The sequence below is a fragment of the Prosopis cineraria genome, unplaced genomic scaffold (genome assembly GCF_029017545.1).
Source record: "Prosopis cineraria cultivar Desert tree isolate PC_DT_omini unplaced genomic scaffold, ASM2901754v1 PC2, whole genome shotgun sequence".
Taxonomy (NCBI): domain Eukaryota; kingdom Viridiplantae; phylum Streptophyta; class Magnoliopsida; order Fabales; family Fabaceae; genus Prosopis; species Prosopis cineraria.
The window spans coordinates 11,303,233-11,375,321 of NW_026555333.1; the positions used below are offsets into that span (position 1 = coordinate 11,303,233).

The 72,089-nt window shown below is 33.8% G+C and overlaps 4 protein-coding genes, 1 non-coding gene and 2 pseudogenes across 5 annotated transcripts; 1 reads left to right on the forward strand and 6 right to left on the reverse strand.

The window, feature by feature from the left end:
• Window positions 1-4,467: 4,467 nt before the first annotated feature.
• On the reverse strand, window positions 4,468-10,021 carry LOC129303063 (E3 ubiquitin-protein ligase SINAT5-like). Its single transcript, XM_054942075.1, has 3 exons — window positions 9,462-10,021; window positions 5,411-5,797; window positions 4,468-5,008 (listed from the first exon to the last, which is right to left on the reverse strand). The coding sequence occupies exons 1-3, from the start codon at window positions 9,702-9,704 to the stop codon at window positions 4,646-4,648; spliced, it is 993 nt and encodes a 330-aa protein (XP_054798050.1). The 5' UTR covers window positions 9,705-10,021; the 3' UTR covers window positions 4,468-4,645.
• A 3,729-nt stretch (window positions 10,022-13,750) lies between these two features.
• Window positions 13,751-20,658, reverse strand: LOC129303300 (CLP protease regulatory subunit CLPX1, mitochondrial-like; annotated as a pseudogene).
• Window positions 20,659-28,860: 8,202 nt separating this feature from the next.
• Window positions 28,861-44,692, reverse strand: LOC129303800 (lysine-specific demethylase JMJ27-like). The gene is given in 14 exon segments (XM_054943327.1): window positions 28,861-29,131; window positions 29,320-29,385; window positions 29,622-29,747; window positions 30,245-30,330; window positions 30,399-30,471; window positions 30,561-30,706; window positions 31,530-31,848; window positions 32,442-32,768; window positions 33,494-34,148; window positions 34,786-34,849; window positions 34,940-35,072; window positions 35,398-35,497; window positions 35,730-35,859; window positions 44,027-44,692. Coding segments are annotated over 12 exon segments (2,190 nt in total). The 5' UTR covers window positions 35,825-35,859; window positions 44,027-44,692; the 3' UTR covers window positions 28,861-29,131.
• Window positions 44,693-51,073: 6,381 nt separating this feature from the next.
• Window positions 51,074-51,150, forward strand: TRNAQ-CUG (transfer RNA glutamine (anticodon CUG)). The gene has a single exon. It is a non-coding gene; the product is annotated as a tRNA-Gln (tRNA).
• A 157-nt stretch (window positions 51,151-51,307) lies between these two features.
• LOC129303784 (uncharacterized) lies at window positions 51,308-53,624 on the reverse strand. The gene is made up of 2 exons (XM_054943300.1): window positions 53,452-53,624; window positions 51,308-52,281 (listed from the first exon to the last, which is right to left on the reverse strand). The coding sequence occupies exon 2, from the start codon at window positions 52,225-52,227 to the stop codon at window positions 51,844-51,846; it is 384 nt and encodes a 127-aa protein (XP_054799275.1). The 5' UTR covers window positions 52,228-52,281; window positions 53,452-53,624; the 3' UTR covers window positions 51,308-51,843.
• A 6,367-nt stretch (window positions 53,625-59,991) lies between these two features.
• On the reverse strand, window positions 59,992-65,890 carry LOC129304167 (protein DEFECTIVE IN MERISTEM SILENCING 3-like; annotated as a pseudogene).
• A 2,611-nt stretch (window positions 65,891-68,501) lies between these two features.
• LOC129302529 (protein DEFECTIVE IN MERISTEM SILENCING 3-like) lies at window positions 68,502-70,928 on the reverse strand. Its single transcript, XM_054941469.1, has 5 exons — window positions 70,780-70,928; window positions 70,106-70,310; window positions 69,835-70,008; window positions 69,339-69,659; window positions 68,502-68,748 (listed from the first exon to the last, which is right to left on the reverse strand). The coding sequence occupies exons 2-5, from the start codon at window positions 70,231-70,233 to the stop codon at window positions 68,502-68,504; spliced, it is 870 nt and encodes a 289-aa protein (XP_054797444.1). The 5' UTR covers window positions 70,234-70,310; window positions 70,780-70,928.
• Window positions 70,929-72,089: the final 1,161 nt, after the last annotated feature.

Sequence of the window (72,089 nt, forward strand, 5' to 3'; positions counted from 1 at the left end):
TTGATGGTCTAGTGGCAACCAATTTTTTTAGGTGGCCAGGAGTCGTGAGATCAAACCCTTCTTTAGCCACCTAAACAATTATTCCTTGAATAAATATGTCCCTAAAACTTCGGTGATCGACCGTCAGCAACCCCGCTTGTTATAAGGGCTCTGATGACCTTGCCGACAGTAGGGGTTTGTCAGCCGGCACTGGTGACAATGTGTTTTCTTTTTTCTTTTTTGGCTCTTAACTTGAGGAGCAATTTTATCATTTTGCTTACAAAATTAATATAAAAAGAAGAATCAGAGGATTGTAGAGCAAATACCAAATCATTTGGTTCTTGTGTGATATAAATTTGACACAAAGATCCTTGGATGCTATTTTCCCAAATAAAAATCAAGAAGCAAAAATTAATATTAATAAAAAAGAAAACCAACATACCAAAAATAAGTTGCCTAATTTTTTAATTTCTCTGTTAAGCATGATAATTTATAAATGCATATTGAATTAATTTTAATAATTTATATTCAAAATATACTTAAATTAAATTATGATTATATTTTATATTTTAATTATTTAATCATATATTTTTAATAAATATTTATTAATAGACATAAATTTTCATAAATTTATAATTTTAATCTATATTTCCGTCACAAGTTTATTTAAACTTGTGTTTGACATCCCCATACATCCACGGGATTTACTCTAGTTAAAATAATGGAATAAAGACAAAACGTTTAAATCAAAGTTTACTGCGAGTTCAATTTATACAGACAGTTGTTTGTTTTTAAATCGAACGTGTACAAAAGAGTTTTGAACTCGTTATCAAGTCAAAATCAAGTGCATTTAAGTCAGGCATAAAAAAGTATGAGCAAGAGTTCGGGTTAGTTGGCGAGACAAGCATATGAAAATGCATGTAGGCATTAAATATTCAATATTGAACTGACTTCGACTAAATTATTATTATCAAAATAATGAGAAAAGTTACATCAAGTCACCAGCTTCTAGCCTTGAACTTGGAGTTTTCTTTGATAAGTTATGGTGATTAGCGGCTCAGCTTGTCCGCGTATTGATTTTAAAACCACGCTCTTCCATTCCATCACTTTCCAAAGATCGCCCATTTTTACTTGTTTGAATTATAAAACAAATCAAGTTGTGCTCCTTAACGTCACAAGTATTGAATTTTAGCTAATCGAATATTAATTAAAAATGTGGCGTTCTTATCACTATTGGCAGCCTTTATCCAATGTGCGTGCGATCAAACCTAAGTTTAGAAAAGCTTATCTAAAAAAAAAAATGATCGGTTAAAAAAGAACCAGGCTATGCATATTTTTTTTTGGCTACACCATGCTACGTATATTGCACAGTACATGATAGAGAATCAGGAGAAAATGTCACATAGTTGAGGCCCATAAGAACCGAAATGGGCCTAAAAACCCGACTTGAAACTAACCAAAGTGGATCGCGCTGTGAATTTGCTATACTGTACATAGGAGAAAATTGTTTAGAAGGTTTAAAAATTAAGGTATTGAAACCTAAATTAGCCATTGAAGGGACTGATTCACTAATTTGACCAACCAACCTGGGTTGAGTTTTAATATCTGTTCGTAAAAAAATAATCAAGTATGGTGTCGTGAGACGTTTCAGAGATATGGGGTCTCAAAAGGATGAAAGAACCTAATTTCTAATCAAACGCAGGGAACTCGGGCTCCCTTACCACAATTCACTCAGATGTGAGAATGCGAAGTGAAGAACATCAATGTAGATGTAGAAAAATAGAGATACATTAATTAAAGAAAGAAGTGGCGAGCTATGCCTACCGTACAATGAAAAATAAAAACTAAAACTACATGATAAAAGAAAAAAAATAGCAAACACGGAGTCTGAGACTAGTAGTTTGTTGATGCTAATGATATTATTGAAAGATGACTCCTCTATTTATAGATAATCTTAACTTGTTGCCTAAGCCCATGATCGCTAGTTTCCTTGAATTTAGAAAGCACTTCCTCATGGCCACTTATAATGGGTAGAGTATGGATGGTCTTGACTTAGTGACTAAAGTTTCATAAATATTTTCTTTAATTATTTTAAAGTCAATTAAATTGAGTTGAGCCTGGGCCTTCAAATTCACAATTTGGGTGCAAATAATGCTCTCTGCACACAAATTGGCTGAAGCCTTTGTAGGCCAATTTTGTACGAATATGTCTTGGAGCACCGACTCATTCTCGTTCTAATTGATGGTTGATCTGGTATTTTTCTTGAATTTGATTAAGGATTAAGGACCACGTGGTCTTGCTTAGGATAAAGTTTCTCAAGGTTTGGGACATTAAGAGCTAGTTTTGGAATTAGCCCTTCAAGTTTTTTGAACTTTAAAGATTGGTTCTGTAAAACTTAATTGCTGTAGGGCTTAACCTTGTGACTTTTGCCCCTGTGGAGAGAACCCTTTGAGAGAGAGTTCTTGTGGAAATGGCCCTTGCAAAGCTCACTTTTCTGACTTCAGCCCCTGTGGTGCTGGCCTTGATGACTTTGTCCTCGATGGTGATGGCTTTGGCCTTTGTGGCTCCGGCCCTTATGGTGTTGGCCTTAATGACTTTGGCCCTCATGGCTTTAACCCCTTTGGTGCTGGTCTTGATGGCTTTGGCCCTTGTGGCTCTAGCCTCTCTGGTGCTAGTGCTAATGGCTTTAGCCCTTGTGGCACTAGCCCCGATGACTTTGACCTCAATAGTGTTGGCCTTTATGACTTTAGCCCCGATGGCTTCAGCCCTTATGGCTTTGAGGGATGTTATAGTGGTTCTCATTATTGATCTTCTGGTCGAAGGGCACTTTAGGAGACTGCCCTCCGAGTGCATCTATTCTTTGAAGGTGCGAGCCAATTCAAGCTTGCTCTTGCGATAACCTATACAACATAGCAGAGATGTTCCTTAACCCATCCTTTAGAGTTTGCAACAGAGCTTTTTGCCTCTCGTTAGCTCGTACTTTACGTTTTGCATGTGCACCCACGTTCTTTGAGTTGTAAGACTCAAGTCTATTCTTCCCAACAACATATTGATCTTTACGTATCCTAGGCATTCCTTTCACACAGGTCCCACCAGGCCTGCCAAAAATTGTTCATAAAAAAAAAATCAGGCGTGGTGTTGCGAAGTATGCTAGAGACGTGAGGTCTTAAAAGAATGAAAGAACCTGACTTTTAATCAAATGCGGGAAACTCAGACTCCCTTATCACAGTTCATCCAAATGTAAGAATGCGAAGTGAAAAATATTAATGTAGATATAGAAAAGTAGAGATACATTAATTAAATAAAGAGGTGGCGGGCTATGCTGGCCGTACAATGAAAAATAAAGACTAAAACTATATGATAAAAGTAAAAACAAAATAAAATAGTAAACAGGGAGTTTGAGACTAGTAATTTGTTGATGTTAATGATATTGTTAAGAGAAGGTTCCTTTATTTATAAATGATCTTGATTTGATACCCAAGCCCCATGATCGCTAGTTTCCTTAAATTTAAGAAGCTCTTCCTCATGGCTACTCATCATGGATAGAGTGCGAATGATCTTGACTTAATGGCTAAAGCTTTATAAATATTTTTTTAATTATTTTAAAGCCAATTAAATTGAGTTGAACCTGATCCTTCAAATTTACAATTTAGGTGCAAACAATATCATATTAGGTAACATTCTATATGACCGGCTATGAACAGTGAGGACGGTGCTGCCTGGCTATCACTTTAAGAGGAAGGTGGTGTCATGTGTGCGATGAGGCAGAAAGAATGAAGAGATGCTTCAACTGGTAATTGACAAGTCCTTTAAATGAAGTTGTAAGTATTTTTATTTTATATTCACCTTTGTTTTATAAATACAAGACAAAATTAATACGTCATGAGAAATACTAACACTTCGGGTTCAACTTCACCAAGCTGCTAAAACGAGTTCAAGTGCTTATTTGCTGATTCTCGGCGTGAAACGCAACCGAGGCTGAGGATTCAAGTTGTACAAATGAACAGGTATATATCAACAGCTTACAGCTTCGATTACATACATGCGTTCTCAACTGCCGTAGGATAATGTTCTCGTTTCTTTGAATCATCAGCCTACGTAATCCACCTTTGTAGCCATTCTAATATGTAATTAAATTTTTCCTAAAAGAGCATGATTTTCCCACCCCAACAGCATAAAATAATAATTGAGAACTGTCTCTATCCTTCCGCTGTAATTGATGAATCTAGGATCACCTGCCGGAGTTCTGACAAGTTTTTTCTGTCAGGAGGAACTGGTTCTTCCTTAACCCCAAAAAAAAAAAAAACAAAAATGGAAATTGCGGTGGAATAACTTAAATTCCAAGTGAAGGAACATTGACGCCTGAATATGATAATGGAAAAAATGGACGCAACCTAATTGGACCGTGAAAGTTTACCCGACAAGAAGATTTTATACGAAACGTTAAACCAGGTAATGACAGCCCAAGAAGATACATGAGGCTTGATATTTAAGTCTAAGTTTGACAATTAGATCATTCTGGGAATTGCAAGCATTTTTAAGTAAGGAAAATCTTGTTTATTACACCAACTCCGGACACTGAAAATTGAGTTCATCTATTATAACTTACAGAGGTTTGGTGTAATACAGCACGCAACAAAAAGAACCTCCAAAACAACAAATGAAATCAGCTACAAAGATTTGGTATGCACACCCCAGCATCAGGATTCTGTTGTTCTTTCCAAATTCTTCCCGTAACTCTAAGCTTGAGTTCCTTCCTATCCCCACCAGAGAAAAACAAGGCCATATTTCGCTGGATAATAAGGCCATCATGGCTATCCCTAACTTTCCGGTGGCTATCGCGAATACTTCGGGGAGTACCCTCCCATATAAGTTTCCTACCATTTGCCCCAACCTCTAGGCTATAACTGTAGCTTCGAGCTTCGTTCTCATCACCCATGAAACGAAGGAATGCCATGTACACAGGAGCCATGCCAAGCTGAAAAGCTTCGAAATGAAGGCAAAAGTACTGGCCAAAACAATGAAAGACCTAACAAAGATAAAACAGAATGATGTACGGAGGAATATGCTTAGACAAGACGACCATAGCTTCTCATTAGTCAAACAAAATACCATTGTATTTAGTAAATTTTCTACAATGTAATCAAAGTTGATTATTTAATTGGTTGACTGAGCCTTAAACGTGATTCATCCATTTGTATATACAAGTGCATTTGCAACTAGAAGAGTTAAAATGCTTTCCACCAAAGCGAGGTGATCTCTCTCCAGAACTTCCACACTAAGGGTTTATGAACAAATGGTAGTAATTAGACAGTACTGTAAATAAGTTGTATATCAATTATTTCATAGTTAAAAAGGATTAGTCTAAAAGGAAAAATATGACAGCATAACAATTGACAAGCCAGCTGAAGGAAAGATATGCAAGTCTTACCGTGAGCATCCAAGTTGCATTCTCTACTTCACGGGGATTTGATTTCACGTACCGGTGATTGAAAGTACAACCTGTGTGCATATCTACCTTATGATCGTCCCTCAAATGAGCAACAAGGAATGGAATATCCCCAACAACAGAGCATTCAGATCCAGCATAAGGACAATTGTATGGTCTGAAATTGCAGACTGCCTCATGCTTGAGCTTGCTGTAGTAAGGAAAGATTTCGGGGCATCCAAGGGAATAGTACTTGCATGGTAACTCGAGTGATTCAGCCACCTTCTCTAGTGCTAGACACCTAATATCTCCAAGTTCTTGTCTACAAGTAGGACATCGGTTGTGAACTCTCGTTTTGCATGTGGAACACAGTGTGTGCCCATTGTGGCACTGCAAAGAAGCTCATTGTTAGCTGTTACCCTAAACTTTTAGAAAAACCAACATTTCAACATGTAATATACACAAATTTAATAGTGTGAGGCAATGAATCAATTTTCATAAGATTAATTAACTTATTCTTCACCTCAATCAAAGAAATAAAGACAGGAACTGGACTAAAAGAAAAATAAAGCTTTAGAGACAAGAAAGTCTTGGCCTAAAACACACAGACCCACAGTTCGTTGATAAATATTACAGTTCAAAATAGAAAAATACTCACACGTGTACACATATTTAAAGATCAAAGTAAATTTTAATGACAAAAAGAAACTTTTACCATTTATTGGATATCTGAAGAGTAATTTTTTCATATTGGCTCAGAACTTGTTTTGTTAAGGATCCGATAGAGCAATTGTTAAAGGCCAAAAACAAAAACAATCCTTACTTTATTTTTTTTGCCAATTATTTGTTACTCAGTAAATACAGAGAAGAAGTCGCAAATGATAAGTTTTAATTCCATATTTCATTCCATCTATGATGAAGAGCTCACACAAATACTGTCCAGTCAGTTAATCTTAACACAAACTCGGATGACTAAATATTTCACCACCAGCATCTTAACGTTAATATCCAGGATGCATGCTAAGGAGAACGACACAGTAATGACCCTTCTGAAGCAGAAGATATCGAAAGTCCATTTTTATTTTTATTTAGCAATATTGATGATTACCACTTCCAGACCATACCTTTCTCATATCGAAAACTACCTCTAATGTTTGTAAGGAATCTGCTCCTTGTAACCATTTATTCAGTATAAAGTATAAACTCATGTTCCTGCATCTATTTAGCTATGGATGAGAACACATCTAAATGGAGCCTGACATGTCCTTTCAATTACCATTATCTGCAACAACAACAACAACAACAAGCCTTTATCCCACTAGGTGGGGTCGGCTACATGGATTGCAAGACGCCATTGTGCTCTATCATTTATTAAGCTTTTAGAAATATTATTAATTAAGAGATCACGTTCAACAACTTCCAAGAGTGTTCTCTTAGGCCTTCCTCTACCTCTCTTAATCGGACTCAAAGTTATATGTTCCACTCTTCTCACTGGTGCCTCCCTTGGTCTTCTTTGTACATGCCCAAACCATCTCAACCGATTTTCTACCATTTTTTCCTCAATAGGTGCCACCCTCACTTTTTCACGTATGTGCTCATTTCGAATTTTATCTTTACGTGTATGTCCGCACATCCATCGTAACATTCTCATCTCTGCTACTCCAACTTTATGCTCTTGCTGTCCCGTTAGAGCCCAGCATTCACTACTATATAACATTGCCGGTCTGATAGCAGTACGATAAAACTTTCCTTTAAGTTTATTAGGCACCTTACGGTCACAAATAACTCCTTTAGCTTTTCTCCAATTAAACCACCCAGCTTGAATTCTATGCGAAATATCTCCACTGATTTCGCCATCATTTTGAATAATGGCTCCCAAATATCTAAACTTTTCCACTTGAGGTATGATTTGATCTCCCAATTTCACTTCCAAATTATTTTCGAATAGTCTTTTACCAAATTTACAATATAAATATTCCGTCTTACTTCTACTCAGACGAAAACCTTTCGACTCCAATGTCCTCCTCCATAACTCAAGTTTGCAATTAACCTCTTCTCTTGTCTCTGCTATAAGAACTATATCATCCGCGAAGAGCATACATTTCGGGATTTCCTCTTGAATATGTTCCGTCAAAACATTTAAAATCAAGTTGAACAAATAAGGACTCAGAGATGATCCCTGATGTAGTCCAATCTTGATAGGAAAATCCTTTGTTTGACCACAAGGCGTTCTTATACTAGTTTTTACCCCCTCATACATATCTTGTATGGCTTTAATATAAGCAATCCGTACTCCCTTTTTTTCCAACGCTTTCCAAAGCACTTCTCTTGGTATACGGTCATAAGCTTTTTCCAAATCAATAAAAACCATGTGTAGATCTTTATCTTTACAACGATACTTTTCCATTAATCCCCTTAATAGATAAATTGCCTCTGTAGTTGATCTACCTGGCATAAAACCAAATTGATTCTCAGAAATACTTGTCTCCAATCTCAACCTGTGCTCAATTACTTTCTCCCACAATTTCATTGTGTGGCTCATGAGTTTAATCCCTCTATAGTTAGTACAATTCTGAATATCTCCTTTATTTTTATAAATAGGAATTAATGTACTTCTCCTCCACTCATCAGGCATTTTCTTGGACCGTAAAATCACATTAAATAATTTAGTTAACCATCTCACCCCTTCTTCACCTAAACATTTCCACGCTTCGATAGATATACAATCAGGTCCGTTAGCTCTACCATTTGCCATTTTCTTAAGAGCTTCCTTTACCTCCTTATCACGTATTTTTCGATAGAATGACAAATTTTGTTCTCCTACACCAGTTACTAAATCCTCCAAGTTACTAGATGAATCCTCTCCATCATTGAAAAGTTTAGAAAAATAAGTCTCCCATCTATTTTTAATTTCATCATCTGTAACTAAAATTCTTCCCTCTTCATATAAAAATATAATTTATTCCTATAGCCTAATAGAGAATACAGAAATGCAAAACCCCTAACGTTGATTGACAGTTGGTGCTCATGAATAATTGCCAAGTTGTTCAGTAAAACTCATAAGAAGGTTGAGATCGAACATTTGTGACTTACTTGTGGACTTCTCCTACTTAAGTCTGATCAGAGAGTATTCTTGCATTAATCATTTTTAAGTTTGAACTTTTTCCAAGATACAACCCAAGACAATACATCAACATATAATAGCATTAAAACAAACCCAAATATAGAGGTGATAACATGATACATTTCCCATGCACATTAAGTTGTAGATATTATATGTTACGCTAAAGTGCACATTCAATCCATATCCATCCCGAAGCATCTTTTTCATGATACACTGGATATATTTTATTTGCAAGTTAGAACTAAACACTTTAAGACATGAATCAAGAGAAATGATTTCACTGATTGAGTCAACATATGAATCAAGCCAATCAGAAAATCAAATAGTGCTGTTATTATAATCCTTTAATACCAATATTTCTAACTGGGTGAATCCTAATATATTCAACCTTCTCTATCTAATGCACTTGACTAACCGAAACTTTGACATCTGACCAACTTGCAATCACTATGTGAAAAAGAAAAGGCTAATTTGCAGCATAAAGCCTTACCCCTTCCCGTATATCTGTTAAACTTTGAAATAACAACGTTAAACTAATTTAAGCAAGTTAGATGTCTCAACTTGGTACGTTTCATCGTAAGTTTCCTCACAATTTTACCAGCATAATCGCTTAACTCACATCCTTTCAACCTAACTCTCCTAGGCATATAGTTCTCTCCCAACGAGAACCAAATCCAAATTAGGAAACAAAACCTAGGGAGAATTAAGACCAAGAGATGTCACTAAACTTATCTGTTTCTGTATTTCAGGAAACCTCTTCAGCAAATTCATTCATTCCCACTTCAGAGCCGTCAAATTTACCAAACAAGTACGAAAAAAAAAAAAAGGAGCAATGAAAAGAAAACGATCCTCTGCCCCGATAAACAATCATACAAGAAAAAGTTGATGCAAGAGAATACAATAGAAATAGAAATCGTTGAGGGAACTAGCCTGATGAATTGGTGGGTACATTGAATTGGTACAGACAGGGCACTCCAGCAATTCGTGGACACTGGTTGCAGGAGCAATGGCCGTAGGACCCATAATATTGTTATTATTGGTGCCTCCATTGCGAGGCTTCGTTGAAGAAAACTCAGAATGAAGATGGGGGTGGGGATGCAGACTATGGTGTTGGATCTCATCCTCATCCAAGCCATCCGAGGATGAAACACACTCGATGCTGTCCAAGTCCATCACTCACCGAAAATCCCCTTCAAGTGGAGCGAAATAAGAAAGAAAGAAGCACACGATAATCAAAATCAGAAATTTCCCCAAAATTTATCCGGGCATTCCCCTCTCAGAATCTTCTTCCCTCAATTCTCTTCGTTCTCTTATTTTTCCTTTGCTTTTCCAGGAAATTTACAAGAGAAAAGAAGAAAATAGGAGAAGGAAGATGGGGATTTTCATGGATCGGTGAAACGGATGAGCGCGTGGATTCCAACAGAGCAAACTACTTTCTCTTGAAGAACAGGTTCCTTTCTTGGCTGGCTCCCTACCTCTGCCCCTGAGAGAGAAGAATAGCAACCGTTAAATTTCAGAAATTAACTGGCAGTTGGATCAATCCAACGGTGAATAAATTTCTTCTATTTTTATTTTTTTTAGTGTGAAATTTTTTTACTTTTTTTTTTTAAAAAAAAATTATGGTTGGTTAGGTGATAAAAGCAAAGCCAATACGGTACGATGTTTTAAATAATGCCCCTCGCCCCGCCTATAATAACAACTAGATTCACGTGTCCATGTCTTTTCTTTATTTTACGGTTTTGTTTTATTTTTAAACCAAAAAAGAATGTACTTGTACAATACTTCTATGCCAATATTTTAAAACAAAATACTTCTTGTGGAGTCGGTGAATATGTTATTTATTTAAAAGAATAAATATATGCACCATTGTGTGTATTTATGATTTGATTTGTGTCATTTTATGAAATTTGAATAGTTTGGACTTTTATTTTTAATAATATTTCATTTTGTGAAAAAAAAAATATTTCATCTGAAATAATTCAAAATGTATGACAATATCAATTTTATAATTATCAATTTAGCTTTAAAAATAAAAAAAGTAAGATAATAAGATAAAAACCTCAAAATATAGGTCATGTCCGCTGGCGTTGCACATCCCATCAAATCCAAATCTGCAAGCTCTCCCTTTCCTGATTTTGTTTTTCACTTTTTCTATGCCATTGGATTAAAAATAAAAACTTTGACATTTTTTTATAAAAAAATTATACTCTCTTCATTTAAAAATATAAAATATTTTTAATTAAATCTCACTCTCAAATAAAAGAGTTGTTTATTTTTAAATTAAATTAATTTTTTATATTTATTTTTATTAAATATCCTACAATAAATATAAAATTATTCATCAATGGGAGCACTTTTAAAAAAAGCAATGATTATATCTTAAAAGATTAAAAATACTTTATATTTTTTAACATTTAATTTTTTAAAAAATATTTTATATTTTTAAATGAAGGGAATATATGATTTAGATTATTTATTAATAAAATTTTTATATTGATAATGAGTTTTAAATTCACATAAATCAAGGGTTAAATTTTTATTAATTGAACAAAACATTGTTGGCTGAAATAATTGGCTATCTATTATTTTATTTTTGGTACGTGGGAAAAGGAAAATTACCGGACAATAAAAGCTGTTATCGGGAAAAAAAAAAAGAAAGTAGGCAGTCCATTACAGTGATTCTATTTTAGCTTGAACCTCCGTCTAAATAGAAAGAAAAGTTGAAAAAAAAAAATAAAAAATTATTATTTATTATGTTTTTTTACCAAAGTATTATTTATTATGTTTGAATTGGACAAGAAAAAATAAAAATAAATAAACAAATATCATAATAACTATAATATTCTAATATCAATATAGCTCATATCTAATGTAATTATCTTTGTAAAAATAAATTAAAAGAATAAATTATATTAAAATTAACATCATTAAATTAATTTAAAATTAGATTAGTTGTTAAAAAAATTAAGAAAGGTAAAGATGCGCATTATGTTTTTATTTTTAAAATTAAATTAATTATATTAAAATTAACATCATCAAATCAAATTATATTAAAATTAGATGTTAAAATTAAATTAGTTTTAGAAAGTTAAAGACACAAATTTTTATAAAAATCAAAATTTGATTGTTTGTGAGAAACTAATATGATTGAAGTGGGTAAAAGAAGAAGAGAGAAGGGAGGGTAGGTAGTGAAAATAAAATTTACTCTTGAAATCTCTATCTTTGAGGAGAAAAGCTGAGAGGAAAATATAAGGGGTCTCACACTTTATTTTTTTAAACTTTTTTCTCTTACTTTTTCTTCTGCATTCAAACAGAAAAAAATATTTTCTTTTTTTTTTATATATATATATTTTATGTTTTTTTTCCAACCAAATAGAGTATAAAAGACCGGTCAAGTTATAATTGTAATTTTCTCTATTTATACATTATTTTATTAAAAAAAGTAAAGAAAGCGTTTGGCAAAAACATATAAAAAATATTTATTCTTTTTATTTTTCCGAGAAAAAAGCCCGAGAAATAATGTAAGGCAACTTAATATGGAAAGCGAGACGTCAAGTCATAGTCACATAGATGGGAAGGTGTAATCACAGACACAGGACTAGACTAGACATTTGAAGCTCCAAACAAAAAATTGACATTAAAATAAAAAATGAAAATGTTTTATGAAGTGCATTTTTTCTCTTGTCAGTTCTTATTTTAATTTCATCGCTAGGAATGGTGGATGCAAGCTTTTGGTACAATCCGTGAAAGGCATATTGGCCCTACCAATCACTTTCTTTTATAGTACCCATTATTAATCCCATTAAATTAAAGACCAACACCCCAACATTATTTCGCCAAATAGAAAAACATCCCAAGATTTTTTTTTAAAAAAAGAATCATTAAGGGTTGGCCACCATGATTATTTATGGTGATACATTTTTAACATTGGGATTTGCTAAGATCGTGAGTTAGTTCCCCCCTCCAAAAAAAAAAAAGAATAATTTGATGAAAGTGGAACTCTTTAATCTTTAAACTTCGCTATTTATTTGCCTTAAACAAAAAAACGCACGGACCATGAAAAAAAACCACAAAAATTGTACTATGCACTTATATATATATATATATATATATTTTCCAGTTTTGCTCTCCATTTAACGCCACACTATTTTAAATCTTAACTACTATTTAATACCCTCCATCTAACAGGGATATTGTTAAAAATAAATAATAATTATACTTTCAAATTTGAAATATGACATATACTTATGACAAAATGAAAATTCAAATCATGATAAGTAAAAAGGAACAAAGGAAGTAATACTTTTCTCCTCACTATTTTTATATTAGTTTTTATTAGATGTACTTAAAGTAATACTCCCTCCGTCAAGAAATGTGAGGTGTTAGGTATTTAAAAATATTTTATATTTTTAAATCTTTTAATTATTAACTTTTTAAAAAATACCTCTATTAAATAAATTATTTTATATTTATTTTATAAAAAAATACCCTATTAAATAATGATAAATATAAAAAAGATAAAATTAGTTTGAAAATAAGTAATTACTTTATTGAGAGGGTGAAATTCAAATAAAAATATCTTATATTTTTAAATAAAAAAAGTATATATTATTAAAATTTGTTAACGATTTATAGAGACAAAGTTTAGAAGACACATTCTTGTATAGCTTTCCCTTTCTAATTCCTTATAAAAATGGAGAATGACCATAAAGTTTCAATATTAAGAATTCATAACAGTTTGTTTCTAACCAAAAGAAAAAATCAGAAGATAAATTAAAAATATTGACCCAAAATAGGAATTCCAACAGAAAATTAAGAATTACATTTAAAATTTTAACAATTTATTTATAATCAGAACTCCTAAATTTATAATAATTTAAATCATTATTTATAACTGACTTATTAAAAAATTGTCAAAAATTATCATTAATTTACTATCTTGAGTCCATTGATAAAGTTAACCCAAAATAAAATATCATGACAACTTGATGGCACATAAAGATGTGATAGAATACTATTCTTGGTTGACCTACCGCATTTTAGGAAAGTCTGGAAGGTATAATGAATTTAAAAGAAGCAAGGAAGCATCCATGCAACTATACAAGCATTATATATGATTATGAAGCTTCTCATCAAGTCATGGTGGCCACTAACACGTACAATCGTCACTAGTCAGATTCATAATCTTTAATTTTTAAATTTAAATAGATATATACATCTTGATATCAAACTCAGCATCAGTTTTTATAAACCAAGATTGGAGTCAGGTAACTACTAGCTGCCACCGAGACTGTTGGGAAGAACACAAAACAATGCTCATCAGACAAGGGTGTTGTTATCATCCATTTGAGTACACATTTGTTACCAAAATCCACTTGGACATTTGGAGTGAGCATGTTTAAATTATTCACTAAATGCACCAGCTTGTTATTATGTACAAAGGTAACTACAATATATGTATATATCAGCACAAAGTTACATGTTGGCAACAACAGAATGAAGTTCTGTGTCTGCTTCATGGTCCCCGTCTGAACCCTCTGTAGACTACATGCAGAAACAAGCATGGTTAGATTTCAAAAAGGTTGACAAGATAAGAATGAAGGAGGAAATTACATCATGCCAAATGGCTCATACCTCAATTTTACTTCCGTGTTCTTCAAGATAACGATCCAGCGCACCCTTGCCATAAAGGATTTTAGCTCCGCGGCCATGCCCCTCGTGTTCAACAGCTTCTTCATCGACAACAACCGCGTCTATAATGTCATCGCCCGTTCTGATATCAGGAATCTGCATAGAAAAGATAAACTAAGTGAAATGGCCTGTGTGATTGCATTACATACAATTGCCAATTTCCCCGATGAGCAATGATCATCACTGTCGACTCATCACCCCCAAACTAAACACTATACACACATATATAGAGAGAAGGAAACCATCTAAGGCTAGCCTAGGTGGTCTGTCAGGGTACGGTCAGGTGTAGGTTGGTCTAGGATTCAAATGCTACTAATATAACCCAGAAAAGAAAGACAACATAATATGTATGACACAGTGAGATGCATGCGTATATACAGTATCGACTAGCTCTCTGATCATGCCACTGTCAATATAAAATATTAAATTGGTAGTAAGTTATATAGTTTACAAAATATGAACGGTGCAAATGGGGCGCTCTAATTAGAGTAATTATAAGTGTAAAATCACAAAACTGCAATATATGCAGTTCTTCACAAATTGGCTACAGAAAGAAATTGAACCCTAACTACCATGTAATGCTATTAAGGGAAAACCAATGCAGATCCTATATTATAAAGGCCACTGTAATATACCACACAAAAACAATTAACATATTCTTATTATTTTTACTTCATATATATATATATATATATATATAGAGAGAGAGAGAGAGAGAGAGCTTGCACATGACTTAGGTCTCATGGTCCACTTCAGATACAGTCTTCGTTAACATAAAATTAGGGAAGCCATGCTAGGGGTATTTCCATTAAGGTTGTAAGCACTTCCCTATTCTCTGAATTACATTATAAATAATATAAAAACAGTGGAATGTGTGCAGGACTATATGTCAAGACGCTACTGTCTAAACAATGCTTTTGCACGAAACTTGCCTACAGACACTGAGATTCATCAAATCTTTAATGTTATCAACCAGCTCTAAATTCATAAGCAGGACCTCCACGCCATGTCAAAACCACGATTACATCATTCATGTAAATAATAAGGAATGGCATACCTCAAACATGGCATCTACCAATACATTCTCTAATATAGACCGTAAACCCCGAGCACCAGTATTTTTAGATATTGCTTTTCTGGCAATTGATCTTAGGGCATTCTCTGTGAAATGCAGCTTCACCTGAGTAAACAAAGTAATTTTTAATTGGTTGTCAGAAGAATCATTATTCAAAATATTTTAACCTAAGCAACGCAATCGATTTCCCATCTCCATCAAAAATAAGTTTTTCTTTTTTTTACCAAAAAAACAAAGTTTGTAAACCAAAAATCTCTACAGACAGAGAGTACATGTTGTTATGAAACATCTGTGGAGATAACAGGAGTTGCATGAATACTTACTCCATTCATTTGGAACATTTTCCTGTATTGCTTCCCTAGAGCATTCTTTGGCTCAGTGAGAACCTATATAACATATTGAAAATGTGCAATAAAAATTAAGGAAAAAAAAGAATATACCATTAAATAATGAAAAAGATTAGTTTTACAAATTAAAAGAAAGCACTTCTATGAGAATAATTTAAGCAAAACACCTTGTTTTACTGGCAGGAAAGGAAAACAAGAACTTCAAAGCTTCAGTCAATACTTAACCATTCTGACCAACGCACTATAAAACTGGAGACTAATGAACCAATATATCCTACATCCACTATGAGCTAAATTGTAAATATTACCAAATGAAAAGGAACAAACTCAACGAATATTTACCTCAAGTTAACTAGTCACTTGAGTATAGCCTACCTGAATGAGTTGATTTTCAGTTAAAGCTGACAAACTGACTAGGATAGGAAACCGCCCAACAAATTCAGGTATTAAACCATATGCGATGAGATCACTACTTTCAACCTGAAAAAATAATGTAAATTTTCAACTTGTTAAAGCCAGTTTTTCAGTAATAAAAGTAGCCAAGCACTCTGTGTCAAAAAAGCAATAGGATCAACCGCATGTGACTCACAGTTTCCAATAATGATGATGCAACAGCAGCATCTGTGACACACTTGTCCTCATGTTTGCACGTATGCGTGCCCCAAATCCAATAGAAGAATCTTGGCGTCTACAAGGGAATTGAATGAGTTCCTAGTTACCTAGAGGCGAACTGCCCATGTTAAAATCTATGCAAGTACAAAATTAAAAATTGTGTATTTGTGTAACCTTTCTGAGATTGTTTTCTCTAAGTCAACAAAGGCTCCTCCGACAATAAAAAGTATATCCTTTGTATCAATCTGTAAAGAAACACATGTGGAAGAACAGTTATGCATAGATTTAAAACAAAAAACTCTGCACAATATACGATATGCCAAGACTTCAGAGTAACAACTTTTTTTTTGGAGGGAGGACAGTCACGCCCTAACTGAAATTAAAAACATACAAGTTCATAAATAGATAATACTGCAAGCCACAAAACCTAAATGTTCACATACCAGAATATTATCACCTCTAGGATGTTTTCGAGCTCCCTTCTCAGGAACATTGACAACCTGGATGAACAAAATGCCAACAATAAATAGAGAATGAATGACAAAAGCAGTTGTAAATAATTGAACAAGTTCATTTGATTTGAATGTAGTTACACTGAAATGCACTTACTGTTCCCTCAAGCATCTTTAATAATGCTTGCTGAACACCTTCTCCCGAGACATCTCTACTGATGTTAAGGCTTTCAGCCTGAAAGGTTTACAGCAGAAGATGTAGGATACAATGAGCAGGGGCAAAAGTTAAATTTTAATTAAAAAATAAGCACAAGTAACAATGGAAAAAGGACATTAGAAGGGGAAGGGGCAACCTTTTTGGTAATTTTATCAACTTCATCAATATAAACAATGCCTTGTTGCGCAGCTGCCACATTGTAGTCTGCAACCTGAAAATACATAATGCAGCATTACATCTGTGCATAAAATGCACTTGCAATCACATAGCAGAGTTCACATGAGACAAATAAGCCAGTTGCCAGCTTTTCTAACTAGAGATAGAAATAAAAAGTGTGGATTAATACCACAACAACAAAAAAAGTGTGAACTATACCATAGAACAAAGGAATTTTTCTTGACTGCTAAGCAATACATGTCCAACATCACAAAGTAACAACATGGAAATCAGAAATTAAGGGCAAAATTTATAGGTTTTTTTGTCAAAAAAAGTTATGAAATGATGTCACTAAGTATCAGTATGCTAATAATTCAAACTTCAGACCATTTAAATGCCATCTTATAAACCACAGGATAAAAAAGTCAGATCAAGCCAAGTTATCAGATGCCACACTTCATTTCACCCTACTAAGTAATAATCATCAAAAAGAAAATTTAAGGAAACATCAATGCTAAGAAGATATAAAAGACAAAGGGACAAAGCAGATTCTATGGATTAATAAATAGGTGTAATAGGCTTATACTGCTTATTTGAACATTGCAAGTGGACTTGCATTTTGAAATCTTGTGTAGAGAATTAGACTTTGAATTCTCTTGTTCACACATCAACTTGAAGACCTAGTCACATTAAGTTAGACTTGTTTGATGTTCACACATCAACTTGAAGTACCTAAGTTTCAAGCAACCAATATAAGCATGAAACTAATTTAACAACTCAAACTTCCTGTTCAATTTCCCACTATGATAATCCTGCATGCATGCAGACATCATGGAAGACTAAAACTGCTTCCCATTACTTTGTCAATGAAACATAAACAGATTTCGATCAATAGACTGCAAAGAAAAACCTCTCTTCCCTTCTAGTGTTTGAAACATACATTCAACTCTACCGAGTTTACATTCCAGGTATAGATAATATATAAAACCCTTCTACAAAATAAATAGATAACATAAAATTCACTTCTGATGCAGTATTCTTTGACCAAGACGGAGACCAATCTCATATACCAAGAATGGATGAAATATGCTTCTACTTTCAAACTATAGATTACATTTTCAATTCATTTATCAAATATCCAAGAAGGTTCGAAAAGAATTATTGTCCTAGTCCCAGCTATTGAAAAGAAAGCACAGATGACTATAATGTATATAATTAACATAGGAATCAGAGTATTTACCACAAGGAGCTTGTATAATATCGACTCCACATCTTCCCCAACATATCCTGCCTGCACAAATATGATATCAGCATCATAAAAATATTACCAAAACACATTTTATTTAATTGTCAATTTGACATAACAATATTAATACTGACACAAAATACAAAAAAATCTTGGAATGAATAGGTATTTTCAAATCACGAGAAAAGCAAATGCGTACACACACACACACATGCAAGAAAATAAACATTAGCCAAACATATATCTCCTCATTTTTGTGTTAATAATGTATATAAATTGTCTAAAGTTTTTGTGAACATATACAGTACACTGTTTATAAAGTGCAGTGACCAAAATAAATTATTTCATTTTATTTGCTTTTGTTGACTTGCCTGAGTGAGTGTAGTTGCATCAGCAATAACAAAGGGAACATTTACAAACCGTGCCAGGGTTTTGGCAAGTAATGTCTTCCCTGTCCTTGAAATGGCATCAAAGAAAAATTAGTTAGACTAGTAACCAAATGTAAAAATACAGTAAAAATTTGCTAATAAGTTGAAAATGAAGATGCAAAGGGCCTAAGCCTTGTTAACTACCACAGTTGACAATCCATTTGACCAATAAAGATTTTCCACTAACATTTGTGACCAAAGAGACCAAAACACTTGAATGAAGCATTCAACAGAGGGTAAAAAAGAGACCCTACATTGCGGAGGATTTACTCAGTTTATATGATTCAAGAATAGAATCAAGATTAAATCAACATTCTATGACATGGTGAAAAACCATAAAGCAGAGCTATAAACCTTAAAGACAATTCTATTTAAGAGAAAAGTAAAAACTAATTCACCTGATCCTGTTGGCCCCATCAACAGAATATTGCTCTTCTCAATTTCAACTCTATCTTCATCAACAGTATCTGCTTTGTCATTACTTGAATCTCCAGCAGGCCTAACGTTGCAAATAGTAAGAACACGTCAAAAGTAACATCACTATTTTAGCAAGTCTTGGGATGCAATATCTATCTGCAATCAACAAAAGGTTAATAGTAACAAACATATTCACGTTACCCTTATACCCAAGATTACAAGCGGAAAGAAACTTCAGTTTGCTCAAGTATCATACTAACCATTTGTGCGAAGATTCATGAAATATTCTCTTATAGTGGTTGTAAACTGCCACAGAAAGTACCTGCATTTGAGATACATCGTTACGGTAACTTAATGCCAAAAGACGTGCACGCCTTCCCTTTTGCAAAAACATAGCAGGCGAAGAGGTCGAGCAGTCCCAAGGAAAATTACTGCATTATATTTAATAAAGCAGAAAAAACATGTAGCATTCATCGGTCATCCCTAGTAGATAACTAGGTAACCCCATAAGTAAGTTCACCAACTTCCTGTCCAACACCAATAACAGGTGAAGAACAATCACGCATTGCAACTAGCATTCTCCTCTAAGCACATAGGCAAGGACTTCACAGCTAATAACCAACCATGTAATACAACTGAGTACTACATGAAACATAACGAGAAAGTCACCTTCTTGGCTTTCTCCTGTCCAATCACAAATTTGTCGAGTCCCCTGCAAATCTCCTTTGGCGATGGAAAATTATGCCCCAAACTGGATCCACCCCAGCCCTCATCCTTTGAATTCGACGCAGAATCACCTCCTGAACCAGGATTAAGGCCGCCGCCGCCGCCGCGGACAACATTAAAAGTCGAATTGCCCGACCGAACAACAATCCCGCCCCCCGACCACACCTCAGGCGGGTCCCCATAGGAACAAGTGACAACGTTGGATTCCCTGCCCATTTTGTCACCCAAATTTTTATTACAATTCTGGGTCTTTCTCCAACCTTCGATAAACTGAGAGCCCTTTTCGACGAAGTCGCCGCGCAGCGAGACGGGCTTGAAGGAAGTGAAGTGATAGGGAATATTCATGAAGTTGTCATCCCACTTTGATCGGCGCGTACAATGATAACTGGGCAAGCGACCAGCATGCATATAATTGAATACAAAATATTTGAATTGAGAGATAGTGAGAGAGGCCGTCTCTTTGTAAGGCTTGGATCGAAGCACAGCAGCCATGTTCCCCGGTCGACGAGTTTCACGCAAAGTTGGATGACACTGCACTAAAAAAATAAGGATTTTGGGAATATATCGTAAATTGTAATAGGACAGAGCGCGAATTTGGGTGGGTTTTGCTTAAATTCAGTTAATCTCATGGGTGAATGAGCGATATTGTGTGGGTGAAGATAGAGAAGAAGACGACGTTGATGGGAGACATGGACATTGGACAAGTTACGGAAGACCAAGATTATGTGATTACAGCAAACGAGGGGAGGCTTCGAGATTATCTACTGTTAGACGGAACTGGTAAGAGTGGGGTAGCCCGAAAAACAAAAGAATCGGGGGAGGGGGGGGAGGGTAACTCAGTAACTGTCGTTTCGGGGAATATTATTTTTTTGTGGTGCTTACAATTTTTATTTTTATTTAACGTCATCAGTCAATCCTGACTGGAGAAAAAATGTCATTCATCAACGAGCGTGGCGGTTTTTGTTTTTTCGGTAGGAAAACGGGATAAATCCCAAACAATTAAAAAACTATAAAATAAAATGAGAGACCAAAACTCTCATCAAATCTTGATGCAATAAAGAAATAAGCTCCCTTGAAAGTGTCTCAAGAGTAAGACAGTTGTTAAATTAATTCACAATCTTCTTTGCAAATCAATTTGTACATCTATTGCCTTCTTTGAAAATATGCTTAACTATAACATCAACATCAAAATTAAGAAACTTGACACATGCTTGAGTTGCCAGGAATTGTTTGTCTCACGTTAAGGAAGGATTGATAAAGTTAACAAGTAGTTGTTGAATCACTCTCCACAATAAGATTCGTTAGATTCATATCCTTCGCAACCCTCAACCCTAAACCCATGATAAATACTTCATAATTCAACCTCTAATGGAGAATAACGTTCCAAATTGTATGTATAACCAACCACCCATATCCCTTCATTAAGAAACAACCCTCCACACCCTGCACGTCCAAGATGGCCTTATATAGAACCATTTACATTGAGCTTCATCTAACCATAAGGTAGAGCACTCCCACCGAACTTCTAATTAAGCTAAAGGGATTCTAGTAGAATCATTCTTTCTTAAGCTTTTATAAACTAAGCATGCATAGCTAGTAATCCTCTTAACTAGATCAAGAGGATTGGAAGCAACATTGTTGAAAATATGGTCATTACGGTACTTCCACAATGTCCAAACATTAACAACAAAAACAACATCCCACAAATAACAATCAAAGGATATTTTACGATTGAGGTTCCAATAAACCCAATCCCTTTTATTGGACTGCTAAAATTGAAATCTATCTTTCTTAAGGACTAATCTTCTTCACACCTCATGAGCAATCTTAAAGTCACATAACACATCCTTGGTGTCATGAGAACAAAAGTCACAAGCAGTTGACAAGCTAAAAATTTTGTTCCTTCATTGAGCAATCATCATTCCCTCATGTAAGGCCAGCCAATTCTTCTAAGCCCCCTCCATTTCCATAAGATGTGCCACGTCTAGTTGGTGGCACTAGTAGATACTCCTTTGATAGCATTGTATATAGGAGACATGGAGAAGTGCCTATTTGCATTCAAACTCCACTTGATTATATCATTTCCATCCTCCCCTAAAGATGGATGGTTCTCTTTGATCAGAAGTACATCCTCACGAGTAAGAAATCAAACAATAAATTCATATTCTTGTTGCAGTTAGAACTTACCATGTGACTAACCTTGCAATTAATAATCTCCTCAGGAATTACCTGAGTGCTTCTCTTATATAAAGACTCACCCCTGTTCAACCACTTATCTTTCCAGAATGAGACATTGGTTCTATTACAAACATCTCGAGTGGTGTTTTCAATAATTTTTGCTGACAAATCCACTAAATTCTTCTAAAGAGGGGAACCATTATTCTAGCAATAGTGCATTTAGTAAGATCTTTGCCTCTTGCATATTTTCCAGTAATGATAGTAGCACAAAGACTATTTGGTTTAGTAATGATATTCCATCCTATCTTACTTAGGAGGGAATCATTCATAATAGCCATATGCTTAAGACTATAGCCACCTGTCTTGTTAGGTTCCAAGTGTATTCCAATTGATAGCATGAACACTTCACTCAGTCATAGAATTGTTCCATATGAAATTTCTCTATATTTTCTCCATCTCATGGCAAATAGAGATTGGAACTTTGCTATGCTACATATGATAGTAAGGAATCTGAAACATCACTGATTGAGTTAGAGTTAGCCTGCCAGATAAAGAAGAAGTTTAAGACTTCTAGCCATTAAGCTTTCTTTGCACCTTCTTAATCGAGAACTTGAAGCTTTATTTTTTGTTTTGTCCTCTAATATCCATTGATCCTATATATTTTCCCAATCTATCACTTTTAATAAATCTACTCTATTTGGTAATCTCCTCCTGCACAATAGAATTCACATTTTTAGAGAAAAAAATTTATTTTTTTCTACACTTACCTTTTGACCTTAAATGGCATTAAACTTGTTTAATGTCATTAATACTGAGTCCAACTGAGAAATTCTTGCTTCATAGAAAATAAAAAGGTCATTTGCCAACATTAGATGAGAAATAAGAGTACCTTTCTGACTTAATTTGATAGGCTCCCAATGTTTTTATTCACTGTATCAACAATAAGATGTGAGACTTTTTCCATACAAAGAATAAATAAATAAATAAGGAGAAAGAGGGTTTCCCTATCTAAGCCTACTTAAGGGATGAATCTCTTTTGTCTTAGTGCTTGTCGCGCCCATATCTTGATCTCCTCAGAAAGGAAAATCAATAAACGTAGGAGTCGCCACCAAAATTTTAATAGGACAATTTTGGAAACCTTTTTAAAAAAATAAATGGTCTATAATAACCAGAATAGAGTTCGGGAGTCGATTGTGCATGAAAAAGGTATTAGGCACCCCACAACACCTATTCATAAGAACGGTTACCCTAAGTTGATTGTATAAAATTAATTGACCTTTTAATAATATCTTAATTACCCTTTATTCCATATGAAAAATATAAATAATTAAAAAAATAAAGGAAAACAAATTATTTATTTACATGAGAAGATTTGACTTAGGATTAAAACTTAGGGCCTACATACCCAGTGATAGATATCAAAGTCTACATAGTTTGAAATATTATTATTTAGGTTTTATTTTAATTTTTTATCAATTTATTTTATAAATAGAATGTTATTTCTATGTTATATAATTATATGTATTTTTAAATATAAAAAATAAGGAAGAACCTTTAGGTAAAAAGAAAATAACCAGTATTGAAATCTACGGTGATTTAATATCACTCACAGTCCACTGGTTGCCACTCTAAGTGCGCATGGTGATTTAATATCACTCATGGCAAACCCGAAAGGAAATTTCTAAGTGATTTTCCTATAAAATAATTTAATTATGAGCCTTTAATGTAAAAATTGATACCTGTAATGACTTAATGTCACTCACCATGTCTTATTTATTATTGAGTCATAGTGATTTAGTATCACTCGTGGATCGTTAACAAGCCAATAAATTTTAATATTTTCTCTAACTTGACACTTGATATTCACGGTGATTTAGTATCACTCATGAAAAATTAATAAGATTGTAATCACAGACTAATTTAATATCCACAATTTGTTTCTTTTGTTTTTGACAAAACAATGAAATAGGAAGGGATCCAGAAGAAGAAGGAAAAAAATTGTATTCCCATCCTATTAATCTATATCACGTAAATGCATGAGTATTCTCATCGATAGAGATATATATTATTAACAATGGCTATCAAAGGATACAAGGAAAGAAAACTTAATGCCAATCAATGAGAGTTTAGCACAAAGACAAACCGTAAACACAAGAAAGGTCAACCATGTGGCAACTTCTAAATTTTTATTTTAACAAAAATCATTACAAAGAAACATTATACATTATATGCAAGACTTAAGTTCATCTCCACTCATAATGAATTCATATGCTACACAATACCTTGCAGGCTTTGCATCTCTACTTTAAATCAAGCACAATCATTTCTCATTGAGAGAATTAAAGACAAGTGGGTAACTATGGTGATTGGAGATGAAACATTGGTAGATGGGATCATGGATTCTTATAAACGAATGAAAACTAATGTGTAAATGAGGATAACATACCGAGGGTCTTTTATGCGCTTTTTCCACTATCCCTTGATCTCTCAACCTTTATGCCTTCCATCCGTGCCTTTCCTTTTCTAAATTTTCCTCAATTTTTTTTCTCCCCCTTCCTCCTCTGGCCTCTTTGCTATTCCTTTTATAGGCATCAACTAGGGTTTTTTCACTTAATACCAGAATCATTCATATTAAATCAAATCCTCATTTGACTTTTTTTTTTCCTATTATTTCAGATTTTCAATTTGAAAGCAACAACAACAATGAGGGGATTTGAGGGCCATGAAAAAGGAAAAAATTTCTTTAAAATTATGAAGATGTTATTTTATTTTTTTAATAAAATCTTATTTTTCCTTATTTAGTTTATTTTTTTAATTTACTCAAATTTATTGGGCTTTTTATTTATTTTTAATTTACATCTAGAAGCCTAGATAAAATACAGTATTTACAGTGCCATTCCATAGAATCGTGGAGTTTATAGTCTTCATACAATGAGAAACCACATTGATTACATGGTTGGGTGTACCAATTTCCTCCAAGATGTTAATAGCAAAGTTCTAATTAATCTTATCATAAGCTTTTTTCAAATCTATTTTAATAGCCATAAAGCCTTTCTGACTTGTCATACGAGACATAGCATGCTCAATTTCTCTAGCAATGATTATGTTATCATGATTTTTTCTTCTTAGTACAATCCTTGATTGATACAAGAATACAAGTTTATTCATAATTGGCTCCAAACAATTCACAATAACTTCATTCAAACCTTTATACAGAACATTGCACAAAGATATAGGCTTGAATTGAGCAACTCTCTTAGGATTGTCCACTTTAGAAATGAGATCAATGTTTTATTAATACTAGCAATATGAAAAGACTCATCCAGAGTCTTTTAATGAACCGACACACATTGTCTCCCACGATATCGTAATTCCTGTGATAAAAGACAACTTGAAATCCATCCTCACCAAGGCTCTTGAATCCATTTATAGTCAACCATCTCCCAATTCTATCAATACAAGCAATACTCACACGATCGAATCCTTGGTTAGTCGTGATCCAAATTCTATGCTTCATATCTTCACAAAAATGCTCTTGGAAAAACTCCAATAAAAGATGACAAATACCAACACTATCATCAATCCAATCACCTTGGTGATTTTTAAGCATAGTAATTTTATTTGTCCTCCTTCAAATCAAAGTTTTGGTATGATAATATTTCATATTCCTATCACCTTGAGTAATCCACTGACCTTTAGATTTTTGGAACCAAAGCACTTCTTCTTGAGTTAATGTGTCTTCAAGCTCTTTAGAAAGCTTAACTTCCAAATCTTCTAAAAAGTGTTAAATTGGTTTTCCAAAGCTTTTTGAATACCCCGATTCTTCTAAGCAACCCTTCTTTCATATGATAAATGTTCTCGAACACCTCCCTATTCCAATGGCTAAGTTTGGATTGCATAATTATAATATGGTCATTGGCAATCACCTCATTATTCCAATTTGCAGCAAGAAAATTCTTAAAATTATCATGAGTGAGCCATATAGCTTCAAAACAAAAGGGCCGATCGCGATGCCCAAAAGCATTCATGGAAAGATGCATTAAAATAGGATGATGGTCTGAGCTTATCTTAGGAATAACTCTCACGTTAGCCTCAAGAAAAAGTCATTGCCAACTCTCACAGCCCAGAAATCCATCAAGTCCCTTATAAACATGATCTAAATTTAACCATTTAGGTCCATGCCAAGTGAAGGAAGGGCCGTTAGCGGTAAAAAATCAATAAGATTACATCTATTGATCCAATTACTAAAATTATCACATCTACTAATACCAACACGGCCTCCACCCTTCTGCTCATTAACACTCCTAATTTCATTAGAGTCACCTCCCAACAAGCACGGAAAAGGGCAATTCTTTATAATATCTTGAAGAACAGGGCATAAATCTCTTCTCTTAGATTCTTGGGGACTAGCATAAATAAACAAACATTCCCATTTAGCATCATAATTGTCAAAGAGAACATGAAGGAATTGGTTGTGTCTATTTAAAGCAACAATATTTTCATCATTCCACATTAGCCAAATACCTCCTGAGAAACCATCAGCATCAATGATTTCAAAGAATTTAAACCCCAGATTTTTTTTATGATATTTTTTACTCTATTACCACTGCTTCTAGGCTCTAATGTGCACACCACATCCATATGAAATTGTCTCTTGAGTAAGAGTATGGGCAAATTCCTTCCCATTTGCCCCCCTAGAATTCCAAATCATAAACTTCATAAGATTAACCACAAATACAAAATAAAAGTAGGAAAAACAAACCAGAAAAAGCACTAAGACTTCCACATCAGTCGTGCCGGTCCCGTTGTTCTCGATCAGCATCTCACGCTCCTGGGTCGCGTAGATCTCCTCACTCGTGTCCAAAGCATCCTCAAATACATCTGTATCAGCTGACGCTGGAGGTTTCGTCTCCTTTATAATTGGTTGTCATGCTAATTCAGGACTTTTATCAGGTCCGCGTTTAGAATATTCTCGTCAGTGTGAATGTCATCAACCATAGCATCTAGATTTCGTGCTTTTGGTTTGGCCAAAGCCTCGATTCCTCGACTATACTTGTAGTTCTTCGAAAGTTGATTTCTTTTACTGTTTTTAATGTTTATTATTATATATAGATTATTTATATATACACAATAGCTTTTAGATTCTACGGTAATATTACCCTTTTATTTGGTTTGAAGGAGAGAGAGGAAACAGATACAAGTCACTGCTTCCCTCAAGTGGAAATAATCCTCGTTTCAGTTTAAGGTTGTCAAGAAAACTAGCCAAGGACGTAGCATTGAAGTGTTCTTTTCAGGTGAAAAGTTCTCTCTCTATTTAGGCAAACAAAATCAAGACAAGTTGTCTACAGTCACTATCGCAATATAGGAGTTGGAAGACTTGATGGCAAGATACTCAAGAAAGGGTATCATAAGATTCGTTTGATTTGAGGAAGACTTCAAGAGACAACTCTGTTTGATGAGCATAATTGAATTGGTTGGCTACACCAATACCTACTCCTTTCATTAAAAAAATAAAAAATATTTTTAATTAAATCTCATTTTTCAATAAAAAAATTATATACTTTCAAACTAACTCTATATTTTTATATTTATTTTTATTAAACACCTTACAATAAATATAAAGATATTTATTAATAGGAATACTTTAAAAAAATGATAATAATTACATCTCAAAAGATTAAAAATATCTTATATTTTTAAATATCTAACCTCTCAAAAAATATTTTATATTTTTAAATGAAGAGAGTTCTTTACATGGCTTCACATGGCTTCACATGGCTTCACAATACTGGATTTTCAACCATGCGTTTTCCAATTTCCATCCAAAGTCAACTAATTTCTCATTGTCCCTGGTTATGAACGATTTAGGGTCATGAATATAAATACCTCATTAATTCCTGCTAGAATTTAACAGCAATTATTATCTCAATTTTTTTAATAAAACCCTTGTTTGAGAATATTTTAATCAGGGTAATATAATTTAAATCACTTCAAATAAAGTTATTTTTAGCTTTGGTTCGGGCCTGACATTTTTCTGTGATTCTCATCTTAACTTTTCAAAGAGGATTTTTTATTGGAAGAATTACATTCAAATTTCATATAAAAAAATTAATTATTACAAAATTTATTAATAAAATGATTGGACTGGGTAATCTTGTAAGGGAATTTAATGTAATTCTCTGTTTTTTTTTTATCTGCTGATCATTTGTTAAGTGGGCATTTAAAATCAAACTGATATAGTGTCCATCAGTTTACTTTTAATTTTAGGTAACGTATATTTACTTCTAGCGATTGTTCGTATGGTATAAATTTTATCAAATTTTTTTCATATATGTATACACACACACACACACAGAGATTCGAACCATTTTGCTTTCTAAATGATATATAATTTCCAAAATTTAGCATTTCAAATTACCTTTCGATTACATTAAATTAAGTAATAATTATCAATAATCAATAAGTAACTAATTTAATGTAATGACATGAAATCACAAGGATAATATTTACAGTTTAACTTAGCATTTAAGAATTTATTTCTTTAAATGTTATATTTGACTTGATATATGTTTCATTTTTACCCTTGCTCTTTTTCTTTCTCTGCCACCCATCACTCTCTTTTCACCAAAAAAGGATTTAAGGGGGCATGTAGGGGTGCTCCCCCCCCCCCCCCCAACTTTTTTAATTCCTTTATATTTGGTTTAAAATTTTTCTCAAAAAAATGGTAAAACTACTTTTTGTTCTCCATATTTTATAAAATTTGAACCCCCCCCCCCTCTTGAAAATAACACTCTAGATCCGCCCGTGCTTTTTCACAAAGGTGGGATCAAACTCAAAATCAGTTCAGGTTGGCAGTGCATCCTATCCCGGCAGCGCAAAACGCAATCCCATGCATTACATATTTACACTCCAGATTAGGTGCTACAGAACTTTCCAGCAGATCCAAATTCCATGTATTGATGGAGATATAAAACCGCCAGTCATACAAAACATAGCAGAGGTAAGTACTGTGACCATAGCAAATTCTTCAAAAAATGGCCTCCCACTTACACAAACTGCAAGTTCAACCCAAGTAAATCAGCACAAGCCACTTCAAAATGGTCAGGAACCAAAAGTTCATCCAAATTATGGAAAGATTCAACGAAGTAAATCACAGAACCTTTCATTTATATGGCTTGCAGTCGAACCAAAATTTTGAAAATAATGCGAGACAGTCGAAGAGAGAGGTCAAGAGCGAACTTACTCATATCCTCTGCATTAATTTCATGGCTTCAGTTATAGCCGCGTCAGCAGCGTATAGTGCCATCTTCTTTATCTATAAACATGATACCATATGGTGTAAAGCATGTTGGTATTGAATTTGTCATAGTAAAGCTCATAGTATAAAGCCTAAAAGAAGTCAAACATTTAAAAAATCGTGTATTGAACAAATTACTAATCATTTTGATAAATACTCTAGCACTCCTGAAGCTAATTAGGAAGAATGAAATCTATGACATCATTGCATATGCAATAAAGCTTTCATAGGTCTAAGATAACACAAACACGTTCCTCCAGTTTATCTTCCTTAGATCTATGGTTCTTTGGAAGCACCCGAAACTCCTTTGTCAATCGAACGCACTCTTGAACATTTTCAGGTGAAACAAAGTCGAGAGCCACTTTTATGCAAGACTGGGGGAAAACACTCACAGTCACAAGTGTTCCAAACTTGAATAAGAAATATTTCCAAATTTAACAACTTTCATAAGATAATCAAAATTTCAGAATTCAAATCTTTTGAAAATAAAAGGGTTTAACAAATTATATAACCATCGCAGGATACTAATATCATTATGACCGCACCAGAGCAACTTTCAACAAATAAAAATGCCACACGACCTTGATTTAACGTTTTATTGATTAGTTAGCGACTGAGGTTTGTAAGGGTTTTCTAATAATTAAAATTTTCTATCTGATTTCCAATTACGAGGGAGAAGGTATTTCATATTTTATTGCTTAGGACTAATCAAGGTTTAGCTACGCCTACATATAGGATTGTTATGTACAATGTGATCAGTAATGTTTGACCATTTCGTCATTTTTTGCTTCTCCTACCCCTGCTCTCGTTCCTAACCTTGCACCGTAAACAGACATATGACAGTTTGACATAAATAAGTTTATATTATTACTTGTCTATTCCTCACTTGGTGCGGGCACCCTGCAGGAATAAAAACAGCCTCCCCAACGTGTTGCTCAAATGTCCACGGTTCAATACCTGCCGAGAAATCCCTAGTTTCATAAATTCACACAAAAGATATGACTCGTTGAGACATAATATCATACCAAATTCTTCCTTTAGCTGCTTTTTGTGTTTTTCGTTTAGATAAAGAGTCTGGTCATGAATTGGATGTATTATCTGAAACAAAAGCAACAAGAGCTGATTAAATTAACTCAGAAAAGGGCATCAATTGATGAAACTAAGAACATTTAAGTAGACATGCGCACAGAATTGACTGGAAGATTATTTATGTGGCGGAATTCTCTGTAGTGCTTCTTCAGGTACTCCGTCAGCTTTGGCACGTCTTGCCTACGAAATATGTCCCATACAGCACTCCCATATTGAGTCTCAGACAGATCATTTTCAAGGAAAGCTTTTGCTGTTCTCATATCATTTATAAGTGACTCTATTTTGTCATTATTGATTTCTGAACACGCCCCAGAGGAATTGAACCAGCCGTATCGTTTTTCTTCTTCTGTTCCAACATGAGGCTGATTACATTCTTGACTATTCAAATGTCTTTCAAAATCCTTTAAAGCGCCTTGTTCATAAGACTTGCGAAGCATGGAGTCACAACCCGTATTAGTCCCCTCTTTCAAAGAGCTATCAGTGTCAATGTCACTCACATTTCACAACACAGAATGATATTGAATGGAAGAATTTCATTCCCTAGTTAAAAATAAAAAATAAAAGACATCCTTACCAGCACAGGAACTGTAATAATCATGCTCAAAGTTGGGAATGATTCCGTTAGGTAACTCCTCAGCACACCTGCAACTGCCTTTTGATTTGGATTGTTCTGTAAAATTTGTTGAATTGTCCTGATTTAGCCAGGCTGGTAGAGTGCACAAATTTCAAATCAATGTAGAAGGTGCATGTATAAGGTTACATTCACAATGCTAATTGTTTCAAGCGTACCATCAATTTTTTCTTTTTCATAACTGTCTTCGGCGGATGTTCTAGACAGCCTATGTTCAGGCGATGCATTTCCTTCGCAATATCCATCATGTGATAATGAGCTTTTTTGGACTACGTTCTTAACTTCACCATGGATCCATTCACAGCATTTCTTCTGAAATGAGGAGAAAATTATGACTATTAAAATAGGATGTCGAACCCTGTATACAAACTGTAGATTGACTACCCCCAAGCAATAACTTACATCAATTTTGGGAAAACCACGCATTTTAGAGCACAAGCTTATATATATGCTCCTGAGGCTCCAAGATCTCTGGATCTATTCTGCTGTTCATTCATATTCTCTTCCTCCGATGCCTGACTTTTAATTATAGTAGACTCTCCCATAATAATGTCTTCTTTTCTAGGGCTTTTAGAACTCATGCTTATATCTTGGCAGTGCCATTTTTCTTTTTTTCTATAAGTACTCAATGCTTCATTCTTCATGCCATAGATCGGGCGCATATCTTCAGCTTCATGATTTTCCCGTAATTTGTTTATGGCTTTTCTTTGCCATGATGGTCTCTTTACTTCAGCTGTATGTGTCAATATATTGACCTGATCAACTAACAGCAATCAGCTAAAAAGAGCAATCCTATAACTAAGTACTGCACTGGTCACACTAAAACATAGAGAGAATAAGAGATGGAGAAATGAAAAGTGGCATGCAATGTGGGACAGTTGTGTATCATTGTTCCTCAAGACATTCAAACTCTTGACCCTTGAGATCTAGGACATCCTCTCTCTCTCTCTCTCTCTCTCTCTCAAACAGCTATGGTAAATGACTGCATATAGAACAGGAACCAAACAGGACCATCAAGATCTTATATGACAAGTAAAGCAGGTATATATATCTTAAGCCAATATATGCACATCCTCATGGTATAAATCTGTTCTTCAAGGGGTAAAAAAAAGTACATCTCCACCAAAGTTCTTTTTTTGCCCCAAAAACTAGACTATGGACCCCATGCATGGCATGGAGTCTCAGATATGTTGCAATGTCCATGGTTTATGAACAGTGTGACTTCCTATATATTTAAATTATATATTGATTTCCTTCAGGTATAAATTGTCAAAGAGGAAAAAGGACTGATTTTGACTTGTGAGCAACAAGTTCTGAAAACAAATGCATATCTGATTTTAAAATTTACCGCATCTGAGATGTCACAATGCAGTTTTGTTACAGAATCACCTCTACCAAGCTCTTCTAAAGATCCATAAGCAATGTATGTTTTGGGGCCCAAATCTGGCTTTAAAATAACAGGTAGCTTTGTAGTGAGATTTAGAATCCCAGATTTGGGATGAGTATAGTCACTAAATGGTAGCACAGCTATAAACTCGGCACCATGCCTAGGCAAACACTCTTCGAAAGCATTTGATGGAGGCCAATCCTTTAGCTTCAACATCTCAGGCCACCCATTTCTATACCTACGACCTTCAAGGTAGCCCTTGAAGAACTGGAGGATATTAATTTCAACCTGCAGTACCATGAAGAGAAACAATATTCTGAGGTATTGGGTTACAAGACAAACTTCCAAAAAGAAACAATCAGCCAATTTCCCGCAAAAAAAAAAAAAGGAAAAAGAAACCAAAGCTGCCAACACCTACAAAATAGAAGCATTAATTTTCCCTATATGTTATTCACTTGAAAAAAATTAAGCTATTCAACATTCATTGATAGAAATTTCCATTAACATATACTTCACCATATGAAAATTGAAGACTTGAGGTAGAGCTGAAACATAACAAATCAAAATACAGGATTCATCTCGTGTTTCATAAGCAATTCCTCAAATAGCTGTGCATCATTAGAATAGATTAACAGCCAAATTTTGCATATGCCTAAACTTGAGCATTAACTTTTTGGTTGCGTTGCATGCAAGGTAACCATATAAAAGAATTCTTTGCTATAAAAAAGAAACTATGATTTTCAAATGGCATACAATCTTGTTATAACGTGATCAGATTCCAAGATTTCCTTGGTCAAGGTAGTCAATAAGCATATATAATTCAGTGCAAAAATGAAAAAATATGCAGCTAGTGGGGTTTTTTTTTTAATGTTTTTAGCTAAGATTTTTCATTAGAACGATACAAAAAGAACCATATTCTCAGCCAAATATTTAAAGGGGAAAAAGTCTCAAAAGTGAAGAAGGCTAAAGACTGATAGATAAGTATAATCTGGGATATTCAAGAAAGCATGTACCTCGCACCAATCTAAGCAGTCAATGGCTTTAACCACAGTTGCCTCCTCTTTTAGTATCCTCTTAGCCCCCCTAAAAGCCCTCCACATCACCATTGGATCCCAGCTAAGGCCCCTAGCCTTTTCAAATGCATTCCTAACTATAACAGGCTCGCCGCTTGTCCAATGCATCTGGAAATGCTTGAATTCTGTATCTCCCATGTGCATAGCATTTGGGCAGAACAACAAATTATCATGACAGTTTCCTCTGGAAGCTGCCTGCCTTACAAAACCCTGTACTGTATCCATCCTAAAATTATGGCACAATGAACAACCTTTAGTAGAATCAACATTAGGGGGCTCATATTTGATGGTAAGTTCCTCTGCATTCCCAATCAATTCATTCGCCCAATTAGCTTTAAAAAGGCGTCTCAATGAGAGAATTGTAGTCCCACAGCCTCCCCTTGATTTTGGAGGGCAAGGAATCCTACCACTGGCATCTGCTTTCCACGAAAATTCAGATGAGGTATCAGCCCGTCCTTCATCATCATTAGTGGAAACATCTTCACAGTTATGTCCACTTCTTAGTTCCATGCAACAAGTGAGACAGAGATCGTAACTACAATTAGGATCAGGACAACTTCTGTGCAAGTTGACGATGGATGTATTACAGTTGTCACTGAAATAAGTAGATTATGGAAAACTGAAATAAGTTGCCTATGACTGAATTATGGAAAATAAATCATAGCCAAATGAGCTTATACCTTTGATTAATAAACTGAGATTATGATAGAACTTGAATCAAAAAAACAAATTGCAAAACTTCCTATTCTAAAACAAACAGAACGGTTGATAGAAACACTAGAGCATAAAAATTGCCTTTTGATCCAAGTATGTTTTGGAATTTTATATCACGAACTTATAGTGACTTTAGCCAACATTTTTGGGGGAAAAGGATAAAGAATAGACCAAAACTATATACCATATAAATTAACCTAATATAGACATTGTGAGGAGATATCACATCCCCTAGAGACAGAAAAAACACAGAAGTCAAAAGAAAACAGAAAATAAAGCGTCAATACTAATGCATCCAATGTGTGTATCATGTAACCAATAGAAGGCACAGGTCATTGCCTTTGTGTGCATGTAGCTTCAAACATATTTTTCAAGAATATTCTAGGAAACATAGGCTCGTTTGAATTCAGCTAGTCAATGCAAGCAAGCATAGTAAAACTACCAGGTGAATGAAAATATCAAAAATAACATAACCTCTAAAATGCTAATTTCAAAAACAAAAGTATGAAAAGCAATACCAATACACTCGATCATCATCATCAATCTGCGACTGCATGATATTTTCTTCTGTCAGCAGTAAACCTGAGAAAATTGGGAAATTGACCACTTTAAACATTCAGTCCAGTAACTAGATGCAAGTTACATAACCATAACTAAATAAAATCAGACTACCATGTAAGCTAGATTCTATTTCCATTTCCAATCTCTGCTCTTGCTGGATATGCTGGAGTAAAGGCAGAATTTTCTTAAGCAAGTAAAGCAACTTCAGCAAATTGATATAAGCATCTGATTCAACACTTGCAGCCTGCAGACAAACCATTCATTTTACATTAAAATTAAGCACAAACATGTCAGAAATAATAAGAGGATTACATGGTTATTAGTTAGCGAATAAGACTCGCTTATTAAGTAGTTAAAATTCATTAAGCTTGTAGTTGAAGTGGAACTGAACTCTCCCTTGATCTAGGTTGGTATACAAGTAAACAGGAGGAGTAGTAGAGGCTGTTATTGGATCATCGAATGAACTTCCTGGTAGTCACTTTTTGCTAGAGTCTTTGTGCTAAAGCAGCACTCCATTGGTAATAGAAAGTAGAAGGAAATACAAAGAGGGGAAAAAAAAAGGTACATGCCTCTGCAGATACAGCCTCCTTCAAACACAACCGACAATTGCAATTACCAAGGCAAAAGGGACAGGAAAACTCTATCTCCTCTCTTGTTTTGTCTGGGTACCTAAATTTTTTTTTCAAAACAAATATCATCAGCAAAGGCAGCAATTCTTGCTAAAATTCTGAAATGTTAACTTATGTTTGTAAAGCTATATTCTTACAACATGAAAAGAAAGTAATTTTCTTTCACAAAAGAAAAGTACCTTTTCTTTTGCAAACTAATTAATTGAATATTCTCAAAATACCAAAACAGCATATACTAGAACTCTCGAAATGAACAACTTGACTGTTATTACCATTTTGTTAAGAACTCATAGCAATATCGCTTCCGTTTGCAATTGGCACAATTGATAACCCCACTCCTATCACTCCTCCAGCACTGGTGGCACATTAAATCTGCAGGCCCTTTTTCCTTCTAGAATCAACCTAAAAGTAGAAAAGAGTGCCCAGAAAAGGGGGAATTCTAATTGAGATTTTGAAAGATGCAGTGAATTCTCAAATCACAAACAAGCACGGTTATAAAAACAACACATCTGTAATAGGCTAATAGCACACCGTCATGACTGTCTCTGTGTAGACTTAGTGGTAATGATACAAACAAAGAGGGTTTGTGTCACCGTAGAAAGTTACACTAATCATCATTGAAATTTTACAGGTTCCCAGAACAATTTACCTGCCTTTTCATTTAGACGGAAAGAACTGCTTCCTTAAAGGCAGTGAAAAAATAAGTACAACAGTGTAATTTGAAATTTCAATGGTAAGATATGAAGGTGCCAGTCGATAGTGCACATACCAGATTACATCCATGTGGATGTAACTTAGCTATACGTTTTCAGCACAAAAAAGATTCAGAAATGGGCCAGATATGAACAATTAAATATTAGTTTAATCATTTGCCTTTTACATTAAGTCTCATTACGTATGAATGATACTCCTCCCAACCAACATGTAATGCATAACTAGGTAACCCTCAATCTTGATGAGGAGCATCAACTTTCATGTCAAATAGCACAACAAAATAACCACAACGTACTTTTTGAAGACATTCCATTACTCTGAATTCTACATGGATTGAGTATGAAAGAGCATTACATAGAACGGACCAAGTAACTAAGGAATCAAGTCATCAACCATAATTTCATTAAGCTCTAATATTGATTTATTCTTTTATGCCCCAGGGTGGACCTTCATATAACACACGCATATAAAGTGGAGGTGCATGAAAGAATGTTGTCGTAAACTTTTAAATAAATGCCAATAAATTCTGAAATCTTATGGTATTATTTAGCATACAGCACTAGTTATCAATACTTTTACATAAACTTTACTCTGAATTGTAGCAACATTGCACTCCTTCTGGCATTAAGTAACAATGCTAGACAGATGAAACATATGCCATTATCTCCCACTTATTTTCAGCCAAATAAGAAAAGAAAAAGATGACCATCCATCTTTTAGTTCATATCTAGTTTCAGTTTCATTAGTTTCCTTGAATCATTCCAAGGCAGAAGATAGATCTCTAAAATTTCAAATACAAGTTGATGCTCAAAATGCAGAAAGGCCTATAGCAATTACAGAAAGTTTTGCATCAGGAATAGCAGTGTTTTTTTAATTGGGCAAATTAAAATCTCAGTTTTTATGGGATCAGTAAACACAATTTGCATCCCCATGGCATCAATATTTCTGTTAACTTATTGATAGAAAATATGGCAAATGTTATTTTAGAAAGAAATAATTATTTTTGCATTATTTAGTATTTTGTAGGTTTCCTTCTAAGAAAGGAAACCTGACCTGCTTTTTTTGTTTTACTCTTTATTTAAATCTGCAAGTTGAGCTTTCCTTATAGGGAAGGAAACCTCAAGCTTATATTTTATTCATTTTATGTTTCCTTCATAAGAAGGAAACCTTAATTGTGGCTTCTATAAAAAGCCACCATGCAGCACATGTAAGGAAGTTCTTAGAGTTGGAATGAATTGCTATTCTATTCCCCTATCTATTAGTTCTGCGTTCCTCTCCACTTTCCCTGCTTTCTCTGTTTTCTGTCATCTCTCCCCTCTGTTTTCACTCCCCCTTCACCTCTCACTCTCTGATTCTGTTTCTTTTCCCCATCCTATTCTGTTCAAATCAATGTGAGTGTGTGTGTTTTACATCAACTTGGTACCAGAGCCTGGTTCTGAACGTTCCTAGGCTGTTTCCGCGGCTGGAGATCGAAGGAAAACTCTCAGGGGAGCTCAGCATACTCTGTTCACGCTGCCAGCACCCAAAATCACATTTCCCGACGTCAGATCCAAAAATGAATGCTACCATCGTGCTCAGAAGGGAAAATCTGGTCAGAACCGAAAAAACCACCTCTGCCCGAAGCCACACGCGCCTGTGGAGCTTCTGCGCGTGGTGTTCACGCGCCGTCCGTACAGTCGCCGCCAGAACGTGATTTCAGTGTTTTCTGTGTGTTTTCACGGAATTTGTTCAACTTTGAAGGAGCTGAGGGGTGCAAGTCATCATCTAAAACTTATTTGGGGGTAAAACTTTTTGTTTAAGCTCCTAAAGCAACGCTGGTAAGGCCGACGACCCTTTTATTTAATTGGCTTACTTGGTTCTTAAAGGGAGGTGTTTCATTCATAGCTAGTTCTAAAATCTTTATTGTGTGGTACTTTGGTTTCTTTGAGCATTGCAATTTTTATTTTATTTTTATTTTTTTTAATCATGTTTTAATATTTTGAAAATATATAAATATATAAAAAAAAGGAAAATTTACATTGATCATTATGTTGTTAATTTGTGACTTTTGATAGCAGTGTTCGTATAACCTAAGACACCTACCTCACACACAATCCTGCCCTATACCCGTGTCCAAAAATTACCCTAGGTTAATTGAAGTTTCTAACGATTTTCCTGAAAGGTTTTTGAACCTTCGGAGATTTCTGTGAAGACTTCACTCGAGTTGTTACCTATTTAGCATACGATCCCTGTGGAATTTTTGAATTCTCAGAGGGTTAGTGTTGTTAAAGAAGGGACTTCACCTATTTAGGTAAGGGCAACTTGGGGGCCTTTCTTCCTTAGTTATTAAATTCACACCAAACTTGCACTTTACCATACCATCTTTGTCATTGTATGACCATTCGTGATTTATACGATAAGCAAGCTTTATTAAATCAAGAAATTACTGCCCTAAAATCTGTCATGGCTAATAACTCCCAAATCACCCAAAATCATCTTGAGGAATCTGAAAGGACTCAAAGGGCATATGTGGACCAGCGGCTAGATGAAATTAAAGAATTCATGGACAATAAATTTGAAGAGATAATGGGTGCAATTTAGTTGACATACAGACAAGATACAGGGAAAAACAACTGAAGGGATACTCGAAAGACCTATCATTAGAGGAGAGTCAAGTCTTAAAAATGAACAATTCCCATCCGCAATCAACTTAGAGGTAATTCCCTTAAGGATTAGTCATTCCTCTAGAGCTATGGGTGAAAGACACAGTAGAACATTTCCTCATGAGTTTACCGATCATCATTCTAATGACATAGATGATACTTGGGATGGGCAAGGGCCTGAAGAACAACATCATAGACCATACCAGTTAGTCCATAGGAATGGTAGAGAAGGCTTTAGAAGGACACATATTGATGACATCACCAAAAAGGTTGAAGTTGAAGCTCCTGAGTTTGATGGACGATTGAATCCTAGTGCATTCCTGGATTGGTTAGCCAGCATGGAAGATTATTTTGAATGGTATGACATGAGAGATATTCAGCGAGTTCGGTTTACGAAGATGAAGCTCGTGGGATCTGCTAGGAAATACTGGCAAAATGTCCAAAGAAACATTGAGCGACAAGGTTATCCATCGATTGAGACGTGGGATGAAATGAAGGCCAAGCTGAAAGAAAAATATGTGCCGACTTATTATAAGAGTCAACTATATGACAAATACCTTAATTTGAGGCAAATCTCCACAGCTTCCGAGTATATTTCTCAATTCGATGACCTTATGATTAGATGTGACGTGGATGAAGAGGAATGGCGCACCATTACCAAGTTTGTTAATGGTCTCAAGCCATATCTACAGAAGGAGCTCAAGTTAAACTTTCCAGAGTCTCTTAAAGAAGCTTATCATAAGACTTTAGAAGTAGAGTCTCTGTCACAGTACTCGTCTGTAAAGCGTATCGACATGCAGAGCAATCTATTTAGACAAGCACGAACTTCCAGTCTGTCTGAACGACCAACAGGAGCACTTACATCTAGGCCTAGCTCGTCTTTTACACCTACTCAAGCAATTGGGTTAAGGGGTAATACTTCTAAGCAGCCTAGTGAGGCTATAGTTCCTGCTTCCCGCCATAACAATTCCTTTGTCGAGTGTTTTTGCTGTCACTCAAAGGGTCATATTGCGTCAAAATGCCCACAGCGTACTCTAGTTATTGAGTCACAATATGAAGGTGAGGAAGACAATGCAAATGCTGACGTTGTCGTAGATCCAGTTGAGTGTCCTTCAGATGTCGATGAGGACATCATCATTGATGAACATGGGTGTGAGACACATCGAGTTGGAGTTATGCGATGCATTCTATCTGTCCCTCTGTCTAGTGATTCATGGAAGCGAACAAGTATTTTCCATACTTTTGTGAAGTGTGGAGATAAAGCTTGCAAATTGGTGATTGATGGAGGGAGTTTTAGAAACGTTATTTCTAGTCAAGGAGTAGCCCGACTCAATCTCAAGACAGAACCTCACCCAGAACCTTTTCGTGTTGCATGGGTCGACAAAACTTCTTTATCAGTCACCCAATAATGTCGCGTTCCTCTTCACTTAGGTGACTATAAAGAAGAGATTATTTGTGATGTTCTTCCAATGGATGTTGCTCACATTTTACTTGGTCGACCGTGGCTTTATGACCACAATGTTATCAATCATGGTCGTGAGAATACCTATACATTTAAGCATGGAGGGCAATGATGATCCTGTTACGTCCTGCTAAGCCTGACAACGAAGGCAAAGGCTCAAGTAAATCAAAGGGCACAAAACCCAAAACCCACAATTTGCATCTTCTGACAGAAAAACAATTTGTACAAGAAAGCAGAGAGAGTACGATCGTGTTATTTTGGTATCCAAGATCTCACAAACGAATTGCTACTACTTTAAAAATGCCAGAGGAAGTGCAACAGCTCTTACAACAATTTCGGGATATCACTCCCGATGAGCTTCCATCTGAATTACCACCAATGAGAGAGATCCAACATGCAATTGATTTCATTCCAGGTTCACAACTCCCCAATCTACCGCACTACAGGATGAACCCTAAAGATAGAGCAGAGCTTAACCGACAAGTCAGTGGATTGTTGGAAAAGGGTTATATCTAGCATAGTATGAGTCCTTGTGCAGTACCTGCTCTTTTAACCCCAAGAAAGACGGCTCTTGGAGAATGTGTGTAAACAGCAGAGCCATCAACAAGATCACCATCAAGTATAGATTTCCCATTCCTAGACTTGATGACATGCTTGATTTAGTGTCTGGATCTAGTTAGTTTTCAAAGATTGACCTCAGAAGTGGTTATCATCAGATCAGGATTAGGCCTGGAGATGAGTGGAAGACTGCTTTTAAAACGCAAGATGGGTTGTTTGAATGGCTTGTCATGCCTTTTGGGTTATCAAATGCACCAAATACATTCATGAAAGTAATGACTCACCTCCTTTGCTCTTGGGAAAGTTTTTGGTGGTATACTTTGATGACATACTAGTTTTTAGCAAGTCAAGAGAAGAACACTTGGGACATCTCGAGTTAATTTTTATCACCTTGCGTCAAGAATAGTTTTATGTTAACTTGCCTAAGTGTTTATTTCTTCAAAATCAAGTCATCTTCTTAGGTTTCATAGTTTCTGAAAGGGGTTTAGCAGCTGACCCTGAGAAAGTCCAAGCCACTCAAGAATGGCCTGAGCCACAATCTCTTCATGAAGTACGGAGTTTTCATGGCCTTGCTTCTTTCTATAGACGCTTCATTAGAAACTTCAGTACCATTATGGCTCCTATCACTGATTGCTTAAAAAAGACAAGTTTCAGTGGACATCTACAGCTTCCATGGCTTTCCAAGATACTAAGAAGAAGCTTTCTCAAGCTCCAGTCTTGTCTTTACCTGATTTTACAAAGTGTTTTGAAGTTGCTTGTGATGCGTCTGGGACAGGAATCGGAGGTGTACTAAGCCAAGAAGGTCACCCTGTGGCTTTCTTCAGCGAAAAGCTCAATGATGCCAAACAAAAGTACTCCACTTATGATAAGGAATTTTATGCGATTGTGAGATCCCTTGAGCATTGGAAGTACTACCTTCTTCCGCAACAATTTGTTCTATACTCTGATCATCAAGCGCTTAGGTTTATCAACTCTCAGCGACACTTAAATGCTAAACATGCTAAATGGGTTGAGTATATTCAGGGATTCACTTTTGTGGTCAAGCATGTTCAGGAACAGAAAACATAGTGGCTGATGCCCTGAGCCGTCGGATCAACTTGTTGCACACTATGAGCGTTAGTGTTGTTGGTTTTGAAAACTTGAAGGACGACTATGCTTCATGTCCAGATTTTGGGATAATATACCAAGAAGTTTGCAGTGATAATTGTCATGAGCATGTTGATTTCATCATTAAAGACGGTCATCTCTTTCGTGGGAGCAAACTGTACATCCCACGTACTTCTATGCGAGATTTTCTTATATGGGAGTTACACGCTGGAGGTTTAGCTGGTCATTTCGGGGTTAATAAGACAATGGCATTAGTCGAAGATAGGTTCTACTGGCCTTCACTCAAGCGTGATGTGGCTCGCATAGTGTCTCAATGTCGAAATTGTCAAACTTCTAAAGCCAGGCGACAGAATACCGGTTGGTATACTCCTTTGCCGATTCCCGAGGCACCTTGGAAAGACTTGAGTATGAATTTTGTCTTAGGATTGCCTCGCACAGCTAGAGGTCATGACTTGTATTAGTTGTTGTGGACAGGTTTTCAAAGATGGCTCACTTTATTCCTTGTAGCAAAACTACAATGCTTTACATCTGGCAAAGTTGTTCTTCAAGGAGATTGTACGTCTACATGGGTTACCTACCACTATCGTATCTGATAGAGATGTCAAGTTTGTTAGCTACTTTTGGAAGACCCTATAGAAACTTTTTGGTACCCAATTGAAGTTCTCTTCTGCTTTTCACCCTCAAACTGATGGGCAAACTGAAGTCACTAATCACAGTTTGGGTAATTTGCTTCGGAGTTTAGTTGGAGACAGGCCGAAGAACTGGGATTTGGTTCTACCCACTGCAGAGTTTGCATATAATAATTCAGTGAATAGGTCTACAGGCATGAGTCCCTTCCAGATTGTTCAAGGTTTTAATCCTAAACAGCCTATTGACCTCCTGCCAATCCCGTTGACATTTCGCATTTCTGAATCTGCGGAATCCTTTGCCAATCGCCTTCATGACTTACATGCTGAAATTAGGCGCAAATTAGCGACAAGTAATGATCAATATAAATTATCTGCTAATACTTATTGTCGATTTCAAAGCTTCGAAATAGGTGATTATGTTATGGCTCGCATTCGTCCAGAACGTTACCCTAAACAAGCTTTTAAAAAGTTGCATGCTCGAGCTGCGGGACCTTTTCGCATAACAAAGAAATTAGGACCTAATGCTTATCTTTTAGAACTACCTTCTGATATGGCCATTAGTCCAGTTTTTAATGTAGAGGGTCTTATGCCTTACCGGGGAACTTTTGAGCCTTCCCCTTTGCTTTCTGATGATTTTGCAGGTACTCAGCCTTCACAAGTGCCAATTCCATCATTGCCTGCTATCTCACCATCAGTTGATGATATCGAGACCATTATGGATGATCAAATGGTCTTTACCTCTGAGGGGCCCATCCATCGTTATTTGGTTCGTTGGAGAGGTCGATCTGATGAAGATGCCACCTGGATTTCAGAAGATGAATTTCAACAACTTAATCCTGCCTTGCTAGAAGCCTATCAACTCTTTACCTCTCCGGAGGAGAGTTCTTTGCAGCAGGGGAGAATTAATAGAAAATATGGCAAATGTTATTTTAGAAAGAAATAATTGTTTTTGCATTATTTAGTATTTTGTAAGTTTCCTTCTAAGGAAGGAAACCTGACCTGCTTTTGTTTGTTTTATTCTTTATTTAAATCTGTAAGTTGAGCTTTCCTTATAGGGAAGGAAACCTCAAGCTTATATTTTATTTCATTTTATGTTTCCTTCATAAGAAGGAAACCTTAATTGTGGCTTCTATAAAAAGCCACCATGCAGCACATGTAAGGAAGTTCTTAGAGTTGGAATGAATTGCTATTCTATTCCCCTATCTATCAGTTCTGCGTTCCTCTCCACTTCCCCTGCTTTCTCTGTTTTCTGTCATCTCTCCCCTCTGTTTTCGCTCCCCCTTCACCTCTCACTCTCTGATTCTGTTCTTTTCCTCATCCTATTCTATTCAAATCAATGTGAGTGTGTGTGTTTTACATCACTTATGCATTCAGTCAACTCCACATATCTGCAATCATATGGGTATAAATGAAAACTCAAGAAATGGTTCAGAAGTATGGCTTAAAGGGATACTCACAATCAAACCTGAAGGGTCTAATCCACAGTTTGACAACTGTCTCAGTCTTCCACTACACCTTCTCTGAACACTGCTGCCAGAAGATTTGCCTTTATGGTTTGACAATTTTCTCAGCCTTACATTAGACCTTGTCTGAATGCTTCCAGATCCACCTTTTAACCATTTTGTTTTCATCTTTTTATTTCCAGGCTCTCTTGAGTTTTTAACGACTCTACAAGAAAGAATCATCTTATTTTGTAGGGATTGGACTCTCTTATTATTGGATCTCTCATTCCTCCTGGATTTATACTTCACTTCAACTGATTCACTCTCATCTTTTACAGCAGCAATAGTTGATGTCTTTCCTCTTGAACCCTTCAATCGGCAGTGCTCAATAGATAGTCTCCTATTTTTTAAACTCTGTTTTCCATGCTTAGCTTTCCGTCCACCAATATCATTTCTGCAAGAAGCTTCAGCAGGCATTCTTCCATCTATCTCAGCTACATTATTATGCCTCTCAATCTCTGAATCAAAAGACAGGACAGTCTCCTTTTCTATGTCACTGAAGCCCTTTGGCCTGCCCCACCTATTGTCTGCCTCATCAATATTGTTTCCAGATCCATATTCACAAGATCTACAGATAGTAAACTCCTTGTCTGCCCCAACCTCAGCAAAAACGATCGCATTCCCTGGTCTAGCCAACCAAATGCCCTCCATTTCCTCATTAGATCCTCCGGTAAATTTTCCTGTCAAAAGCTCTTTAAAGAGGTTATACTCACTTTGAACATCACCAACACCAGAGCCAGTTGAAGGCATATCCTTATTCCTATCACTATCGTGAGTAGCCCTTTGTGATTGAACAGTCATCTTTTGCTGCAGATTGTCTTCTACACATTTTTTATTATCGGCAGTTTTAATGAGTGATCCAATATCTTGGTCACCTACAGTATTGGCCAAATTATTCTGCAAACCAGTAAGACCAATAGTTTTATCACATACCTTGTGAACAAACATAACTTCACAACACATTTCTTCATTCATCTGCTCTCCCAATTTCTTCTTCTTCTTTCTTGTGTTCCATGGTTGACCATACGTCACTGTACACTTCTTTGGGTTTTCAATGTCACCTGCACTTGCATTGCTAGCACACGCAATACTGAGCTTTTTATTTCTTGACCCTTTTGGTCTACCACGCGCCTTGGGTGTTTTAATGTCACTTGCACCTTCATTACTAACACATACAATCGTCCCCTTTTCATTTTTTGAACCCTTTGGTTGAGCTCGCTTCTTTGGTGTTTTCATTTTCAAAAGCACCTCTATTGATAATAACTTTATATTTATTATAGGTTGTTTAATAGAAATAAATATAAAAAAATAGAGTTAGTTTAAAAGTAGGTAACTATTTTATTTAGGATGAGATTCGGTTAAAAATGTCTTACATTTTTTAACGAAGAAAGTATCATGTTACTTTATCCTTCTCATGAAAGATAATTTTAAAATATCTTTCAAATATTACCTAAAAAGTTAAACAATAACTTATAAATGAAATTAAATAAATCTTTTAAAAAGTACCTTTATAAATGGGACTGAAGGGAATAATATTTTTAAAAATTTGATTGAAAATATAACATGATGAGAGGTATTTCCTCCCACCTTATTTATAAATTATTTTTACCAATCTTATCAATATTAATGCAATAAGTATAAGGAATATAATTAAGTAAAATTTTAAATATGATCCTTAAGTAAAATGCAAAAGCAAACAGAAAATATGACATTAATTTTTTATCTTTATCTCTCTTAATTTTTAAGGGTAATTTAAAATTTTTAATTTAAAAAAATAATTTATGTAACTTATACAAGAGACTAAATTATATTTTAAAAAATGATTAATATATAAGATGAGAAGAGTACAGCAACAAGGGTCGTTGTTATTGTTAATGTATATCGAATAATTTATAAAAAGTCAGAGTCCACCCGTCACTATATATATATATATATATATTCTCTTTAATTTTATTTATAAATTATTTTTATTAATTTCATTAATATAAATATAGTAAAAGTATAAGAAATAAAAGTAAGTAAAATTTTAAATATAACTCTTAAATAAAAAGCAAAAAACAAATAAATAATATAATATTATTTTTTAAAAAAAATTTTGAATCTTAATTTAAAATAAAATAATTCTATAAAATAATGACTTATAACGTAAATTAAATTATACTTCTAAAAACTGATCGGGAGGAGCATATACTTAGGTTATAAAAGTCAATTTCTTCATGTCATCGGGTACGGCCGTACAGGACTACACGTGTTGTTGTTTGCCATCCTTCAGGTTACTCATTTTCCAATATCACGATTTTTTAAAATAAAAATATATTTCTCTCTCCCCAGATTATAAAATAATTTAAAACAAAATCTCATGTAACAATAAATTTTATTAAATATGTCTGATAATTTTATTTTTAAAAATATATAAATTTTTAAAAATATTTTTTATTTAATAAATGCTTTTCTATACATTATTTTTTTGAATTTTAAACCATATTTACATAACCTTCTTAATTTTTTAAAACTTTACAATGGCCACCTAACTCTTATAGTTATACGGATAACTTTAGATAATTAATTTAAATATTAATTATTTATAAATAATTTAAAATTGAGGGAGATTATTTGTATATCAATTAAAATTTTTGAGCTTAAATGCACATAAAAATAAAATTTAAGAGGATATATAATTAATGATTAAAGATTATTTACATAAATCTAAAAGTTCAAATAGGTTTTTTATGAAGTTTTAAATGTTAAGAGGTTATTTATTCATGATTTAAAATTTTAGGAGAATTTTGCATAATTTAGTCATATGTTTAAAGAATAGGAACAAAAATTAAATAGAAAGAAAAAAATAATATTAAAAAATTATTTAATGAAATTTTAATATTATAAAAAATATTAAATTTTTTTGAAAATAAACCTTATAATTTAAGATGAAAGAATATTATATTATCTATGTGCTTTTACTTTCAGATATAAAAAAAATTATATTATATTACTATGCGTCACACTTCACTACTCATGTCTATTTGCAACATGAAATCTAAGCCATCCCCATTATTTTCATCCCTTTTTTTCCTTTTTTTTTTACCTGGATTATTTGCATCTTTGTATTTTTTGAAAAATACGCACCAATTCTTTTATTGTAATTTGAAGTAATGTTTGGTGGGAGTTTTTTTTTTTTTTTTCCTTTTTCCAACAGCAGGGAAGGTTGTATCATGTATGGTTGGTATCTGTGGGATTGATGGAACATGTGACATGCTGACGCCGCCTCACTGAATCCTTAGCAGAGAGAGATGTCTTAGAATAGCAACTTTGGGGTTCCAACCGGTGACCTGCCCACGAGATAACAAGTGACAACCGTCAACGAAAACCATTGACCCCAGGTTTTTTGTTTCTGCAACTCAGCAACACGTTTGAATCCGTCAGAAGCTGAAAGCCAGATTCTTCATTGAAATGCTCCGTACAGGAATAAGGGAGAATTTGAACTTCACGTTGAGACATGGGTGTGACTTGATTAATTGAAAATCAGAACCAAATAAAAAATACATTGTTGGTTCTTGCTTGTTAGGATTGAAATGAAAATAACTTTATAAGCATATGATTAATAGAAATGAAGGGGGAAAAAAAGTGAATCACTGCTCTAAATGACTTGTCAAATACACAACATGATTTGCTAAATTTATTGCATTATTTGTGAATGCTCGAATTAAATCTATAACTTATTAAATCATTATCTTAATTTGCACTTGTTAAAAATGTTATATTAATCATTAATTCCCCTAAGTTATTTGATAAATTCATTATGTTGCTTATTGATTATCTAACTCGTATTAAATCCATGACAACTTCTTAAAATATTAACTTGAGAAATCCATTGTCTATTGGCATTGCAAGTAATGTATCGAGGGATTTAAGGTGACATGTTGAATTATTAGCTTGTAAAATTCATCACGCATTTAGAAATTTAGAAAGTAATAGTATATAGGATTTAACAAGTTATATTGAGCATTAATTCACACTCTTTATTTCTACTATGAATATTTTCATCATTTACCTTGTCAAATTATTTTCATTCCAATCCCAGTAGCTTGCATTGTATTTTCAAATTTATGTTGTCTTAATTTTTAATTATGCACGTCCAGGGCTCTAATATGAAATTTTCCCCAAGTGTAAACCTGGAATCCGAGCCCCTCAAAAATTTGTGGGCACTGCAACAAAGTAAATTTAGAAGTTAAGATGAGGAAATGACGCTTGAGTCTCAAAGGTTCATTTTATTTAAGTAAGAACAAATTTTACAATGTAAATTAAGTCTCTTAAATCTTTAACTAGTATTTTCATACAATATAATTTATTTCCAATTTTAAAATAAGAAACGCAAGTGGCAAAATCAAGATAGTAGAATTGTAAATTTGATAGACAAGATTCCAAATTCCTAAAAGTATTCGAGTAATGACATAATTCTTTTCAAAATTCAATTATTAAGATTTATGTTCCTTGTTGATTGAAAAAATAAGTTGCAAGTTTAACAGATGCAAATTGTAAATTTGGGAGGCAGAAAAAAAACATGGGAATTGCAACAAAGTAAATTAAAATTTTTAAAATAGGAAAATGACACTTAAGTCCCAAAGGTTCATTTTATTTAGGTAAAATTCCAACAAATTTTAAAATGTAAAATAAGTTCCTTAGATCTTTAACTAGTATTTTCATACAATGCAGTTTATTCTTAATTTTAAAATGGAGAATGTGAGTTGCAAATTCAAGATAGTGAAATTGTAAATTTGATAGACAAAATTACAAATTTCTAAAAGCATTAAAGTAGTGACATGATTCTTTTCAAATTCAATTATTAAGATTAAGGTTCTTTGTTAAAATTTTAAGAACAAGCTGTAAATTTAACAAAAACAAATTGTAAATCTAGAAGACAAATTTGAAAAATATCAAAATATCAAATTGGGGAGACAAATTTGCAATTTTGTCATTTTTAATTTGCTACTTTCCTAATTTTAATATAGAATAAAAATCATAATGATTAAATTAAAAAAGTAACACATCATTATTTGAACACTTCTAAAAATTCACAACTCTATCTCTCAAATTTATAATTTTATATTGTTAAATTTATAACTTATTTTTTATTTTTAAATTGAGAAATAAATTGTATTTTATAAAAATACTAGTTAAGGTCCAAGAGGCTTTACTTGAATGAAATCATCATTTGAAATTTAAGGTTCACTCCCTCATTTAAAATACACTTGGGAAGGCTAACACGAATGTGAAGGGAAAGAAAACGGACTTTGTTTCGCCCGAATTATTATTTTTTGGGTGTGATAATAAAGTATGTTTATTTTACTCACGAATAAAAACAGAGGATGTGCTCAAAGCCTCCAATAAGCCGGAAGATTTTATAATCATTATTTTTATATTTTTTTGTTTAAAAATATAAAATATTTTTTGAGAAGTTAGATGTTTAAAAATATAAGATATTTTTAATCTTTTAAAATATAATAATTAATTTTTTTCAAAAGTACCCCTATTAATGAATAACTTTATATTTATTGTAAGGTATTTAATAGGGATAAATATAAAAAGACAGGGTTAGTTTGAAAAGTAGGTCATTATTTTATTGAAATGTAAGATTCGGTTAAACATAAATTTTTTATATTTTTAAATGAAAGAAGTATATTGTAAAGGGTGTCGAGTGACCGTTGCAAGTCTAAAATGCTCAATGCTCACTCAATTTTTTTAAAAAATTATTATAAAAAGAAAATTTATTATAATATATTTTGAAATAAAATTAAAATATTTTTTATTATAATTTTGGGTATCATACTCTCTCCTTTAAAAAATATAAGGTATTTTTAACTTAATCTCACCCCCAATAAAGTAGTTATTTACTTTCAAACTAATTCTATCTTTTCATATTTACCCTTATTAAATACCTTACAATAAATATAAAGTCATTTATCAATAGGGGCACTTTTTTTAAAAAAGCAATGATTACACATCAAAAGATTAAAAATGCCTTATATTTTTAAACACTTAACTCCTCAAAAAATGCCTTATATTTTTTAATGGAGGGAGCAACTTTTTTTTAAAATTATTTTTTAATAAGATATTTTTATAAGCAGCGTATTAATGTGTTTTTATTACTATATATGTTGGTTTAATAGTCCATCGGAGCAATGTCGTTACAAGACGCATTTGGTATATTAACAAATATTACTTATTTCTATGTTCCGGCCACTAAAATCATCCTCGATGCACAGAAAATAAAAAATATGGTTATTTATTTATTTTTGTTTTTCAAAGTATTCTTACAGCTAATAGTTTTGAGACTAATTCTTTGAAAAATTTAAGGGTCATTTAAAGATTTATCATCTTTCAAATGATAGGCTCCATATATATATATATATATATATCCCAAGTAATCAAAATTTAAAATGACAGGTTATATCTATAAATTTATAATTATTTAAACAATTTTATTTTATGCCTTCTAAATACTATTTTTTATTATGATTATTAACTTTAATATTTATTTAATGTCTATCTTCTATTGAATATGGCATCATATGTTTGCTCGAAAAAAATATCTGGCATCGTTGGGAGTCAACGACTAGAAATAAGCACTATCTTTGAGTGTGGGAAAAAAAAAAACGATCTGTCCCATCTTTCACCTTCCAAACAATTTGGCACTGTTTCCTTTTGTTTTTCTTTGGCCAAAGTTTGGCACAATTTCAATTGTTTAAACAATAATAATAAGAAAGCTATTTTCGCGAGATATTGAAAAAAGAGAGTATCTATTCCCTTTTTTAATTATCAGATACATCCAGAGTCAAATGTAACATTCACATATGCATCTTTATTTTTATTTTTATTTTAAAGAATTGAATTTCACTGAAGAAAATAATATTAAAATAAAACGACTTAATCTATTTTTTATTTTGCAAAAAAAAAATAGAAAGTTTCTATTAGAATAATAATTGTTAAAAAAAATCTACGTAAGGTTCCATGGTCTAGTGGTCAGGACATTGGACTCTGAATCCAGTAACCCGAGTTCAAACCTCGGTGGGGTGGAACCTGTATATCATCCATTTTTTATTTTTTATTTGGTGTGTTGCACAGTGTACTTAAAGTAACACATCACCCTACACACAATTATTCCTATTGCCGTTCTCAACTCAACGGACACAAATCTTTTTTGATTTTTTGGGGAAGAAATTACTTGAAACCTTTCAATTACATAGCATCAGGGTTGATGGATTCAACAAAGAAAACTGGGAAAAAATCGACCCAGCCAGACACAATGCTCAGTTCAAGGGTGGCAATAGTAACAGTAGGGAAAAGGGAGAGAATAATCACGGCACACATAATCCTCACATATGAAGAGTTGCGTCTATGATTCAGAAGCATTTCCATAGCTTGTTTGGCATCTTCCACCAAACATACATCCTAAAAAGATATCGGTTCTTAGCAATCTTCATGCTGACTCTGAAGGCTTAAAGATTCAAACATGGAGTTGTTGAAGCGGGGATTTTCATAGAAGAATCCCAAAATAAACAACCAGCAGCCCAAAGGAGTTTTTCGCTTCTCGGGGCTCATGCCCAAATGAACGTAAGATCAGTCTACCCAAAGGTTGTTTCTAAATATGAACACGCACAACATCGCGATACAGCAGCATTGTTAAATCCATATATGAAGCTACAGCACACCAACTTCTTTCTTAGCTAAACTCAGGATGAACTAAGCACAGAGCAATATTGCACAAAAATTTACTATTTGCCTTTGTCTTCTTCCTTCATCTTCTTCTCCCACCTGCGCTTCTTGTAATCCAGCAACATCTCTGGCATCTTCTCCATCAATCTTGCAGTGTTTTCCCTTTTTTCGGCAGCAATCCTGTCGCATTTATGCCCTTTCCTTCTGGTTTTCATCTCCTTCCTTTCTGGATCATAAGGCCAATCTTTGCCAGCAAGAAGCACTTCCTTGCGAAGCCTAGCTCTACGCCGAGCACTAATACCAAGTGGCTTCCAAGCTCCCATCTCCCAATATCCCCAAACACCCTTGGCAAGTTCATCCTTATACTTTGCCAACTTCTCACGCCATGGATACTGATATTCTCCTACAGCCTTCGCCACTGAACTAGCAGCTTTGCCTGCCATAATCCTTCTCTTCTTTCTTTACCTTTTTGGTTGAACTACCATTTACTTGCTTCTCTGTCAGGCAATACACCGAAGATGAAAATGCAAAATTTATTAGCAAATAGACAATAGGCTCCAAGCTATTAGACTAGGTTTCTCCAACAGATTTTGACTGTGACTGTTGTCCGTAACCATGTTAATCACATCATACACAACTGATCTGATTAGTTGAATAACTATCTTCACAATTTGTTTTGAATCAGAATAAGCCAAAATACAAATTAAAATAAGGATCAAATTGTAGTTGAAGTGATTGAGGGAAAAATGAAGGGCAGCATAATTGCTTCTTGATGTGGTTGCCTGGCATAAAGCTATACGATGTGATTTTAAGATGCACAAGAACCCAATCAAGGTGTTTAGCAATAATATATCTTTTTCTTCACAAAGTCACCCAAAAATAGGACACTCAGACTTTTACAATCTCATTTCTGGCAAAATAAAACACCCGATTCTAATAGAACTATAGAAGCATTCAACTGAGAAGGTCACTACAAAAGGATACTTACCATTCAGTAATTTTTTTTCATCGAGGTGCCTAACTTCCACACCGAGATCACAGGGACCTCATATTTAACATATTGATTAAAAACAATACATGCGGAGAAAAATATACCAAAGAAAAAAAAACAAAACAAAGAGAGGAACTATAAATGAAGAAAGAAGAAAGCAAAACTAACCAGAGACCATAGGCGGACCTACACTACACTCAGCGGGGGCATCTGCCACCACTGAAATCTTTGAAATATGCATAGCTGATATAATACCCTTTTAATTTTTTGTTCCAGATACTTTGACACAACTCGAGAGTCATTTACAAGACCAACATCACAAATACCTTGAGAATTTTCAAAAACTGATGATAATATATAAAGATTAATAAACAGAATGCCAATACACACAAATCCAACATTACAAAACAACGCAATCCAAATCATACAAGTCGCTAGTAATCAAAATGAGGAGGGAAGAAGTATAATAGCCAATTACACACCATTCAAGCAAAAACCAGCACAAAAAAACACAATCTGTAAATATTCCCAAATTCAAAAGCGTCAATATTCAAATGATTACACGACCAGATTCAAAGCCAAATTAAAATGAAAAATTTAAAACAAAGCAAGAACAGCCACGCGGGGAACAAATTCAAAACTAGATTCAAAGCCATATTGAACAAATCAATCTCACCGAATTTTGGGGGTAGAAAAAGCAGCAGGGTTCGAATCTTCTTCACTGCTTGACCAAGAACAACCACACAGGGCTGACAACGCTGGATGGCGTCCGACGGAATATGGCAGACTTGTTCGCCGACGAAGAGAAATGAATCCGCCACTCACTCCCAACTCCCGAGAATATGTTTTATCAGGGTTATAATTTTACGAAAAATTTAGTATAGGTCGAAAATTAATTACTCAATAACAAAATAAACTACCCCCAATAACAGTTTATTTTTATTAATTTATAATTATGATTTTTTTGGTTTTCTTTTCTGAGCCATAATTTGGTTTTCAATATTATATAATTATACAACTGATCCAAAAATAAAAATAAATAAACAAACTGAATGCTTTTGCTTTATTTTAGAAACAGTTAAAAGGCAAAAATATCTTCTTCTTCTTTTTTTAATCCCTCCTCCCCTTTCACTTTCTCATTTGGTTTTGGTGCTTATTACCTGATGATTATTTGGTCTAAATTTATAGTATATTTTAATTTTATATATTAATTTTATGTTTATTATAAAAAATTATAAAAATTTAATAAAGCTGCTTAATTATCAATATGAACAATGTAGCTTTAGTTTGAATGATTTAATTTAATATTAATTTTTTTATAATTTTTATAAATTAACTTTCTATATATATATTTTGAATATTTTAAATTTAATATTACATTTTTTATAATTTTTTGTACTAGTAAATATAATATTAAGAATAAAGATAAAAATAATCTCAGTATTTAAAAAAATTAAGAAAAAGTTGTAATTTAAAATTTTTAAATTTAAATTGTTCAAAGTAGATCTAAATAATTAATTTATGAAAAATTAAAAAAATAACATTGAATTAGAGTATTTAAATTAAATCTACATTATTTTTATTTCATGGTAGTTTTATTAAAATTTTGTAATTTTTTAAATAAATCCGGTAAATTTGGACCATCTTGGTGACCAACTGAAACCGAAAGCGGTTCGCCTCTCCAGCCCTGAGGCAGCTTGCAATTCCACCACCTGGCAAAAGTGATCTCCTCCAACAACACATCCTTCACAGCCTCATCACTTCCACCCCGCCTGATGAGTTCATCTTCCAGCTTCTCAACCCTCTTCTTGAATTCTCCATCAAACACTCCCTTCTTCGTCTTGCTCGCCAGCTCCTCCGTCTCAGCCCAGAAGCACGACTCCGAGCTAGCCCCTGTCTCCATTCTCATCGCATGCTCAAGCCATCTCTGTGTATTCCTGTATCGTTTTGGCCTCCTGTCCATGTACGGTCCTATGTCTTCATTCTCCAAGTGTCTGTAGTGATTTGCTATGTCCAGTGGCTCCACCCGATCACCGGAACTGAGTTCCCATCTCTACTCACACTGCTTTGCCTTCGAAATCATCTGGCATTTCGTACCTCTTCAGAATTTTGATGATCTTGTCTCACATGCCTGCTAGCAATAGCCTCTTTTGAAGTCTTCCTCGTCTTTTTGAAGCTTGAACGCGTCGTAGTATCCCACTCCTTGGATTCTGCTTACTTCTTTGTAATCTTCTGGCTCCCTCATTGTTGCTTGAGCCTTCACTTTGTCTATCTTTTCCTCGTTTCTGTACTTTTGTTTCTCCAGCTCACCGCAGTTCTTAGACAAAGTCTCGCTCTTGTTCCCTGAAAGCTGAAATCCCACGCATGTCATGAGTTCTACTGTTAAATTTTCATGCAGAAACAAGACTATGAACGAGAAATCTGACAGTATGTATTATCAACGGCGATCACCGTTGCCCCGTCGTCCTCTGCTGCAGCGGCATGGCCTTCTCCTGACTTCGAAGCTGTTTGCGAGTGATGCATCGCCGGCACCAACAGTTGCAGTGTTGCATCCTGCCCATGGTGGGTGCCGATAGGGGTATACATGCAGCGTTCATGGATCGTGCTGTCCCTGGACCTGTGAGCTGGGGAGGTTGAGAGACGTGACGTCTCCGAGAGAGGATCGCAATTGACGCCGGTCCTGAGTTAGAGAGAGTGGAGGAAGAGGAGAAAGAAGAAGATGGAGACGATTGGCCACAGATTTGTTTCTTTTTTAAAAAATGCCAGTTGTAAGCAAACGGTAAGGCTCTAGGGTAAAATTGCTCTCTCTTTTGTAAATTTCAAGATAAATTTGCTCCAAAAAAATAGTTTTAGATGCCGAATACTTCTTTAAAAAAATTTTTAGGGCATTTTTACCCTCTGAACCTTCTAGGAATAATAAAATGGTTCATCCCTTCGATTCATCTATCAAGTTTAAATTGTACAAATCAAATCCATAAAATTTAATAAACGTACCTTATTAGTCTTTACAAGGGGAAATAACATTATAAAGATTAATTGGGTATGAATTTTAGAAATTTGATGGATAAGGATTAAATTTTATAGACTAGAACAATAATTAAGACAAGAGATAATGCATCTTTTAATTCCTTAAATTTGTTTTAGTTTTTTGTTTGGCCTCTCAAGTTTGTTCTAGTCTTTTAAAATAGGGTAAGTTGAATTTTAAAAAATTAATAATTTTTTTATGTATGAACAAGTGATGTTTGGATATATACAATTGAATATTCTGACATTAACAAGGTGTTCATGACTAACAAAAATAAGTGAAAATGTTTGAAAAATAAATTTATAACATATATATTATTTAATATAATATTGATAATTTATTGACATTGAAAGAACAAGCTATAAAAAATAGAATAAGTTAGGTTTTAAAAAATTAATAATTTTTTTATGTATGAACAAGTGATGTTTGAACATTTATAAGTGAATGTTTTGATATTAATAACAAAATGTCTATGATTATCAAAAGCTCGTGAAAATGCGTGAAAAATAAATTTATAACGTATATATTTTTTATTTAATATAATATTGATAACTTATTAACATTGAAGAAATAAGTTGTAAAAAAAAAAGAATAAATTGAGTTTTAAAAAATTGATAACTTTTTTTATACATGAACAAATCATATTTAAACATTTATAAGTGATTATTCATATATATACAATAAGATATTTAAAATATGTCATGATAGATAAAATACTAGGAAATCAAAGTTACACAATATATATATATATATATATATAATTTTGCACTATATATATTAAAGTATTTGTTAGCTTGATGATTTCTTTTGTTTTGAGAAGCCAAGGGGTCAATGTTCAAATTCACCCTTGACCTTTTGGCATATTTAATTAATGGTTAACAACCCCGCCGGTTATTGGTGACAAGACTTTTTCTTAGAAAATAGAAAGGGAATGACATTTTAATAATTGAATAAAAAAATTAATCATAATTGAGGTCTTTGGGTCTATAGAAGTGTTTCATAATTTTTTGAACCTTGCATGTGATTAATTTATTTATGAAAGTCCTAGTTGAGATTCTCTCTATTTTCTACTCCCATCATTAAAAAATATAAAATATTTTTTAAAATATTGAATATTAACAAATGTAAAAAAAATTTAGTCTTTTAAAATATAGTCATTATTTTTTTTTAAAAGTGTTCTTATTGAATAAATCACTTTATATTTATTTTAGACCGAAACACCCAATTAAGTAAGAATAAATATAAAAAGACATGGTTAGTTTTAAGATAAAGAACTACTTTATTGGGATAAAATTTAATTAAAAATATTTTATATTTTTTAATGAAGGGAGTACATTTTTCCCTCTTTTGCAAAATTAAAGTAATAAAGATGTTTTGGTTTTTTAGAATAACTTTTATTTTTTATTTTTTTTTTTTTAAGGGTAAAGGGACAAAGATACCTACAAAGTGGTCAGTTATGGGCATTTAGTATCCTAAAGTGAGGAAAAGGGCAAAAATACCCATAACACTATAGAATAGGTGCAAAAATAACCTGACGATTAACTTTGCCCTAACGCCGTTAAATGCTGATTATGCATGCCACGTGTTAATCTTTGTTAATGTGAATTAATAAAGGGGCAATTATACCTACGAAATCATCACCCAAGAGTAAAAATATCCATGAAGTCATAGGTCAGGAGAAAAATACTCATAACATTATCAGAATTGGTGCAAAAGTAATCAATCCATCCAATCCCTTAAATATTAATCGTTTAACTGATATCTAAGAAGAAATTGACTATTTTTTCGTTGTTGTGGATAAAAAATATTCCCAGATGAATTTTTACGGATGTTAATCAATCATCAATGAGTACCTATGATATTACTTTAATAAGTGCAATAATGATCAATCCATCAAACTCAATACCACATGGCTTTTTTTCATCATCACGTATCTTGCCTCTTTCCTTTCTCTTGCTTCACTTATTTTTCTTAGCTGCAAAACCTAAGATTTAACATAGTAAGATAGGTTGTACAAAATTAAAAATTGAGACTGAATACATCTAGCTTAAGAACAATATCACAACTTTAAGCAATTGCATTCATGATAGGTTTAAAATTTTCAAATAATTTTTACCACTGCTACAAAGAAACAAGCGATTTAATTTGATATTCAATCAAAATGACATCTTCTCATATAATATTCATACAATGATCGATTAATCTCCAGAGAATTTCATCTAGAAATATTTTTTGTATATATCAATGAAAAAAATGGTCAACTTTTGCTTAGATGTCAACTAAACAGTCAACATTTAAAGGATTAAATGGATTAATTACTTTTGTACTAACTCTAATAATATTATGGGTATTTTTGCTCCTAGTTTATGACTTTGTGAGTATTTTTGTTTCTAGACGATGACTTCGTGAATATTTTTGCTTCTTTATTAGTCTATGTTAGCAAAGACTGACATGTGGTACGCACAATTAGCATTTAACGGTCAAGTTACTTTTACACTTATTCATATAAAATTATGAGTATTTTTATTTTTTTACTCATTTTAGGATACTGAATGCCCATGACCGATCACTTTGTGAGTATTTTACTTTTTTATCCTTTTTTTAAACAAGTAATCAAACATGCTCTCAATTTTCAATCCTTCCAAAATAAAACCTGACCCAGATTTTACTTTCCAAGTTGAGTCTTTTTTTTTTTCCCCCCCGGAGATTACTGGGCAAGCTGGAAGATTGATTTATCGTACGGCTTAGCACCAAACATCAAACCAATTCACCACAACCTGTTCGAATGCTGATGGCCATTTGCATCACCAAGATTTGTCTCGGAATTTTTTTTCCCAAGCCAGAAACTGATCGGGGACCAAATAATCAAAAAAGAAAACTAAAGCCAATTTTTATGTTCCGAGTTTTCTACTAGGAAAATGACAATAAACCTCTCAAATTATATAAATAACAACTTAATTTTTCAAAATATCATAATTTTATTAAAATTTTTAAAAATTTATTTTCCAATAAATTTCAAAGTAAAAAAAAACCATTTACTCTTATTAAGAATAATAAGCTCAAATCACAACTTTACTTAAGGAATAAACTTTTGTGGATTACAAAAATTAAACAAGAAGTCATGATTTATCAAGTATAATTTTTGTCTCAAAATAGTAAGCTCCAATCAACTTTTATTTAAAAAATAACAAATTTTATTTTACAAATCGTAAGAGTTAAATAAAAAATAATAATTTGTTAAATATAATTTCTGTTATTGAAAAATAAGTTTTTAAAATAACAAGCTCAAATTACTACTTTTATTTAAAGAATAATAACTTTATATAAAGAATTGCAAGAATTGAATAAGAAATCACAACGCATCGATAAAGGTATAATGATCTTTTTAATTTAAAATTTATTAATATAAAAATCTTTAAAGATTTTGATAGAATGATGACATTGTAAAAGGTTAAATTATTATTTATTGTCATTTTCCCTCTCCACTGTCAAATGCTCTCATAAAAGCCATAATCAATGGTATAATTTTTTGGATTAGCGTTAATGTTTTCTTTTCTATTTTTTTAAAACCAAATATGAGATTTTACATTCTTATTGAATTATATCTTTATAATTTCCTTTAATTTTGAATTAGATCTTTATAATTCATTTTATTTTAATTGATTCCTTATAATTTAACTCATTAAATTTATTAATATCTGAAAATTAAAATCCTGGAATTTTCTTCCAAAAATACAAAATTAAAAAATTTTACATTTTTATTAAAAAAATACAACTTTAGAATTAATTATATTTTTTTATAATTTAAAATTTATATAATTAGAGGGTCTTCTAAATAACTTTTACAAATATAGAATTTTTTTCAAAAAATTTAATAAAAGTGTAGACAGTGTATTAAATAAATTTTCGTCTTTCAATTTTTTATAAACTTCAAAAATATTTTTATTTTGGAAGTCTTAATAATTCATTATTAATTTTAACCCTTAAGGATTAACATATCTAATGAATCAAATCATAAGGGTTCAATTAAAATAAAATAAATTATAAAAATTTAATTTAAAACTGAGGAAAGTTATAAGGACTTGCAAATTAATTTTCCGTAATTATATACACAACTGTAGTTTAACACTTTAACCTTAATGTAACCAAGAAAGGGTTTTCCATCAAAAGCAAACGTTAAAACATATAAGATTATTTCATAACAAGCAAACAGAAAAAAGCTTGATTAAAGAGATTTACAATATTCACAGCCTCCTCAGTTCAGAAGAGGAGGGAAGGCTAAATGATATAAACATAAAGATAAAGAAATGTTTCTACTAGCCGGCAGGTATTGCTGCTTACCCACAGCTGAACCAGAGGCCAATGAGTTAACCTAGTTCTGTTTCTTCAAGCAGAACCCTTTAATTTATCTAAGGCCTGACTGACACAAAGGATGCAACCTTTACCATCAAACATTTATCTTCCCAATTTAAAATTTAAGACTGTCTTTCTTCCAGAGCTAGATGACAGCATGGGACCGACCTATAAGCTAAATAACTAAACCAAGCTGCTACAGGCTCCCCTTCTTCGTTGCCTGATGGCAGGCCTAATTTCATCATTTAGGCATCAATCTGTCAGGAGCACTCTGAACCTGATAGCCAATTAGATTATAAATTAATTAGAAAAGTCAAACTGCCTCGTATAATTGCATAATAGATTTTAAAGTCTAATAGAAAATTTCCATCTTTTAACAGGCTTCAGTGAATCAACTATTATGGCAGCAAGAAGATGATCTACTGTAAACATGAGGTGCTTTAGACTTGCTAGCTACTATTCAGTTTCCACATGATATTGGGTTTGTTCATTGAAGCGACAGAAATGCATTCGTTTATTGATTATTCAGTTTCCATAAAAGAATCTGATCAGACGAATATTTTCATAAACAGCCAGCCAACCATTGATTTTAAGACTTAGTTTAAGACATGAGGTGATTACCTGAGTTGCATATGATGAACTTTCTGCCAAAAACTTGAGAAATTCATTCTTCTTTTTATTGAAATTGATCTTTGCAATGTCCAACAAAGTTTGTTCCCTTCTTATATCCTCAAGAATCATTTCCTTCCTCCTTTTCCTATTATTCAGTTGGCTCTCAGTTTCATTGTAGCTATCAGGTACAAATTTTCCTGGTCTAGGGAATCTCACATCCACATTTTCCCTGATAAAAAATAACCCGAAACCAATATATATAATTAAAAGAAGGAAAAGACCCAAAAGGAAATTAAACTATGACAGCTAAGAACAGGTAACTAGTTTCCATATATCAACAAAACCCTTGTCGATTCGCATATCCAATGATTTCATTCTTCCAGAAACAAAATAAACCTAGCATACCAATGCCCCTAAAACCAAGCCTATTCTCAAAAAACAAAAGAAATTTATAAACGGGTTTTAGGAACAGAAAAGGTCAACCAATAAAGACAGGAAATAGAATTAAAGTAAGAACCTATGAGACCTCAAATTATCAAGTTCCAATGATTATCATTGAAGTGCTATCTTGCATGACAACAGCACAAGAAAAGAAAAGTAATATTCATTACTCCAGGAGAGAGTATTTAACGTTCAAGGATTGTGTACAACACACACACACACACACACACACACACAATAAAAAAAGAAGATGACGGCAACGCACCTTACCTCACTAAATGGTGCTGGCTATACAATAAAAAAAGAAAAAGAAGAAGAAATTATAAAATTTTAAAAATTAAAAGAAGGGGGGAAATTCCTGTCAATCAACCTTGGATGATAGATATTCAAATTTTCACCGCCTTGCCTAGGTGCTTGGCTCAGATTTTTCAAGGTGCTAAAACTACAGACGTTAAGTGAAAACACAATTTGCTTCTCTTTATTTCTATCATTTGTGCAAGATACCTTCTCTCCCTATATGAACTCGTCTTTCCCTCTATAATGGCATTCAATTTTCAGAAAATGGAAACGAACAACCTGGCTAAGACAACTATCCCTATTCCTAGGATAGCAAATTATTATGTTTCAACCTGTCTCAAAATTTTAAGACGATAATACTAGGGAAGGAAACATAATGTATAACTATATCGATTTGACAGGAATCCTCTTACCCATTGCCCAAGAAGAATACGCCGCTACTTCTAATGATTCCTCCATCTAAAGAAAGAGCTCCATCACTTATGCAAGGAAGTGCTTGCATCATTTCTGCTCTTGTCTTGTATATTTGGAGACGGGAAAAGAGATTATAAAACAAAGTCTCTCTGAGGCCATATCCACTGGGAGTAACACAAAATAAATTCGAGCCATCTATGTTAATCATGTTCACAGCAAAGCCAAGAAATCCCTCTGGACACTCCCCATTGGGTAATCTTGGGCTTAAAATGTCCAACTTCCTCTGTGGATCATCAAGCACAAATTTACCAGCATAAGGCCTACAGAAAGGATAGGGGAAACAAAATCAAAACAAACAGCATTTGCAAAATTAATATATCCTACATTTCCAACAATAATGAAAGGCTGATGCAATCAGACCTCAGAGATTCAAGACATATAACTAAAAATCGACCAGCCAAGGACCTTCCAAGAGAGGCACCTAGCCCATGAACACCAAAACTCTTGCTTATGTTGCCTTCATCATCATACATTTCAAGAGCCCTGACACATTCATAAGTCTTACAAACAATAGCCAGCATAGTTTCAACTCCTAGATACTCAGATAGAAGCCTGCATTTCAAATAAGTACAGTTAAACGCATAAATGCATACTTAAAATTTTATGCATGCTCATTGGTATTAGAATTAGCAATACAGCAAAATATCCTATATTTCATAGCAGTTGAATATGAAACCAATGAGCCCAAAGGAAGGAGAAGCGATTTTCTTATAAAAAAGAAATTACCTCAGAATGCAAACAAAACATACCTGCTAAGATTATCATCATCAACTTTGCCCAGTGTAGCAACAACACCCACAACATCCTTCATTGGCATAAGATGAGAAGCCTGAGTTCCTTGATAACTCTTGAGCTGGCAGAACATACCAGCAGCAGATTCTTTGTGCTGCAGTATTTGTTCAATAATCTCATTCTCATTTCCCGGGGAGCATCTGTCCCCATCACCAATCTTGGGTGTGCTTACAGGACATAGATTCCCAATAATAACTACGAATAGGAATAAAAATCCAAATGAAACTTGCTCCTCATTAACACAAAATTAATATGGAAAAGGGAATGAAGAGCATTGTCAGTGGAAAGAGATGAAGTTTAACACTTTGGAAGGTTATGGCATTAGTATCAACAATGAGCCATGACCATCATCACTAAAACCTTGTTTTCTTTAACTAATTGGTAAAAATAGTTCTACATTTGGGATTCTCTTAGGGTGTGTTTGGTTGGGAGGGAGGGGAGGGGAGTCCAGGACTCCCCTCCCCTCCCCTCACCTCCCCTCCCCTCCCCTCCCCTTTCCTCCTCTTGAACCAAACAGACCCTTAGTGGCAACAACAACACAGCCAATATTTTATCAAGTTATTATTGGAAAATATAAAAACAACTAGCAACGAACAGTTTGAAGCTTACAATGATTAAATTACGCACCTCACAGAACAGGGTCACTTGTATGCCCATGACTAGGAATCCGTTTGCCAGCCAAAGATAGAAAAATGCCTTAAAATGTATGAACAAATTTACCATGCAAATTTCATTAAAAAAAAATTAAAAATACCTTGCAAATCAAGAATGGAATCATCTACTTTGTTTTTTTTCTTCCCTCAGAAAATTTAGGCTGTCCTCATGCTTCTTGATTTTCATCCCCAACATTTGCAGATCACCTTGAAGTTTCTACAGGCACTTGTAATTATGGGATAAGTTTGTGATATGTATACCACTAAATCCATATCAGGAAACGTAATTAAAGGGTATATCTAGGATCAGGATTCCATGAAATTCCATAGCTCAAATTTCTAATCATCCCAGTTATTCACTCCCATAGATTGAATCTATGGCTTTCATCATACAACAGAGGGAAAGTGAAGGACCAGAGGTGATAGAGTCCATATGAAAGAGTGAAATTCAATTGAAATGCTGACGTGGCTTTTATTTAACAGTGGATATTCAACCTACGGCAATATACAGCTGAGATGGTGAGAGTGAGAAATTTACAGCATCAATTTCTGAAGGAATTTCAAAGGATCCAAATCTGTATATATCCAAAAGAATATATGATAAAGTAATTTGATTAACCAACAACCGGTGAAAAACTATCATCCTTTTCTACTGAAAGCAATAAAAAATGATATGACAACATTAGACATCCACAACCTGAGAATGCTGGATGATGGACTCTGCCTGTGAAAAACCTCCATTTTGCACATCATTGTTTACATCTATAGTGGTTTCATTCAAGTCAACTTTCACCAATGCTTTGGAATTTTGGACGGCCAGAAGCTGCATAAGTAGATGTTAATTGCTTGTATAAATTCAGATGATGTTTGCAATGGGGAAAATTATTGTTTGAACTCATAAACAGCCTAACTCCTAAAATCTCAAGCACAAGCTAAACATTTTAATAAAGTGATACCATAAAGGATTGGATAACGTGTGATAGACACCCTTTTCCTTTATTTTATTTAATAGTGCAACGGAAATATTTAGGAACCTGGAAGAAAACTATCCCGATATTGATGGGGTAATGCATGTCAATATATATTTAAAAAAAAAAAAAATTAACTCCCTGGCATCCAAGAAAAGCAGACAATGTTGATTATGACAAACCAAATTGAGCTTCAAAACAATGGTAAAAAGCAAATGAATTTGCCGTCAGCAGTGCACTTTTTCTGGAGCGTGTGGCATGGGTGAGAGAGAAAGAGAGAGATCAATTCAATAGTCAATGAATATAAGTTACCCGTTTGGACAGAGTTTTATGTGATTATATGCTGATGAGGAAAGATAATAATATTTCACTCAAAAAGAAGAAGAAGAAGAAGATAATGTCGTCCAACATGTTGCAACCATTACCTACAATGACCATAATAAAATGGAACCTTAAAATCAACATTTAATTTCTGTCACGGTATAGGTTTGGGGTTCCACTGTTCAAACCAATAACTGAAACTGTTCAAGTCCCGCAATTCAAACCACCGACTGATACCAGATTCATTGGCATTACTGACAACAATCATGCCGCAGCCACCCAATGAATATCGAATGCAAAACTTCCCATGCAACAGGTAGTTTTGGAGAAACAGTACAAGCGTTGGGCGATTCACCATTTTCCTTGGATTCAGTTTACCAAGGAAAAGGTTTCCGTAACTCACATTTATCTGATGAAATATCCCCAAATCGTAATGATGACAAAACCAGGATTATTCAATGTGCAATTAAAACTTCTATCATAAAACTTTCTCAATAGCATCTCCCAGACCATTCCAGTGTATGTTGATACGGTAGTTGTCAGTTAAACAAACTTTATTTTCTACTTTTTGTTATGGCACAATCAAGAATAGCCCCAAAATTGAGGAGTAAGAAAATAGAAAAACCGCCATTGCTGAACAAAATTGTTTCTTTGATGATTTTCCGAGCATTCCAAATGATAAAAATGGTCCAAAAAAACATGACTTCTCTTTGCGGGACCCCATCAAGTCAGTTTAAAAAAAAAAAAAAAACAGAGAAAACTACACGAATCACTCGATACAGGATACGATTGGCATCTGAATCTGGTGCACCGATTGACCCGTTCACGGATTGATAATCTCTGAAGATTAAAAACAGACATGCATTGCAAGCCCTAAGTTTCGCCTGGTTTGGGAGAAATTCGGGGGAAAGAAAGAGGAAGAGAAGTGAACAGTAATAATTGGACACCAAGATGAAATTCGAAGCTGAAGTAGAGTGGTGGTAGCTAAATAACAGATGGAGATGAAATTGGAAAATGACGAAGAGAGATGGAGAAATGCACCTTGTGGGAGGGCTGATACATGACTGAAGACTGGAATATGCGGACTGGGTCTGGGTGTGCTCGTTCTTTGCGGTATGCAGCTCTAAACTTCCAAGTACGAAGAGATGGGTTTCTCTCCGTTACTTCGGTTTCTCTCCTTTATTTTCTTTCTCTTTTTTTTTTTTTACTGTAAATCTAAACTGTTTGAATTAATTGTTTTAAAAAAAGTTATTAAATTTAAGTTATCAAATGTAATTTAACAATTCAAATTTACAGTGAACTCTCCTTTGTTCTCTCCATCGGTCAGCGATCGTCCCTCGCGCCTATAAACGCAAAGCGTCTCTCGCCTTCTCAGCACGCCCTTATAACGTACTGTCAACCCTAAGGGGAGCCGCGAAAAAAACTGTTAAATTAAATGCTGTCATAAATTCATAATTCAACGAATAAATATTTGATTTAGTATATAATACTCACCCCGTCATTTTATATAAGAATCTTACAAAATTTAGGGAGATATTAATAATGTGTGATTTTCACAAATATTTTTGATAAATTCAACTCCCTACTATCTCTCATTAATCAAAATGAAGATTGATAGGGTGTTCCTATAAAAAAAAAGTTATTTTTTTTTTTTTTTTGGCCAACAGAGGATTGCCTTTTTTAAATGCATTTGGAAATGTTACAATTATTATTTACAAAATAAAATTTTCAAGTAATTTTAACTGCATCCATTAATTTACGTGATTCAGTTAAAAAGTTCTTATAAAAAAGTATATTTTATTTATTTAAAAATGTAAGACATTTTTTGAGGAGTTAAATGTTAAAAAATAAAGGTATTTTTAATCTTTTGAGATTTAATCATTACCCTTTTTTAAAAGTACTCCTATTGATAATGATTTTATATTTATTGTAGAGTATTTAATAGAGGTAAATATGAAAAGAATAGGATTAGTTGAAAGTATGTAATTACTTTATTGGAGATAAAATTCGATTAAATACCTTACATTTTTAAATGGAGGGAGTATTATATTATTTATGAATAAGTAAAACATGGTTATGTTATTAAAAAATTAATGACTCATAAATATTTACATTATTATTTATTAATATCGATTTTTTGGTGAGATATAAAATTATTATACTTATAAAACATTTTAGTGTTTTTTGTAATTTTTTTTGCTGACATGACTATTATGGTCCTAGGAAGAAACAAAGAAATTAAGATAGTTAAAAAAAAAAAAACAACCCTTATTTATTTACCAGCTCAAATGTGATATAGTGCCAGTGTGTTGCAATTTTTTAATTGAATAGATTATAATTGTATTTGTTTTCCATAATTAGAGGAAAAGAGAAAGAAAAGGATAAACAGATGGGTCAAACATTAAAAATATGAAGCATTTTTTTAAGTTAAATGCTCAAATTATAAGATATTTTTGTTTTAATTTTTAAATGTGTAATTAATAAATTTTTTAAATATTATTAATAAATAAATTAATTAATTATTCACTTTTAAGTAAGACCCCTATTAAATAAAAACAAACATAAAAAATGATATAAATTTTAAAAAAATTAACTAATTTGTTAAAGGTATGATTTAATAAAAAATAATTTATATTTTTTAAGGAAAGAAATATGTTCATATAATTATATATTCCTTCTCTTTCTTTCTTTCCATTTCACACTGTTTATTACAATCAATGAGAGGGATATCTTTGCATGCGGTCCATTTGTCAATCGATTTAAATTTTGAGGTGAAAGATTGCAATTGTCAATTTGACAGCACTGATTTATAAACTTGAGTTTTTTTTTTCCAATGAAAAAAAATCTTCGTATTAAGAACAATAAACGAAGTCCCAAAATATTCACATTCTAAACTTGATCATTAGCTTGGTTTTTTAGGTGGAGCTTGATTATTAACTTTTGACAGTGAAAACACAGATTCAATATGAAGAAAGTTACATGAACATGAATTCTTTTTCCTACTTATTTTAAATATATTTTCTTTTGGTTACGAAATTATCATGATGATTTAGTGGTATCATTACACTCAACTGACTGACATCTTCTTAAATTTAATCATCTTAATTTCATGATAGATGTTGTTTTTTTTAAAGAGTTCATTGCTAGAAAATTTGATATAATGATCAATTTCATAAAATATAAATGATTACATAGGAAATTAAGTTAACTTAGAGTCAGTGAGGGCAGTTGAAAATGGAGTTTTTGGCCTCAAAGCTCAAGACTAGCAATGACAAGTTTAAAATAGTGTAGAACATGAAGTGCAAATAAAATTATGCAAGTTAAATGCTCAACATTTTACCCACAAGCGCTTGATTCAATTAGTAAGAATCATATTAGCTTCATCAGAAGTTTCAAATTCAAATCCTAAAAATATAATAACGTTTAGTGGTAGAGCACCTAAAATGATCCCGACTTGGCCCAATCCAAATAAGTATGAGCTGATAATTTTGGACACCAGATTATTTATTATATAAAAGGGGGGGGGAGAGAGAGAGAGAGAGAGAGAGAGAGAGAGAGAGAAGCTCCCATACTCTCTACTACCAAGTAGTCGGCAAGTTTGATAAGTCCTGAGCTACAGAATTTGACCCAAAATGCTCTACATAAATTAATGCGTGCTCTATAGCAATAAATGTTCAAAACCCGCTATGCAAAAGCTATATAATGCATATTCAATATTCAGAGTGGCAGTCTTTTTTTTCCTTGTCAACCATATTCACAGGAGCTTATTCATGTAAAATTGAGCTGTCCGTTATACTGGGTTTATATTCAACAATTGGTTTTCGATCATAGGCCCCGAGTCATCCATAATCTTCCCATATCGGCGTTGTCTTCTGCGGAACTTCTTCAGGTGCTTATCGTGCAATTCAATCACATTTCTTATATCATCCTCAAGGCCCGTTAACTTATCCCTCAGTTCCCCAATCTTAGCTATCATTTTTCTAGTCTCTGGAGTGGCAAGCACCGGACTCTCAAGAGGAAAGCATATTGAAGGATTCCTGCAGGAAAGAATGAGTAAAGTGAGTTATAGTTCACTATCATCCTTGTCATATCACAAACATCTGGAGAACTGAATACAGATGCTACTTGGAATTAGATTTGAATCATCATGTTAATGACAAATCTCCATCAATGTCAAATCCGAACACTTGTTCACTGTAAGTCAAGGGGCATTTTCCGTTTTCGCTCACACCTCAACAACACATCACCCACTGGAGAGTATTGAACACATAAATGACAAGAAATAGAAGCAGGATAAACACCTATGGACATAGTGAAGAACAGATTTAGAATCTGGCTTGAAAAGCGATAAGTTGCATTCAGTGCCTCATCAAATTAGAATGACAGATTAAGAAATGGACAAATAGATGGGATGACAATTCAAGATCGCGCTTCCTTGATTCAGTCATTCCAATTTCGTTAACTCATTTAGTTTTCCTCCCTACAGAAATAAAAATATTTAGAAGCATGAAAAAAAGAAAAACACATGGTCACAAACACTAAATGTAGGCTCTGAACAAGATATATGGCATGAAATGCATGACAGCTGGATAATATACATACACACAACAGCCAGAGAGATATATACCCGTAACCAAGAGAGATTAGTCCACGTTCTCTTACAATGCCGCCATCTAGTGAAACAGCTCCATCCTCTATACAGGCACGAGCAGCCATCATATGCTCCCTTGTTTCATAAACTTGGAGCTTCCTGAATAGACTGAAAAGCACAGTCTCCCGGAGACCATGTCCCGTAGAAGTCCTTGTTTGCAAATGATGATCATCCAGCTCAATCATATTAACAGCATAACCCAAAAAACCTGCCGGCATACTGCCATTTGGCAAAGTAGGATATGGCAAGGTCAGCTTCCTCTGAGGGTCATGTCCTTGGCAACGCCCATTGTAAGGCCTGTCATGTACATATGCATGGGCATAACACTTTAAAATGCAGGAAAAAAAACATAGAAATTTGGCCCCAGCTCCCAGACTTGTGTGTTTCACGCTTTCATTGAAAAAGATAATCCATACAACAATTTTTTTTTAAAAATGCAAAGCTCACATTACCTTATATCTCTTCAAGGCACAAAACAAGGAAACGCCTACATATAACTTTTCCAAGTGTGGCTGCTTCAGCATGTAAAGCAAGTGTAGAATCAACTTCTCCACTTTGTGTATACCTCTCAAGAGCACTTGCAGCATCAAAGGTTCTACAAACGACAGACAGCATCTTATCTTCTCCAAGATACTCTGCTAATATTCTGCAGACAAGATACTTAGAACATGGTTAGAAGTAGATAGAAATAATTTTCCTCTATATCAGCAACGAGAGAAACAATGAAGGTAAAAGAGCAAGACCTGCTAAGCTCAGGGCTCTGAACAGTACCAAGAAGTGCAACCAGGTTTATTATATCGTTCATGATAGACTTCTGTGGCATTTGGTTCGGCAAGAGACTGCAGATAACAGCAGCTGCTGAGTTTTCCATGCATTGTATTCTTTCCTTCAGTTCATCTTTGGTGAATAGACCATTTATATTACTCAATTGACGAGGACCAACCTTTTCTGTGAATTAAGATAAGCACAATCAACTGGGTCATTGCTTTATTTTCCATCAACTTCTTAGATCAATGAGTCATAAAGAACCAAGCATAATCCATGCAGAAACGCACAAGAGCACAGGTGCAACAATTGAGACGGAAAGGCCCAAAATGCAAAAGGACTATTTAGGAAAATTATTGTAGACATTATCTATGTAGAGTATAATGGTGTCGTATAATTTATATAATTGATCCTACCTAGTAGAATAAGACTTCTTCTTGTTGTTGTTGGATCTAAATTATATTGACTTTAATTGCCAAAATGCCCTAAATAAGGTTTTTTTTAAACAAAAATTACAACATCAATGATGAAACTAGATGTGATATATTACTTTCAATTTGATTACTCAAAAAAATTACACATTTTTTTGGAGCTGTTAACTGTTAAGTATAATTTGTTTGTGATTAGCTATATATATATACATAGAGAGAACCTTGCAACTCCAACACCTCTTGCTCTGTTTTAGCCTTGAGATTATTAAGATCAAGAAGCGTCGTTTCAATTTGTCCAATATCTTGACCAATCTTGAGGATGTCTTGAAGTTCCTGCAAAATAGATGCATCTTAATACACAACTACAGTTGCGACAGAAGATGGAATTTAATGCAATTAACATTTCCATATCTTCTTTCCATATAGTATTGTCAAAAATGGAAGTAAAGCATGTTATCCGTTTGTCAAAAAGTAGATCAAGTAAAGTCTGTAAACTGCAGGCAACAATTGACATTCTTTATCGATAATCTGACTTATAATACTTTGCAATGTGTGTTAACTTGAACAAAATTTAATGAGTTGTTTACTTAATAGTTTTTTAAAAAAATTGATGGATTCTTTCATGTTCATCAGCTTGATATGTTTGTCTTTGGTTAGAGAAAAGTGCGCGCGCGCGTAAATTGGTTTCGTCAACATCATTTCATCTTATGCATGTGAGCTCCACTTTCAATTTTTTTTTTATTGCAACTAGACTAAACATACCAATATAAAGATCGATAAAGAATTTTAAGCATGATCCTTTTTATGTTATTATTGAATTCAATTAGGATCAATATAAATTAAAATAGAAAAAAATATGGTCATTGATTCCTACACTTTTAGCATGTTTTGAATAGTCTTGTTTCAGTTACGATATTTTTAAATATGACAACAGTGTCAGATAATTCAATGGAAACAAATACTCGATCCCAAACAAGATATTTAATTCCATTAAACAAGTTTATCGTATGAGCTTCGTGCTGTTGAAACACAGACCACCTCCCATTCCATCTAGAACGTCTACGTAAAAGGGTAAAAACATAGCTGAAAATATTTCTTGTACCTCATCCTCTTTACAAAGGAGATCACTAAGTTCTTATCTTGATTAAATGATGACAAGTCCTCCAGTTGCATCATCCTCTATCTAAATATGGAAATTGGCTGTCATCATGCTCCACTTTGGAGCGTTTGCAATAGGGACCTGCACCCAAGTCCAACCAATTATACCATAGCATTTGGTTAAAATTTAGAGAAGATATTATTTTTCCAACCTCAACAGTTAGTTTAGCTCTGGATACTGAGAGTGAGCGGCTGAAAAGCAAAAGGTCTTTCATCTGGTGGAATGGATATCGCATGGACAGTGCAGCACCCGTGCTCGAAAGTGTATTGGATAAATTCCTGGCTTGAATAGACACTGACTTGATTATAAGCATATGAGATTGGCCATCTTTATCATTGTGATGAATATCCATATCCACATCTCCATCAGGAT

What these genes read in the sequence shown, in the direction of transcription:
- LOC129303784 (XM_054943300.1), bottom strand. Translation starts at nt 52,227, where the DNA reads ATGGCAGGCAAAGCTGCTAGTTCAGTGGCGAAGGCTGTAGGAGAATAT.
- LOC129303063 (XM_054942075.1), bottom strand. Translation starts at nt 9,704, where the DNA reads ATGGACTTGGACAGCATCGAGTGTGTTTCATCCTCGGATGGCTTGGAT. An exon ending in TGTACCCACCAATTCATCAG is followed by an intron (nt 5,798 to 9,461) that starts GCTAGTTCCCTC and finishes GCTTCTTTGCAG; the next exon opens with TGCCACAATGGGCACACACT. An exon ending in ATGCAACTTGGATGCTCACG is followed by an intron (nt 5,009 to 5,410) that starts GTAAGACTTGCA and finishes TATCTTTGTTAG; the next exon opens with GTCTTTCATTGTTTTGGCCA.
- LOC129302529 (XM_054941469.1), bottom strand. Translation starts at nt 70,233, where the DNA reads ATGGAAAACTCAGCAGCTGCTGTTATCTGCAGTCTCTTGCCGAACCAA. An exon ending in CAGAGCCCTGAGCTTAGCAG is followed by an intron (nt 70,009 to 70,105) that starts GTCTTGCTCTTT and finishes TCTTGTCTGCAG; the next exon opens with AATATTAGCAGAGTATCTTG. An exon ending in TGTAGGCGTTTCCTTGTTTT is followed by an intron (nt 69,660 to 69,834) that starts GTGCCTTGAAGA and finishes TGTACATGACAG; the next exon opens with GCCTTACAATGGGCGTTGCC.